The 72,089-nt window shown below is 41.2% G+C and overlaps 2 protein-coding genes and 1 long non-coding RNA gene across 3 annotated transcripts; all 3 read right to left on the minus strand.

Moving 5' to 3' along the window:
- Positions 1 to 22,951: 22,951 nt before the first annotated feature.
- Positions 22,952 to 25,194, minus strand: LOC118486430. Its single transcript, XM_035982870.1, has 3 exons — positions 24,514 to 25,194; positions 23,803 to 24,402; positions 22,952 to 23,272 (listed from the first exon to the last, which is right to left on the minus strand). Exons 1-3 carry the CDS (start codon positions 25,192 to 25,194, stop codon positions 22,952 to 22,954), a joined length of 1,602 nt encoding a protein of 533 aa, XP_035838763.1.
- Positions 25,195 to 29,397: 4,203 nt separating this feature from the next.
- On the minus strand, positions 29,398 to 30,988 carry LOC110907413. Its single transcript, XR_002573948.1, has 3 exons — positions 30,569 to 30,988; positions 30,070 to 30,152; positions 29,398 to 29,977 (listed from the first exon to the last, which is right to left on the minus strand). It is a non-coding gene; the product is annotated as an uncharacterized LOC110907413 (long non-coding RNA).
- Positions 30,989 to 32,823: 1,835 nt separating this feature from the next.
- On the minus strand, positions 32,824 to 33,765 carry LOC110907417 (dehydration-responsive element-binding protein 1F). Its single transcript, XM_022152406.2, has one exon. It carries the CDS (start codon positions 33,747 to 33,749, stop codon positions 33,099 to 33,101), a length of 651 nt encoding a protein of 216 aa, XP_022008098.1. The 5' UTR covers positions 33,750 to 33,765; the 3' UTR covers positions 32,824 to 33,098.
- Positions 33,766 to 72,089: the final 38,324 nt, after the last annotated feature.

Here is a 72,089-nt window from a genome sequence, read left to right on the forward strand (position 1 = left end):
CCATCAGGTACACCAAACCACCCGATTGAGATATCGGATGGGTCGCCATACACAGGATCACCATTTAATGGTGTGGACAGCTTCCAGGAGAGGTTCAAGCAGCATGATTGGTACTTCACCCCTAGCCACAACTCTCCTATGCTTCAATCACTCCATGGTACCCCGATGCTTCAATCGCTCCATGGATCGCCGGTGCACTCACAGCACCACCCGCAGCAGCTCCAGCAGCAGCCGCCTCTACCGCAGGACCTATCTGAGGCCCTGTGGCGTGACGTGATCACTCCGTCACCACCGCCGCCACCAGTCTTACCTCCTCCGCCTCAGAGGCCGAGGAGGAATGCGCGCATGTCGACGCGCGGAGGGATTCGCATAGGCACCCCTCCACGTGTTAGTAGCAGCCGCTACACGTCCCTACCCGGGGAGTCTGAGACAGGGGAGTCTCAGCATCCCGTATCGGAGGTTACTTCTGTTCCGATCCCGCCTCTGCCGCCGCAGAATTTTGGAGAGCCGATTCCGGCTTATGCTAGTGCCGCTCAGTTCAATCCGTTCGAGCAGGTATTCCCTCAGGGTTATGATTACACGGGAGACCCTTATTGGCAAGCTGTGAACTACAGCTCGCTCCCACATAGTGGTCCACTTGGAGACCCTTGGGCTGCCGGCCCATCTACTTTTGGTTACCCTCCGGGTTACCAGCAGCCACCACAGCCGCAGTCTTACCAGCCGCCGCAGCCGCAGCACTACCAGCCACCACCACCGGCGCCTATGATGTCGCCGCCGCAGGTTCAGGAGATCCTGCAGGGGATTGATAGCATGCGACGCGAGTTTCAGCACAACATGCGAGAGGATCGCCGACGCACCAGTGGTATGTTTAAGAAGGTATTCGATTTGCTCAAGGGTAAGAGCAAGAAGGATCGTTGAATCCTTCGATTATTATTTCATGTACTCATGTCCCTGCGTGGACATTTATTCCAGTACTCTACCCCTGCGTGGGTATATCTATCTTTCTCTACCCCTGTGTGGGTATGTTATCCTGTTAGCCCCTGCGTGGGTTTGTTTTAATTTTATTTTTGTTATTGTTATACTTGTTTAGCCCCTGCGCGGGCATGTCATTCATGCTAGTTATGTTGTTTCAAAGTCCCGTTTAGGGCAATTATGTACTGGTATTTTATTGGAAAATTTAAATGGTTAATTTGAATTTATCATTTTATTTATATGCATGAGTAATATTAAAATAATGGAAAATATCAATTTTTATTTGATTTGCCATTTTATAAGAATCTTAGTAAGGTATAACCTAGCTTGAATGCCTTATTGACAGGCCTGGCCCTGATGGTAAAACCTGGTTGAAAGGATTCAACTCCCTGTTAACATCTGAGAACATGTTAACATTCCTGGCCAAGCGTGATCTGTAAAATCACACAAGCCACCCTTTTTAATAAATTATCTACAGATTTTATCTGTATACAAGTCTATTAATGACTTGATACCTACGGGTTATGACTATGTCATATAGTGGCAGTTGTGGTTTATAACTCCCTGCCAAGAAAAGAAATATCTACAGATTATATCTGTACACAAGTCTATTAATGGCTTGATACCTACGGGTTATGACTAGGTCATAAAGTGGCAGTTGTGGTCTATGACTCCCTGCCTAGTAAAGAATTATCTACAGATTATATCTGTACACAAGTCTATTAATGGCTTGATACCTACGGGTTATAACTATGTTATATAAGGACAGTTGTGGTTTATGACTCTCTGTCTAGTAAAGGATTATTTGTTTAATTATACAATTTATAGTCCTATAAAAATCTAAATTTATAATTTAGTGATTGTCCTTGTGACTAGGCCTATGGTGCCAATATATATATTTTCATTCCTTGATTGCTAATCAGAGCCTGAATGAAATTTATTAAATTAACTGCTAAGGTTTTTGATACCATGGTTAATAAATCGTCTAGGACGATAATACTGTTAGGTTCTAAATAAGACCTTGTCCTTTATTGTAGCTTAACGCTACGATGGCCAAATCGGAAGAAACCAACAGTCATTCTGGGGAACGCTCAGATAATGCAAAGATTCACGTTACCGGTGCAGAATTGCAAGCACTGATTGATAATGCTGTCGCCAAGGCTATGGATAGGCAGTTCAGAGAATCTAGTGGTGCTCAGAGTAGAACCCGCTCAGTGACGCATGTCAAGGCTAAGACTCATTCTGGGGCTCATAGTAAGCCGCCGTCTAAAAAGAGTGAGCCAAAGAAGGTTGAGGATGATAATCATTCCTCCAACCACAGCAGCGTCCCGAAGCAGGAGATTGAGCTGAAGCGTGACACGTACAACAGGTCCTGTACGTACAAATACTTTGTATCTTGCAAGCCCAGAGATTTCACTGGGGAAAAAGGAGCCGTCGATTGTATGACGTGGATCGACGAGATGGACACTGTAGTTGATATCAGCGGGTGTGCTGATAGGGACGTCGTTAAGTACGTGTCCCAGTCATTCAAAGGAGATGCGTTAGCATGGTGGAGGTCACTCCTACAAGCTGCCGGTAAGGCCACACTGTACGGCTTGTCATGGGAACAGTTTGTGGCCCTGATTAAAGAGAACTTCTGTCCGCAGCACGAGGTCGAGCGAATTGAATCGGATTTTGTATCCTTAGTCATGAAGAACCTCGACTGTCAAACGTATCTGACTACGTTCAACACGCTGTCTCGTTTAGTGCCTTACTTGGTGACCCCGGAGCCACGTAGGATTGCTCGATTCATTGGGGGTCTGGCACCGGAGATTAAAGCCAGCGTCAAAGCATCAAGACCCACTACATTTAGGTCTGTAGCAGATCTATCCCTCTCCCTCACTCAGGATGCGGTTAGATTGAGAGCCATGAAGAGCTCTGAGGAGAACAAACGAAAACGTGAGGAGGACACCTCACGAAGATCCGAAAAGCGACATAGAGGGAACAACGACCACAGGAAAGGGTCGGGGTCTAGGAAGAATGATCATCAGTCGGGTGAGAAACCCAGATGCAAGTTTTGTAGGAGACACCACTTTGGGAGGTGTCGGTTTGAAACAAAATCCCAGTCTTCGGAGAAGCGATGTGGAATCTGCAAGTCCACAGATCATAAGGCTGTGGATTGCAAGAAGATGAAGGATGCAACGTGTTTTGGTTGCAACGAAAAAGGTCACATTCGGCCCAACTGTCCAAAGTTTGCGAAGAAGGCCGAGGAAGGGAAGAAGACTAACGCGAGAGTCTTCAAAATGGACGCAAAGGAAGCAGTCCTTGATGATAACGTCATTACCGGTACGTTTCTTGTAAACGATATTTTTGCTAGAGTTTTGTTTGATTCGGGGGCTGATAAGTCGTTTGTAGATAATAAGTTTTGTAAACTGTTGAACCTTCCTGTTAAATCCTTAAGTGTGAAATATGAGGTGGAATTAGCCGATGGAACCTTAGAAACCGCCTCGACTGTTCTAGATGGATGTGTTATATCCATTAGGAATCATTCCTTCCCGTTATCCTTGCTTCCCTTTAAGTTAGCTGGATTCGACATAGTAATAGGCATGGATTGGTTGTCGAGTAACCAAGCCCAGATTCTGTGCAACAGAAAGCAAGTAATAGTTAAGACTCCGTCCGGTGAGTCACTTACTATTCAAGGAGATACCCAACATGGATTGCCCAAGCAAGTGTCCATGCTCAAGGCATCCAGATGCATGCAGAAGGGTTGTGTCATTTATATGGCACAAGTTACCATAGATGAGCCAAAGCCGAAGATTGAGGATATCCCTGTTATCTCAGAATATCCTGAAGTGTTTCCTGAAGAACTACCCGGTTTGCCACCGGATAGGCAAGTAGAGTTTCGGATAGATATCATTCCAGGCACTGCGCCTGTAGCAAGAGCACCATACAGATTGGCACCAACGGAGATGAAGGAGTTGAGGACGCAGTTGGATGATCTATTAGCTAAGGGTTTTATCAGACCTAGCTCATCTCCTTGGGGAGCGCCAATCTTGTTCGTTAAGAAGAAGGACGGATCGATGCGTCTGTGCATCGATTATCGTGAGCTTAACAAGGTCACTATCAAGAACCGGTATCCGTTACCCAGGATCGACGATCTGTTCGATCAGTTGCAAGGAGCAAGTTATTTCTCCAAGATTGACCTGAGGTCAGGTTATCATCAGTTGAAGGTCAAGGAGGAAGACGTACACAAGACCGCGTTTAGGACTCGTTATGGACATTACGAGTTCCTCGTGATGCCGTTTGGGCTCACAAACGCACCAGCCGCGTTCATGGACCTCATGAACCGCGTCTGCAAACCCTACTTAGATAAGTTCGTTATCGTCTTTATTGATGACATTCTTATCTACTCGAAGAGCCAAGCTGATCATGAGAAACACCTTCGTTGTATTCTCAAACTTCTGAATCAAGAGAAGCTCTATGCCAAATTCTCGAAGTGTGAATTTTGGCTTCGTGAAGTCCAGTTCCTTGGACATGTTGTAAGCGAGCGTGGTATTCAAGTAGATCCCGCTAAAGTCGAAGCAGTCATGAATTGGCAGGAGCCGAAGACGCCTACTGAGATTCGCAGTTTCCTCGGATTGGCAGGATACTATAGGCGATTTATCGAGAACTTTTCAAGAATTGCTGCGCCCCTAACTTCGTTGACTCGTAAGAAGATTAAGTTTGATTGGGGCCCTAAGCAGCAGGAATCCTTTGATATCTTGAAGAAGAAGTTAAGCAATGCACCAGTATTGACATTGCCCGATGGAATAGAGGAATTTGTGGTGTACTGTGACGCATCACATACTGGCATGGGCTGTGTACTCATGCAGAAAGGCAAAGTCATTGCCTACGCTTCACGACAACTCAAGGTGCATGAGAAGAACTACACCACCCATGATTTGGAATTGGGTGCAGTTGTATTTGCTCTGAAGCTATGGAGACATTACTTGTATGGAACCAAGTGTATCATTTATTCAGATCACAAGAGTCTTCAGCACTTGTTCAATCAGAAGGAATTGAACATGCGTCAAAGGCGATGGATGGAAACCTTGAATGATTATGACTGCGAGATACGATACCATCCAGGCAAGGCAAATGTGGTTGCCGACGCCTTAAGTAGAAAAGAAAGGGTTAAACCGATCAGAATCAATGCCAAGCGCATTGAAATAAGAAATAATTTGGATGAAAGGGTGTTAGCTGCGCAGAAGGAAGCTGTGCTGGAAGCTAACTATCCTGCAGAAAAGTTGGGAGTAACTGAGGAGCAATTGTCCCACGACAAAGATGGAATGTTACGCCTAAACGGACGAATATGGGTTCCAGTATATGGAGGACTTCGGAATGTTATCCTCCAGGAAGCCCACAGCTCTAAATACTCAGTTCATCCTGGGGCAGATAAGATGTACCAGGATTTGAAGTCAAACTACTGGTGGATTGGTTTGAAAAAGTCCGTGGCCGAGTATGTGGCCAAGTGTTTGACTTGTGCGCAAGTCAAGGCTGAGCATCAGAAGCCGTCAGGTTTGCTTCAACAACCTGAAATTCCCAAATGGAAATGGGAAATGGTGACAATGGATTTCATCACCAAGTTGCCAAAGACGAAAAAGGGAAATGATACCATATGGGTTATAGTTGACAGACTGACGAAGTCAGCTCATTTTCTACCCATCAAAGAGACGTATAGCTCAGATATGTTAGCACAATTATACGTCGATAAGATAGTAGCGCTACATGGTATACCTATATCTATTATCTCGGATAGAGATACTAGATATACGTCGCATTTTTGGAAGAGTTTCCAACAGTCGTTGGGCACTCGTTTGAATTTTAGTACGGCTTACCATCCTCAGACCGATGGTCAGAGTGAGCGTACTATTCAAACCCTGGAAGACATGCTTCGTGCATGTGCGATCGACTTAGGTGGTAGTTGGGATAAGCACCTACCACTGATTGAATTCTCCTACAACAATAGCTACCATTCCAGCATAAAGGCTGCGCCTTTTGAGGCCCTATACGGTAGGAAGTGTAGATCGCCCATTTGTTGGGCAGAAGTTGGAGATGTCCAGTTGTCTGGACCAGACATCGTCTTTGAGACGACAGACAAGATCGTTCAGATCCGTGATCGTTTGAAAGCTGCCAGGGATAGGCAGAAAAGTTATGCGGATCCTAAGCGCAAAGATTTTCACTTTGATGTAGGTGAAAAAGTGTTGCTTAAGGTATCACCTTGGAAAGGTGTAATGCGATTTGGAAAGAAAGGCAAGCTAAGCCCGAGATATATAGGACCTTTCGAGATAATCGAACGTGTCGGGGCAGTCGCTTACAAGTTAAACTTGCCTGAAGAGCTTAGTGCCATTCATAATGTGTTCCATATCTGTAATTTGAAGAAGTGTTTCGCTGACGATTCACTGGTTATACCGCATACAGATATACACATAGACGAAAGTCTAAAATTTGTGGAAAAACCTTTGTCGATTGAGGATCGACAGGTAAAGAAGCTTCGAAGGAAGCACGTGCCTATTGTTAAGGTCAAGTGGGATGCCCGTAGAGGACCCGAATACACGTGGGAAGTGGAATCCACGATGAAAGAAAAATATCCCCATTTGTTTGAATAAATCTCGGGGTCGAGATTTCTTTTAAGGGGGTGAGGATGTAACACCTCGAAAAATTTCGTCCAATAATGTCTTGACACGTGTCATAAGGTTCCGTTATGTGAAAACATACTTTAGAGGGACTAAAAGTGACAAACAGTGAAAACTATGGAACGTAAGGGTCCAAAGTGTCAACAATGGATAAATAGACTCTATGATAACCCTACATAATGTTTATAACCTTTAACGGATGGTTCATGGATCATACGACGCGGAAATTGCACGAAAGTGAAGTATTGTAAACTATAGGGGCCAAAAGTGTCAACATGTTTAATTTATACCTCTGAGTGAACTTTTGGGCAGACCCGAAGCTTTGTATAGCTAAAATATACTCACTAGAATATGTGGTAAAAATTTCATGAAGTTTCGTCAACGTATGAGAAAGTTATGGCCAAAACCGTACTTAAGGGACTAGAAGCGTCAACGTCGAATTCAGGACTTTTCGGTTGAGCGCAAAATTATCCGAGGGCATTACCATGTTGGTAAAAGTCCTAAGGTTCATAAAAACCAAGATTGGGGGTTTACGGGTCGAGAAAAGTAGCCGAAACATCACGTTCAAGCTCAGGGACCAATTCTGTCAATACACGAAAGTTGTTTGGCTGAACCAGAGGCCAGGCGACCCGCCTGGGATTGCCCAAGCGGGCCGCGTGGGTTGCCCAGCGACAGAAATCGTGTTTGGGTCATATTTGAGTCCGATTTTGAGTTGCTAACAGCTGGACTTGCCTCCTCTTGCACCAATAACATTACATGCAAGCATACATCAACAGTAAACCTCAAATATTCAGCTTTAAATCCGAATTTGGCTCATTCTTGATCATTTACACTAGTAACCAAGAACACCAAGACTTGCAAGAGCTCTCAAAGCTTTTCTGGAGCATTTCTGAAGATCAAGGCCGACTCCTAGTGATCATATAACATCTATAGGACTATTGTAAGCCTTCAATTCGTTATTTAATCCATTCATGTTGTGTTAATTAGTAAAAGTCAAACTGGGTGTTCATAACCTTTGACTTTCTGATTAAACGAATTTCTTTCAGAAATTTCTCGAATTGAAACTTGTTATAGATTGGTATTTATGTGGGAAACAAACCCTCTAAAGGGTACTAACTGATTCCCACTACATGCATGCTTAATGTCGAGTCAAACCAAATTTTAAAAAGTCAACAGAAGTGATTTTTGCGAAAAATGACATGATTAATGATATAGATGACATGCAACCTGATTGATCATTGAAAATAACTTGTAACATATATATAAATGTGTTTTAATCATCATCAACTCGACACTCTATAGTATAGCCACGAATCGGAACCGAAAGTCTTGTAAAACGATTATTTCGTAGACTATCGATTCGGATTCATACATGCATGTACAAGATCTGTATTGGATAGCATTTTTGACTATTTTTATTTTAGTTAAACTTTCTGGAATTTTCCTTGATTGAGTCTATGTTTAGCCTATTCGAATGCTTGTTTCCGGTTTATGCATAAAGTTGACTATTTTGCCCTTTTTGATTTAAAACGGGATTTTTGGAAAAGTGAAAGGATGGAAATCTTTATTTTTATTATATAAACTTGCACCGAAAGTTTCGGATCAGTTGGTGGTCCAGATTGTGAGTTATGGCCATTAGCGTAAACTATGTTATAAATTTACATAAACGGTCCTTTTTGCGTAGAACCCGTTTTTGGCCACGTTTTGGTACAAAACTTTTTACCAACTGATTATATATAATATTCTGGGAATTTTGATGATTTTTAAGTAATTTTTGGCTGAACGGATCCTAGATCACCTAGCCATTTCGGTTTATGTCGGTTTTGACCGTTTTCGCCATAAAATGAGTTTTACACATCCTTTTGACCCGAAACCTTTTTCTACTGATTTTGTATGATGAATAAATTATTATAAGACTTCTGGAAATATAAAAATCTCAGATTTACTGTGAAAACCCGAAAACGCCCTTAAATCGTATTTTTAGCGTTTTAAGCGCATAGTAAGCGTTGTACTTGTTTTATACCTACAAGACTTATACCTACTGATGTAAATCACATATTTTCATATAATAACAGTAAGTATGATATTTTGAACTCAGATTTCCAGTTTTGGCATTTTTAGCCCTTGTGAAATTACTAAATTACCCCTACAGTGCATAGTTTGGTTTTAAATGATATATTTGACATATGGGTCATACCCTACTGATATAATATGTTATATTAAGCATATTTACTGTATGAACCAGACCCGAAACTCAGATTTCTAATTTTATCCTTTTATTATCTTTTAAATGACCAAAATGCCCTTCTAAGGCATAAATTGAGTTTAAAATTATCCCGGGCAATATAGAACATAACTTACTGATATAATATCATATTCTAAGCATATTAATTCAGGGAACTTGCATTTGAATCTTTTGGCTACCCGTATCGCCCTTTTCGCGTTCGGTACGGTTTACGTAACTAGTTTGCGTAAATTGACCGAAACAGGTCAAACGATATCGTTTTTGCTTCAAAATCCAGAATGTATTTAGTATACCCGTATTATACAAGTATTCAAACTTGTCGGGTCTAAATCACATTCTATCCGGTCTTTCGCTTAATCGTGCGTAAACCGTATCACTCCTAAAACTAACCGGTCAAAGCTTAAGCTTAAATAAAAGGCCGTTAGGAATCTAATAGGTTAATTATAAACCTTTGTTCCAGATTAGGAAGCCCGGTAAAAGCTACCACCACTTATCGTTTGTGACTTATACTTGCTCAGGTAAATACATTTTGACTTATTTTCCCTATACGGGCTTGGGGTACGGTATTTAAAATACCGCTTGATCGGGCGCACAAGTCCTGCTCCCTACGGGTGTTCAGTCTTGAATAGCTTGTGTGATTTCGTTTAAACAGTTTTGTCTTACTTAAAGGCTTTGGGGGGTTGTTGACCATGTCCCGGATATCCTTGGCATTATCTTACGAGATGGCCACGACCAGAGCACGGGGTGTAGGCGTACACCCGTCGTGTATAACTCTTTGATGTGGTGTGTCAATTAAATCTCTAGCCCGGACAGTAGATCCCGGGCCACCAGAGATATAAGTGCATGTAATTCGTTCACAAGTTCATATTAAATGATTATCCCAAGTTAATAAAAATATTTATGCCTTGTGCATTTAAATAAATTTTAAATCATTTTCAAAATGAGTCGGTCGATTTGTATTTACCAGTGTAAACTGACGTATTTTTCCCAAAAGATTAAGTGCAGGTACTATACGGAAATAGGCTGGCTGTTTCCTAGAGAGCGTCCACAATAGTCTCGCAAACTCGGACGACATTTATCTGTTGAACTATTTATTTCTATTTTTATTTGATCCGCCTGTGGATCCATTTCAACTACTGTGATATTTATTATTACACTTTATTTAAAAGTTGAAATGTTTCTATTCTGCTTCCGCTGTGCATTACTATATTGTGTTGATTGTCTATGACGATGCCAACTACGTCACTGTACCCCACACCGGGCCCACCGGTGACACGTGGAAATTGGGGGTGTGACAACACTCCCTGGGGTATCTAACATGAGCAACATCGTAACGCAACATTAAATCGCATTAACATACATATGGTAACATAACTTGTTAACAAAACCTTGAACTCACCAGCGTTGTCTGATACACTTGTTGCATGCTCGCAGGTCGTTAGGTATCTTGGACTTGGGGAACTTGTTGTCTGGAGTAGCTGGAGTGGTCATGGGTCGACAGGAAGGATTTATGTGACTAATTTCTTGATACTATACTTTGGTTTTGAAACAGTTTAACTTCGTTTACTATTTGCTTCCGCTGAACTTATTGATTTTCGTTTAAACTTGTTGAAGATGTTTTTATTAATAATGGGATTTTATTTATAACTTGTATGGGTTCAATGTAATTGGTGGCTCGTTATTGGTATGTCACACGCCTAACAGGGACACTCCCTATGTGGTAATTTGGGGGTGTGACATTTATATTTGAAATTTGAGTTGTCGGAACAGAATATTTGACTTGATGTTATCTGTAATAATTTGTTTACTATTCAAGGTACGGTATGGGACGTATTATATAAATTGAATAGTAATGATAGTTGTTATGGAAACTTATGGACAATATGTTTCGCTCAGTGCTATGCCCCGATGATTCCGCCATCGGTTGGGGTGTGACAGATTGGTATCAGAGCCATAACTATAGGGAATTAGGCTAGACTCGACCTAGTCCGGGTCGAGGTCTTAGAGACCTAGACTATAGTTAGGAACCAACAGACCAAGCTTATGTGCTATACGTCCTGCTATCACTCGCCCTACACTATCACCACGCTCGAATTTTCAATGACGAGAAGGCGATTTAGTCAAGATTAGGTGTGAAAACTGCAAACTCTTGACTAAATTGCCGGATCAATGCTGTTTTATCAACTTATCAATGATTTCTTCATTCCTTTTAATAACGAACGCTTGTTCAACGGGAGAATTATACCAAATCAGCAGTGAAATCCATATTTTGATGAATAATCTCCTCTATTTTACTAAAATCAGGGTGACGTTGTCAAGCCAGGGGGAAACCCTAACCTTGACGGCGTATCCATGGATTTTATCCAAACTCTCACTAAAGCCTCGACGGACTCCAACGACCTGAACTCACGAGTATGACCCAGGGTATGCGTGCCGAATGCCCAAGAATCGAGGTAGAAACACGATCCCGAAAGTCGGAATGTGACGACGAGTCTATTGAGAATAGTCGAATCGCTTTGGGTAGTCGATGTCTAGTAGCCGCAGACGATCTAATTCTCGATTTTATGTGTTTCTGAGTCGGCAGTTGTCACTCTGATGACTCGTTGATTTTATGTGTTATGAGTGTTTAATTGTTTATGTGTTTAATTTTGGTGTTCATTCGCTTTTGCTATCACTTCGATCGACACACACGACCCGCATTGCTCTCCTATCTCAAAATAGTAACAAATCGCTGCAAATCTAGACGAAATTACGCTATGATATACGCTTACACTATACTCGACATGCTATACGATCATACTATACTACTCGATATACTATATGCGATCGATATATACGAACGGCACGTAAGCTTTGAATGATAGAATCCTGTATTCTGAGGCAGTCAGAATGCTCTATGTGCTTCTAGGAGAACTATATGCTTAAATTGCCTCTGTGACTGAATGCGTATGTGTTTCTGTGTTTCTGTGTTTCTGTGTTTTCGTGTTTCCGTGCTTATGTGCTTCTGTGATTACGTGAAACTATGGTTATGTGCCTATGTGTTTAAGTGATACGTGTTTCGATGTGTTCCTAAGCTTTAGTAAGTAGTAGACGTGTGAGGTGAGATTCGATTTTGATGTGTCTGAGACCTACGACGATGTCTGTTGCAGAAAATGTCGTCATCCGGACACCGAACCCCACTTACTCGCCAAGAAAAGAGAGACAAACGCCTTGCTGCTATCATCGCCAAGCATGTAGCAATGGCTATGAGGGAAGTGTATTAGAATGTCAGCAAATCATCTGACGAGTCGAGAACTGAAGCTCCCAAAGATGCTACCTCGACTGTTTTTAGCTTCAAGCAGTTCAAGGCATGCGGACCAAAGGAATTCACCGGAGAAGATGGCCCAACAGCTATGTTTCAATGGTTTGATTCCATCGAAGTCACCCTGCACCAAAGCGGCTGTCCTGCAAATCTCCGTACCCTAAACGCAACCGGCGTCTTCCAGTCCCGAGCACTAGACTGGTGGACGTCCGAACGAAACAAACGCGGGAATGATGCAGCTTATGAGCTGACTTGGGAAGACCTGAAAACCATTATGATGGATGAATTATGCCCTCCCCATGAACGCCAAAAGCTGGAGGACGAGTTTTGGAACATTAAGCAGAAGGATGGAGACAACGCAGCCTTGACTGCTCGCTTTAAACAGCTCAGCATTATCTGTCTCGATCAAGTCAAGATACCAGAGATAGCCATCAAGAAGTACATTCGAGCTCTACCCGATTGTGTTGCCGATTTTGTTCATACCGCGAAAACCTCGTCAATTGAAGAGACTTACTTGCTTGCCGCCGAGATCAACGACAAGCGAGTAAAAGCTGGTTTTTGGGATAAGCCCTCCAACTCTCTGCATCAAGTTACCACTGCACCGACCGCCGAAACCACCACTGCTCAATCATCCAAGTCATCACGCCGCAAGAAGAAGCACAACAACAGTAGCACCAGCAACTAGAACTGTGCTGTCACTACCACTGCTGCTCCTCTGCAAGCCGTACCGGCTCAGCAGCAGTCTCATCATCGACCAGCACCAGTTACTCAAGCGCCGCCAGCAAAGCGTGCTTACACAGGTCCCTACCCGCTCTGCCCGACATGCTCATATCATCATCCGGTGGGTCGTGCCTGTCGTTTCTGCACTCATTGCAATCTGTACGGTCATTTCACTGGCAACTGTCGCTATGGTCCCCGTAACACCGCAGCTCCTACCACTGCTCATCAAGCTCTACTCCCAGCCCCGCAAGGCCAACACGCAGCTCAAGCACCCGTGATCAATGCTCGAGTCTGCTTTGCATGTGGTGATCCTAACCACTTTGCAAACATGTGCCCGAACAGGGTTGTGAAGCAAGAGCCCCAACAGCAGCAGCAGCCTCAACAGCAGCAACAAGCAGCACGCGCAAGAACCTTCAACATCAATGCTCGCCAACCCCAGGCTGACAACAACGTGGTTAATGGTACGTACCTTGTGAATGGTATTTATGCATCGTGTTTGTTTGATACTGGAGCCGATAACTGCTTTGTGTCGTTTGAATTCGAGAAGCTCCTTAGTCGTAAGCGCTCTTATCTTCCCTCGTCATTCGAAGTTGAAATCGCTACTGGACGAACTGTCGCTGTTAATTATGTTCTTCGTGATTGTACTCTCGAGCTCAACAATCACATTTTCCCAATCGATCTCATTCCGATGCAACTCGAAAGCTTTGACGTCATAGTAGGCATGGACTTTCTTCGTGAAAACTATGCTGAAGTTGTGTGCTTTGACAAGATGATCCGATTCTCGCTCGAGAATGGTGATTTATTGTGTGTCTACGGTGAAACTGCTTCGAAAGGTCTCAAGCTCATGTCATGTGTCCAAGCTAGCAAGTATCTCCGCAAGGAATACAGAGCTTTCTTGGCCAACATTGTAGTAGCGGAGAAGGAAAAGAAAGGGAAGACAGAAATTAAAGACGTCCCTGTAGTCCGTGAATTTCCTCAGGTGTTCCCTGATGATCTTCCTGGATTACCGCCAAGTCGTGATATCGACTTCCCTATCGACCTCATTCCTGGAGCTAACCCCGTAGCTAAAGCCCCTTATCGACTCACGCCATCCGAAATGCGGGAACTCTCGAACCAACTCCATGAAATTACTCGAAAAAGGTTTTATTCGCCCGAGCACCTCTCCTTGGGGCGCACCAGTCCTCTTCGTTAAAAAGAAGGATGGGTCATTCAGGATGTGTATCGATTACCGGGAATTGAATAAGCTAACTATTAAGAACCGCTATCCCCTTCCTCGCATCGATGATTTGTTTGACCAATTGCAAGGTGCTACGTGTTTCTCGAAGATCGATCTACGTTCAGGTTATCACCAATTACGCATTCAAGAAGAAGATATACCTAAAACCGCTTTTCGCACACGTTACGGTCACTATGAGTTCGTTGTTATGCCTTTTGGTTTAACCAACGCACCCGCGGTTTTCATGGATCTGATGAATCGCGTGTGTAAGCCAGATCTAGACCATTTCGTTATCGTGTTCATCGACGATGTCTTGATCTATTCCAAATCGAAGGCCGAACACGCGCAACATCTACGTTTGGTTCTCGAGTTACTCCAGGGGAATCAACTCTATGCCAAGTTCTCCAAGTGTGAATTCTGGCTGGAGGAGGTTCAGTTTCTGGGTCACATCGTGAATAGTCAAGGTATCCATGTCGATCCTGCGAAGATTGAAGCAGTTAAGAGCTGGATTACGCCAAAGAACCCGTCAGAAGTCTGTTCTTTTCTCGAATTAGCGGGCTATTACCGACGATTTATCGAAGGATTCTCCAAGATCGCTATGCCGCTTACCGCCCTTACTCATAAAGACAAATCTTTTGTTTGGGGAACCGAACAAGTATCTGCTTTCTAAACCCTCAAGCATATGCTTTGCAATGCTCCTGTTCTCACATTGCCCGATGGGAACGACGGTTTCATTGTCTATTGTGATGCTTTCAACCTTGGTCTTGGTTGTGTTCTCATGCAATGGGACAAGGTTATAGCTTACGCTTCTCGACAGCTCAAAATCCACAAGAAGAACTATACAACCCACGACCTCGAGTTAGGCGTAGTGGTTTTTGCATTAAAGATTTGGCGACACTACCTGTATGGTACCAAGTGTACGATCTTCACCGATCACAGGAGTTTACAACACATCTTTGATCAGAAAGAACTCAATATGCGTCAACGCCGATGGGTAGAACTCCTCAACGATTACGACTGTGAGATTCGTTATCACCTAGCCAAGGCAAATGTCGTTGCCGACGCGCTCAGCAGAGGGAGTTATTTGCTCAGTATTCGTAATACCCAAGCCCAACACGATCTCGAAACCCTCATCCGCGAAGCCCAACATGCTTGCTTTAATGAACGCACCCTGAAGAAAGAGGGAATCTATCACGATGGAGCTCAGCTTGTAAGCAAATCGAATGGGATCTTCTATTTTCTGGACCGAATTTGGATTCCTAAGCGGCCCGAATTGCGAAGGATACTAATGGACGAAGCCCACAAATCCCGGTATTCTATTCATCCCGGTGCCGATAAAATGTACCAGGATCTTCGTTATAAGTACTGGTGGTCGGGCATGAAAAGGGATATCGCCCTCTATGTCGGAAGATGCCTGACTTGTGCAAGGGTCAAGGCTGAACATCAAAGACCCTCTGGCTTACTCGAACAACCACCAATCCATATGTGGAAGTGGGAGAGTATAGCTATGGATTTCATAACCAAACTTCCGCCCACGTCATCAGGTCACGACAGCATTTGGGTTGTCGTTGATCGATTGACCAAATCAACACAGTTTTTGCCAATACGGGAAGACTACAAGGTAGAACGATTAGCCCGAATCTACACCGATGAGATCATTTGTAATCATGGTACGCCTCGTGACATTATTTCTGACCGTGACGCTCGGTTTACCTTGCGATTGTGGGAAACGTTTCAAGCAACTCTCGGTACTACGCTTAACCTAAGTACCGCATTCCATCCTCAAACTGACGGACAGACTGAAAGGACAATCCGAACTCTTGAAGATATGCTCCGTGCGTGTGTCATAGACTTCGGTGGCAATTGGAACAAATACCTGCCATTAGTCGAATTCTCGTATAACAACAGTTATCATACCAACATCCAAATGGCACCATTCGAGGCTTTATATGGAAGAAGATGTCGATCACCTATTGTGTGGCATGAGATCGGTCACTCGCAATTAACCGGTCCTGAGCTATTACAAGAAACGACTGACAAAGTCCTCCAAATCCGAGACAACTTGTTGAAAGCCCGGGATAGACAGAAAAGTTATGCCGATAAACGACGCAAGCCCCTTGAATTTGAAGTTGGCGACTACGTACTCCTAAAGGTATCACCTTGGAAGGGTGTGGTCAAATTCGGTAAGAAAGGGAAACTAGCGCCTCGATATGTTGGACCTTTTAAGATTCTGGAAAGGATCGGAAAAGTCGCCTACAGACTCGAACTACCGGAGGAACTTAGTAACGTCCACCCGACTTTCCATGTGTCAAACCTCCAAAAGTGCCTGGCTGAGCATGATCTAATTGTACCTCTCGACGACCTTCAAATAAACGAAACGCTACACTTCGTGGAGAAGCCTGTTGAAATCATGGATCGCCAAACCAAGCAGCTCAGACGCTCGCGCATTCCTATCGTGAAAGTCCGATGGGAAGGCAAACGAGGCGCGGAGTTCACTTAGGAACTCGAGAGCGACATGAAGGCGAAGTACCCGTAGTTGTTTAAGTGAAAGCCTAGAGAGAGAAAGTAGCAAAAGGTGATTCACGGTGCTGTGCAGCTTTCAGCTCAATTTCGGGACGAAATTCCCTAAACAAGGGGAGGCTGTAACACCCCGTGTTTCCGAATGTGAAAGTCAAAGTCAAAGTCAAAGTCAAGATTGACTCCTTTGACTATAGTCAGTCTATTTTGTGTTTTACGTTAGTTGTAATATGTGGAGTATATGCTAAAATCGATTAATCGAAGTTTATTTATCGATACGAACTGCGTTACGACTGTGAATGATAGGAAGTAACAATGCGATAAAGTCAACTAATCAGTAATCGAATTAATCTAATCATCATCGAACTCGAAACTCGAATTACGCGAACTTTGGTTGTTATTATACGTGTGTGTGTGTGCCTTATGTGTTACTTGTGCATGTTTACTTTATGTTATGTGAGGTGATCAATCGAAACCCGACTCAAAACTCGAAAACTCAATCGAAATCGAATCACGATATTGGTGGAGAAGAGACAGCGCAAGATATAGATGATTGTATGTTAGATATAGTGGTTGGGATTAAAAGTAATTTGAATAGGAAACTCTATCGTACACGCATCGTCCTTAATCAAAATCGAAATATCAAAAATCGTCGCACCGAACACTCGAACCAGGCAGCTGAACGATCAGGCTCTCAGCCGATCGAACAGCCTAGCCGATCGGACTGCTGTCCGATCGGACAGGCTGTCCGATCGGGATGCCTGGCCGATCGACCAGCCCTTTCCCCTTTTGGAAGCCTATAAATACCCCTGTCATTGTCATCTTTACCACTTTTGGAAAGCTCTGACCGACCAGCTCGTGCTCCCCCCTTTTTCTCCGATTCTCTCGATTCCGGTAAGTTTTCGTCCTAAATCTTGTACTTTCTTGATGTATGCACACTCCTACACCTTTCTATCTTTCGAATCCTGATTTCTAACCGTGAAATCATCAAGATTCAAGTGTTCTAGGATGATGTCATCATGGTGTTCTTGAAGAACTTCATGTTTTGGCTTCAATCCACCAAGAATCACTTGGATCTAGCCGATTTCCACATAAACAAGCAAGGATCTATTATAGATCGAAACATCTGCACGGTGAAAAGGATTGAAAGATGGTTTTCCAACCTTCTTCTAACTCTTTTACACTCGATGCCTTCGAAACTAATAGAAACGGAACTTGTGCCGATTTGCTAAAAATTCCAGTGGTTGCATGACTCAAGATCCGGATTCTATCCACGAGGTTCACCGACTTCGGGTTGAACGTTAAACTCTGTTCCGAACAGTTCATTGGCCGGATTTGGGTGATTCCTATCTGAGCAGGAGAAACCAGTAAGAACGAGGGTTCTATGGTTCAACTTGTTGTCAAAACACCTCGATATAACGTCAAACAAACATAACAACCAAGTGTTAAACGAACAGGCTGATTAGGTCAGGATGCTGACCGATCGACCGGGCCAGCCGAATGGCTGGCACATGGCCCCACACTTAAAACAATTCCATGAAGCCTGGTATTGAACAAACTGCTGATTCGATCGGTCAAGCCGTCCGATTTGAATTACTCTTCGGATCATGAGATACTATGCTTCAACACTTAGCCAATTTTCAAACACGTTCAACGCATTGGAGTGCCACCCGATCGAACAGCCGTCCGATCAGGAGACACCCTGCTGAGAACTTGTTGACTGAGGTACCTAACCGATCGGACAGCCGGCTGAGCGGACTACCCATTCGATCGATCGGCCTGAAAGTTAAAGATACTTCAATGTTTCCAAACGCTACAACGAAAACTTCGAAAGTCAAACCATCATACACAAACACATCCTTCTTAAAGGAAGAAACAATCCACTCGAACAACCATCCGATCGGGGCTGTGTCCCGCCAACACGGGGCCGTGTCCAGCGTGCTGTCGTTTTCTATAAATGCAGCAAGATTCCAGCTCATTTGGACCACTCCAAAAGACAGAGATTTCTGGGATCTTCACTCATACCATCCTAGGTATGTTCTAAAAGAAGGTTCTCAAGAACCATCTTGTCTTTTCCACTTTTGTTCATTGTTTCTTCTTCAATTTCCAATTACTACCTCCATTAAAGCTTGGGAGCTTCTTGATTTCAACCTTTATTGTGATGTTTGTAAGGTCATTATTCAAGGAATCTTGCTTAAAACAATTTATACAACTTTGTTTGAATTATTTATGATGCTTAAAATTAACCTACAAATTGAAAAAAATAATTTAAAACTCCAAGATTCCTTGCTTTAAAAACCTGCAGACAATTGGACACGGGGCCGTGTTCATTGAACACGGGGCCGTGTCCAAGGTACTGTTTCATATAAATTGAGCCCTTTTTGGTCTGTTTTCCCAGAATGGCGAGCAGAACAAGCGGAACGTCTTCATCACACTCAAGGAACAACTGACAGGGGAGGAGGTCATCAACGGCGGAAGATTCTCTTGTAAACTATGTTTACGCCTTAAGAGAGGCTATTGATGAAATGACGGGGGTGGAAGAAGCATTGGTTGAACGTATCAATCACCTAACGGTGGGACTGGAAGCATGTCTCCGGGAGGTCAACCTCTTGCACCAGAGTTTGAACATTCTCGCCTCTCCTCCTTTGGTGCCAATAGTAACCCAAAGGGCATGGAACGTGGTGCCTGAAGTCATCATACCAGCCGAGTGGTACACCATACACCCAGGACCTCCTCACGACATATTACAAGGGGTCCCGGTTGGTGTTTCTCCTCCTCCACAAGATGTTGAGGAAAACGAAGCCGCCTTCTTCCTCCCAAGAGAGATAGAGGAATGGCTTTAACAACGTCTAGGAAAATAACCCTCGGTCGAGAGTCCTACTACACTTCTCAATACCGGAAAACTATTTCAGGGATTTTGGTTCCTAATGAAAAAGTGAACTCCTTATGATAATTTTATGTATCACTTGACCTATCTAGTTTAGGATTTTTTTTTCTTCTTTTAATTTTCCAGGAACGTTATGTAATTCTCTCTATGACTTTAATAAAAATGATGGTTTTAGTGTTTGGATGATGTTGTAATGGTTAAAACACACTCAGGATAGTGAAGGATGACAAGGGAAACGAGAAACATCACCCCATGCACGAAAACATAACTTACCGACAAAATTTCATCGTTATAGCAAGTTCCGCACGGGCCGTCTGCAGAAAATGCCCAATTCAGGTAACTGGACATGGGCTGTGTTCACTGAACACGCCCCGTGTCCAGGCTTCTGTTTCTTTTTACAAATTTCTGTTGCTGGCACTTGAACATGGGGCCGTGCCCGGTCACCACGGGGCATGTCCAGGCGCCCAGTAACATAAAATTTTGCTTTTAACGCCCTTTTACACATTCAATCGACCTAAAAACTTATTTTTGGGACACATTGAGGACAATGTGTAATTTAAGTGTGGGGGGGGATGCTAAAACTTTGAATCTTGCAAGTCCTAATTAACAAGCATTACATAAAACTCTATTGGAACCGCTAATCACCCCAATTTTTTTTCAAAAATTTTCATTTTTTTTACTTGTCTAAGTTTAAGTTGGGAATTTCAAGTTCTAACAAGGTTATATTTTTACAAATTTACAACCGATAGCGTCGTGATAAAATGAACCAACATAAGAAAATTATGAAACGGCATGACAAGCTTCGTTAAAATTTGATTATATATACTTGATCACATAAAAACCCATTCCCACAAAAGTGAGTTTTGAGCCTTTATTGAGCATACAAATACATATCTTTACACTAAATGCTCATTTTTCGTTTCTTGTGTGAATAGCCGCTTGGTTCTTGCAACTCTAGAACTTGCCACGACAATGCATTCCCGGTCCTTACCAACTTAAACCCGAGTAAGTAAATGATGGAGGCATTAGGACTAACCCTTTTTCTTTCTACACCATTATTTTTCAATTTTTTACTACCTACCAAAAATCCCCCTAGTTAACCCCTTTGAGCCTAAACCTTTTCATTTCTTAACCCAAAACAAACACCCTTTTTACCCACCAAAACCCTTTTTATTTTAACCCTTTCTTTTAGTAACAAAGCTCGGTTTTTCTTATGACTTATGAAAAAAAAATGAATGATATGATGAAACCAAATAAACAAACAAGTTCATCAAAAATAACTTTGTTTGAAAAGAAATGGTTCATCAAAATAAATTGTCAAAAATAAAAAGTCTTTCAAAAACCGACGCTTTTTACGCTTTTCGCCCTTTTACTAACCACTAACCCAACCACCCACCTTTAGCCCAAGTCTAACCCTTCACCCAAAAAAGTCCTCTTGATATTTACAAAGGTGTATAGTTAAAAAGAAGGAGGATTGATTGCTTGGCAAACTTATGGTAGGAGTAAGTTCCATGTCGCTCTCGAGTGATCCACTAAAAATACACCTTCGGCCGAGTGTTGAGTGATCCCCCATGAGGTATGTGAACTTGTATATAAAGGAAATTTTAAAAAGGCATGTTATGCCCTAATAAGTAATTTATCTTATGAAACGTTTTAATAAATCATGACGAACATGATTGTAAATAAATAAAAATACAACTTAATAAAGAATCTTGGAAATCCCGACACTCTATGACAAGCCCAAAAAACCTTCTCTTCTACCCATTCCATTTGGGAGTGTAAAGCCACATTATAAAGAGTTTTGCTTGAGGACAAGCAAAGATTCAAGTGTGGGGGTATTTGTGTCTAGGGTTTACTCCTAGACACTATATTGTTCCTGTTCCACCCATATAACAATCATGCAACAATGAATTTTGAATTCTCTAAGTTCATCAGAAATTCAAATAGAGATTTCTTATCAAATTTCACATACCTTATGACCCCCTTACAATGGAGATCACCAATCTAAGCTCGGATTTCGTTTTGCAACTGATTTGAGCCTTCAATATGTGAGATTTATGAAAGTTAGGGTTCTTGGAGAAACCTGGTCGCCCCCTCTGTGTTTTGATCGACCCAGCACACACACAAGTGTGTGTTTTGTGTTTAAATTATGTTTTATTATAATTATTTTCAATTTAAACACTTTTGGTCCCTCAACTATCATTTAGTTCATATTTTTAGTGCTTTAACCCACTTATAAGTTACTACAAAACTTTTATCTAACTAGGTTATTTTTAATCCTAGTTAGTTCACTTGTTTATATACCGACATCACATTTAAAATTATGATTTAGATTTTCGGGGTGTTACACTTATGTGCAAGCTCACGTGGACCTACCTCATCCCAACACACCGGGGTTCGGAATTTTCTACCGTAAAGCATCTCGTACGGAGCCATACCGATGCTTGCGTGGTAACTGTTATTATATGAACATCCCAACTTCCCCCAAAGTCGATAATACATGCCCGTAACATATCTTCCAACGTTTGTATTGTTCTTTCACTTTGTCCATCCGTTTGTGGATGGTATGCTGTGCTAATGAACAGTTTGGTCCCCATTCGCTCTTGGAATTCGTGCCAAAAGGTTGAAGTAAACCGAGTATCTCTATCGGACACGATGGATATCGGTACTCCGTGGTGTGCCACTATTTCATTGGTGTACACTTCTGACATTTTTTCGGACGTATAAGTCTCACGAATCGGAATGAAGTGAGCACTTTTTGTCAATCTATCCACAACTACCCATATAGCATCATATCCGCGGTTGGTTTTGGGCAGTTTGGTCAATAAATCCATTGTGATTTGCTCCCATTTCCACACTGGGATCTCCAACGGTTGCAGTTTACCATATGGCTTTTGCTGCTCTGCCTTGACTTGCAAACAGGTCAAGCACTTCTCCACATACTTTACAACATCTCTTTTCACTCCGGGCCACCAATAGTTTTGCTTTAAATCATTATACATCTTGGTCGCCCCTGGATGGATAGAATAACGGGATTTATGGGCTTCGTCAAGTATAAGCGTCTTGACTCCACACGAATTTGGGACCCATATTCTCCCGAAACGAGTCTTTAACCCGTTGTTACCATCCACCAATTCTTTCAATTGGCCAATTATCCTTTCTTTCTTCAAATTTTCCTCTTTCATTGCTTCAACTTGAGATTTTCGGATTCGTTCAAGTAGACCCAATGTTACAATTAGTTGCATCGATCGTACTCGAATTGGTGTATAGTCCACCTTTCGACTCAACGCGTCCGCCACCACATTAGCTTTCCCGGGATGGTAATGTATATCACGATCAAAATCTTTGACTGTTTCTAACCACCGCCTCTATCTCATGTTTAATTCCTTCTGATCGAAGAAATATTTCAAACTTTTATGGTCGATAAAGATAGTGCATTTTACCCATACAAATAATGCCTCCAAATCTTTAAGGCAAATACCACCGCCGCCAACTCGAGATCGTGTGTAGGGTATTTCTTTTCATGAGTCTTCAGTTGTCTTGAGGCATAGGCTATAACCTTGCCTCGTTGCATCAAAATGCACCCGAGCCCCGAATGTGACGCATCCGAGTAAACTACCATATCATCAACTCCGTCCGGCAATGTTAATACCGGAGCATGAGTCAATTTTTCTTTGAGCGTTTGGAATGCTTTTTCTTGATCATCGCCCCATATAAACTTTTCATCTTTACGAGTTAATTTGGTCAACGGCGCGACAATCTTGGAGAAATCTTGTATGAATCTCCTATAATATCCCGCAAGCCCCAAAAAGCTCCTGATTTCCGAAGGATACTTTGGTGGATTCCATCACGCCACTACTTCTATTTCTATCTTCTTAGCATTTCCAACACTTCACGTAAATGGCTTGCATGTTCTGCTTCATTCTTTGAATATACTAAGATGTCGTCGATGAATACTATCACCGACTTGTCCAACATCGTCTTGCAAACCCGGTTCATGAGGTACATGAAAGTCGTGGGCGCATTGGTCAATCCGAAGGACATGACGAGAAATTCATAAGGTCTGTACCGTGTACGAAAGGCCGTCTTCGGTACATCCTCCTCCTTGACCTTCAACTGATGATACCCTAATCTAAGGTCAATCTTGGAGAACCAAGTCGCACCTTGTAGTTGGTCAAATAGGTCATCAATTCTTGGGAGCGGGTATCAATTCTTCACCATGAGTTTATTTAACTCCCGGTAATCGATACACATTCGCATGCTCCCATCCTTCTTTTTCACAAATAGCACCAGTGTGCCCCATGGAGACACACTCGGCCTAATAAACTCCTTATCGAGCAGGTCTTGAATCTGAGACATCAATTCTTGTAGCTCCGATGGCGCGAGCCGATACGACGCCTTGGCCACAGGTTTCGCACCCGGAATCAATTCGATTCCGAACTCTACTTCCCGTTCAAGTGGTATTCCCGGCAAATCCTCTGGAAACACATCAGCATACTCACGTACCACCAGTACGTCTTCAATCTTTGGCGATCTCTTGTCTGGTTCGTTCGCGTATATCATGAACGCTCTACATCCGCGTTTCATAAGTTTGTGGGCTTTTAACATTGAGCATATTACGGGATTACCCCCTTTCTCGCCATTGATGGTAACGTGTTTTCCACTTAGAGACGTTAGTTTTATCTCCTTGCGGAAACACACGACCTTTGCGTGATGTCGAGATAACCAATCCATCCCGACCACTACTTGGAATTCTCCCATCCACATCAGGATCAGGTCTATTGAGTATTCTTCACCATCAATACTCATCTTACAATCTTGACACACGTCACACACGATAAAACTTTTGTTGTCACCTATTTCTACTTCTAGAGGCGTAGGTAATTTTGTCTATATAAATGAAGGATGTCGAATAAATCCATGTGAAATAAAGGATTTATTTGCGCCCGTATCAAATAACACATGTGCAGGAATTGAATTTATGGCGAATATACTTGAGACCACATCGGGTTCCCTCTTTGCCTCGGCCGTGGTTAACTGGAAGGATATGGCCTTTGATTTTGGAGTTTCTGTTTGCGAATCCTTGCCATCCTTCTTTCCAACTAACTCCAGGCATTCTGATTTCTTATGGCCCGGCTGGTAGCACTTATAACAAACCGACACTTTTCCCGGGCATAATGCAGCCGTATGCCCTGACTTTCCGCATATAGGGCACGGCTTATCTTTGAACCGACACTCGCCCTTGTGCCCTTTACCACAGACCTTACAACTCGGCGACCCGCCTTTCCCTTCTTGTTTCTTAGACGACTTTGTTGTACGCGCCTTCTTCGTAGGGCTTGGATTAACAACTTGTGCCCTTCGTTCACCTCTCTCAATTTGCTTTTTCAGCTCTATCTCCCTTTCTCGAGCAGTGTTAATGATTTCAGTGAGAGTCTCGTATTTCGAGGGAGTCATAAACTCCCGATATTCTGCACTCAGCATATTATAATAATAATACACTTTCTGCTCTTCGGACGTCACCAACTCGTCACAAAATCTTGGTTTGTCAAGAAAGATCCCCGTGATCTTATCGATAGATTCACCTTTTTGCCTTAGCTGAATAAATTCATCCTTGATTCGGTTGATAACTGCCTTGGGACTGTGGTGTTTAAGGAATGGTACCTTAAACTCGTCCCATGTCATTGCCCTTGCCGCTTCGCTTCCAATCTCCTTTTTCTTGTTATCCCACCAATCTTTTGCTTGACCTCTCAGCTGACCCGTACCATAAGCTACGAAGTCATTTGTGTCGCAGTGAGTTCTCTGAAACACCCCCTCAATATCGCTTAACCATCATTGGCATATTATCGGATCCACCTCTCCATTATAAAGTGGTGGTTTACATGCCATGAATTCCTTGTATGAGCAGCCCTTGCGCTCTCCAGATTTTTCCTTTGCTGTGTTGGTACTATCTTCCAACTTCTTGATCCTCTCTTCGACTACCGCAAGTACCGTGTTTTGGATCTTATCTATAAAACCGGATAGGCTATTTTCGATTGCCTTTCCTACCTCCTCGGCAATCACTTCTTTCATTTGCTCGGTGACTATCGGCACCGCATCATCATTACCTTTTTCCGTCATCTTTGAAACTGAAATGTTTACTCCAATTGTTAAACATTTGATCTATAACATATATTTTATTTGCTTCGGTTTAGCCAAGTTCATAACTTGCTTTAACCGTTCTCATTTAGTGCACTTTCCGGGTTTGAGTGTGTTAACACGCTCTTCCCGTGCACGTCAATTCATATTTCCCTTCTACTTTTAATAAGTCTACTAAAATAATTAACTCTTACCGGATGTTTGATCAAGCTTGAACCGAACACACTTTCTTAACAACCTTGAGCTCTGATTACCAACTTGTAACACCCGTCTAATTTATTTATTATTTTATCATAAAATACGCACTTTTAAAAAAAATGCATAATTAACAAAAACTTAGTTAATAAACTAAGATATACATCGTTATAGTGTGTTAACATAATCAACTAGCTAGTTTAAAACATCCAACATTTAGTAGTGTTTAAAAACAACATTGTCTAAACATGATTAGATTAGTGCGGAAGCTTCAATACTTGTGTTCGGTTCTTGATTCCTTGCTTGATTGACATCCGAAATAAAACGAGCATTACCTAAGGTCAAAACCACATCAATTGTTAGTTTTGACAACATAATATCACGTATATATAAGTTCTATTGCCAAACAACGAAAACAAAACAAAAATGCAGCAATTAGGGTTTGTCGCGCCCCGCGACAGATCATGCCTCATCTTTCGCGGCCCGCGACGGTGATCATGGCTTGGCGTCGTGTGTCGCGAGCACCTCATTTCGACAGTAAGTTTGTTGTTTGGAGCTGCATATTTGCCCAGCAATGTTATTTTCAATTTCAAACTTTAAAATGTCATAACTTTCGATTTACAAACCCGATTTACGCGATTCTTTTTCCCACGCGTCCGTAATTTAAATACGGATCCATTTACCATCTTAGTTTACATAAAATCTGATTTATAAGCTAATGGCTTATAAATCCTTTTTATAATTTTTCGACCCGTTTGGTTTTTACATCACTTTACATATTTGTTAACACTAACAATTACCAACATTTTGACCTAATCCCGGGCTTATCTAACATCTATGTTTCACTTCAATCATACGATTTGCGCACACCTTAGTGTCATGCTTGTTACCTTATGTTTTCAAGCTTACTAATTTATGCAATGTCTACAAGATTATAATCTTGAACATTTGACCCAATATCATAGGTTCATTAAACCAATTTAGCGTATCCATTTCTTGGCTTACGCACTCATAACACCAACTCATTTTGTGACGTCTAAGTCACTTCAATAGTTAATGTCTTAGAGACATAGATTTGACCCGTTTGGTTGTCAAGGAAAAACCATCACTTTAATGACAAACCTAATTATTTCTCACCATCATTTTGACCCGTTTGATTGTCGAGTGAGCTTCGTCACTTCAATGACACACCAAACACATATACTACACTATGACACCATTAACAAATTATATCCAAATGTTTATGCAAAATCTAACGGGACTAAAGCCACGTACCTTTAGAGCACCCCTTTCAAGCACGTATCCCCTCTGGCTTGTCCACTTGACGATCCGGACTCCTTGCCTAAAGGAGTTCAATTCACAATGTTTTTAGAACTCTTTTTATGCACTTTAACGCATTGTCATAATAATCAAACATGCGTTTTATTCGATTTTTAACACTTAATTCTTCACTTAGGCATTTTGTCGAACACCTAACGGGTTTAATTTTTATATAATTAGAATCAAGTTCATAACTTGTTATTTTCGCCAATTATAATCACACATTTCGATTCCATCATGTCAAGCATGCATACTATCATCAAAATCATCATATAGACATCAAGTAATACTACTTGTGATAGTTATAACTCTTGTGTTCATCCTATTTTGCAAAACCCACTTAACCTATGAATGGGTTATCATGAGTTTCATAATTTTCTATCTAATTTCAGCAAATTATCATCTAAAATTCACTCCTAGACTTGTTTCTATTACAAGTTCCATCTATTCATCACAAAATCAAGTTCCATTTTCGATTTCACAATTTACCAAGAATCTGAGATGAAGTTAAATGATGAAATTAAGCATACCTTATGATCCCTTCAACGAGGTGATCACTAATTTGCGCTTAGAAATCGATTTGGAACAGATTAGAGCCCTCATTTTGAGCAATTTTGTGAAACTAGGGTTTGGAAGGTGAGTTGGTCGCCCTCCTGTGTTCTAGATCGATCCCAACACACAATTATGTGTTTGGATTTTAATTTTTTTGTTTTTATCAAATCTAGTTTGATTTTTAGCAACTTTGGCCCGTAAACTATTTGTGCTTTTCTAATTTAGATGTTTTTATTCAAACTCCATGTTATTACAAGATAGTTAACTAACTAGGTTATTTATATCTCTAATTAGTTTATTCTTGTTTATTTTACACTTTATAATTCTAATATAAAGTTTTATATTTTCGGGGTGTTACATGCAACCACCATTCAGCACTGTAATAAGTATATAAGACTACAAAACACCATTCAACAGTTCATAACACTGTAATAAGTATATAACACTACAAAACAAGATATAACACTACAAATCACTATAAAACACTATGAATAGTATATAACACCATATAACCCTTTTTATAACTCTGTATAGCATTACAACATTATACATAATACTGCAACCACCATTCAGCACTGTAATAAGTATATAACACTACGAATCTCTATAAAACACTACGAATAGTATATAACATCATATAACCCTTTCATAAATCTGTATAACACTACAACATATATAAAATAATAATGATCATAGTTATTTTTGTGAGTTATTTATTTATTTTTAAATATTTAATGTGGTTGTATTGTATGGATGAGAAAAATACAATGTGTTAAATAATAAAAAGATAGTTGGTATATAAGAAATCTAATTTTTTTCATATGTATTTATATATTTATAGTTATGATTTAAGTTAATTTAATTGTGCTAAAATAATATTTAAAAGACTAAGTACATTTAATTGAATTAATATTTATTAATTCAATAAAAAACTAATATTTAGTTGAAAAAATGTATTAAAAATTAAATTAAACAAAAGTTATAATTACCAAGTCAAAGATTATCTTTTTAAATACATATTTTGACAATTGTACGTGTTAACAAATTAAATTTTATGTTATTCAAACATGTGTGACACGCTAGTTTATACAACTCGTGCAACACATAAGTTTTTAAAAGACAACATTTTATATTGCTATGTATATAACATTACATTTACTCAATACGTGTAATACATGAAATTCTAACCTAGTATATTTTCTCTCTGTATATTTATGTAGATATGTAATTTAGTTCTTATATCATTATCTTATAGATCATAAGTATTATTATATAGTTTTATACTTAATACATTAAATTAAAATTATATAAATAATAGATCTGTTTCCACTATTCTCTCATTATTCTCTATGGTCCCCTCTCCTCCCTACCATCTAAAGAAACTTTAAAGCAATAATTTCCGGTCAAATTATTTTTTGGAAAACATACACATATTACTACAAATACATAATTCATAACGGATACACATGTGAATGGAATGTTGAAAACAAAAATAAGTAAATTAACTCCGAATGCATGGTAAAATATATAATAACACATATGTGCATGGAGCAAAATTGATTAAAAAAGAGTCATGTTTATAGTCGGTACAAAGGGCAAAATGCACGCAGAGCCGTTCCTATGTTTTAGGAGACCCTAAGCGAACTACAAAGTGGAGGCCCTTGAGACCGACAATTTTTTTTAACGGCCAAAAAACGTATATTTAGTTAAATCAACAGACTAACAGTGTGTTAGCCCTCGTCACAATTACAAGAAGTTTGTCCAAAAGGAACCACATTAACTACATTTACTCGAAACATTAAATTTACACCATTCATCCCATGTGATTTCCTTTAGCACCGAATGACTTTTAATCCATAAATACGCTAGATGCTTTATTTCTTCGATCATCGGAGCGAAGCATGCTTGTTTAGTGTTAAAGACGAGTTCATTCCTGCTCCTCCACACCACCCATATGGCCACTTGCATCACTGTCTACACTAATTTTCTACGCTTTGTGATACCTTGAATTAGCTGGTGCCATCCCAAAATATCCTTGACAAAGAATGCAAATATACTAGATATGATTCTACACAATTTTGAAATATAATCCCACACCAAGTGGACCACTTGACAGTTGACAAACAAGTAGTCCACATTCTTATCCTTTTGGCTCTCAAATTTTGCACCTAATTGAACCCGTTTGGACATTTCTGCGGGCTAAAGCAATAACCGTCGACATTCTTCCCAAGGAAATTCTCTAAGATAGAAAATTCACTTTGGCCTGGTCCCAGTTTTTCTACACAAAATCATTCCCCAAATCTGGAAATTTAGCACTTTGTAATCTGTTTTTAAAAGTTTTAACAGTAAACGTACCCGAGTCGTTTAAATCCCACACCCATCAGTCCACTCCCGTACCACTGCAGCAGTGAGTAGAGCCTCGGTGAGATCTTGCAGTTCTGCGATTTCGTTTAGTGACGAGAGGAACGACAATTATAAACTAAAAAGTTATCCTTTTCGATATATTTAGAAGTTCTCGCTTTTGTGATTCGATTAAAGCACTTTGTTTACATTGTTTTTTTTTTTTTTTTTTGCCTTTTTGAATAACCAGATTCAATCAAAAGTATGGATTCGATTTGACATTGCTGAAATATAAATCTATTTAAGAGATTAACAATGAGTCCTAAAGAACAAATTACAATAAGCAAACAAGCCCTAAAGGCCTAAACAACAAACTGAAATCAACAAATGGGCCCTAATTCCCTAAACAACAACTTGAAATCACCAAATAATGAAATAAGCATAAGCTCTAAACCACAAATTCAAATATGCAAATACATCCTAAACAGCAAATGTGAATAATCGGATATTTAACCTGAGTGCCACTGTCTTCCAAGTTCAAAGCCAACCACAAGGCGAAATCGCAAAACTAAGTGAAAGAAGTGTCTGTCTTCCAAGTTCCAAATAATCAAATCGACAAATCACAAACTTATTTTAGTTTCTGTTTGAGGGTTTGAGCAATATGTATATTGATTTCGCCCATATAGCCGTTGATACAATGTTACCTCTGTTATTCAATTGATATTGCCATGCGATGATTAGCCCCAAATCTGAAAGCCCTAAAGTCGCCCACCGCCCTAATTGTGATGATTACACGTCGGTTTACTCAATCGATGCCCTGATTTCACGTTTCTTTATTGCCTCGATTCATTCGCAAGTCTGATTCTTCGAAGAACGTTGCCGCGCTTTGAGTTTCTTTATGGATTGGGTTTAACGGATTGCAATATATGGACACTTGGGCCTAAGTTCTTGAGTGTAATAGAGTTAAGATGGGCCTAGTATAAAAAACCTTATAGAAATTTGGTGGCCCTTTAAACATGGTGGCCCTAGGCTTTTGCCTAGAGTCATAAGCCCATTGGGCCGGCCCTGAATGCACGTGCCCCTCTCACATCAAGTCTCTACGTGGGCTAGTGCCACTTTAAGCTTCCAAAGCTATTTTTACAAACCTCCGTCTTTTGTAAAAACCTTTTACAAAACCTAACCTTTTATTTTTTCTGGCAATACAAAACCTCTACAAACCTCAACCTTGCAACCAACTTTTATATAAAGTAATATACATACAGTATAGTTTGTGAATGTGAAGCCTACCTGTGGTCCGCAAGTGCGGACTTGGAGGTATGGGTGGCACATCGTGTCAACCTGATCTGTTAAGATACAAACATGATATGACACAACCCGAAACAGGTAAACATGAACAAGACACGAAATCTTATCATGTTAGATTTTTTCAAACACAAACATGAACCGGATAATAAACATGTTACATGATATGACCTATTAAGACATGAAAAAAGTATCAAATTATCATACGATCTGTTAAGACATGAAGATGACTTGTTAAGACACGAACAAGACCTGTTATTAAATATAAACTTTACTTTGAAGTATATATATATATATAATTAGGAGCCTTACATTTTTGTTTTATTTAAAATTATAAACGTGGCTGTTAAGACACAAAATTAAGCAGGTCTTAACGTGTCGACCTGTTATAGACATGAAACATGATAAGGTTAAACAAGAAACCTATTAACTTCGTATAGGTTCGTGTAGAAATTGCCAGCCCTACTTGAAAGCAGGACTTTGTTGTCGGACGGAAGATGCATCACATGTGCAGTCCGTGGGGTTGGGTTTTCAAATTAAGAGTTTACCACCTCATCCTCATTTTGGAAGCTCTCAGGGTGGCCGGGAGGTAACCCGTCAGTACCCTGTCAACACCCAATACGAGGTGTACAGCTCATCTAGTCCGAATTAAACCTGTGAAACCTACGTCCACTGGCAACCAAATTCCTGAGCTACCCGAAGCCTACACCATCTTCCCTCATAAACACACACAAGCTTTTTTTTGGCTAGTCAAGGAATTCCCTACTCGATTTACTGGCGGTGATGTACCTAATCGGATATAGGTACCTAGATTGGATTTGGAGTTACTAACTACACCCCGCCCACCCTTAGGTTACCTCTTTAGAGTCACCGGCCACTAGTTTCTTATTTCTACGAAAACAATATTCTTAAGAGACTCTTGTTTAAATACCACTTCATGTTTTCAACCTTCTCTCAACTCTTGAGTGTATGACAAGTTTCCATATTATTCACAGGATTTTCCACTTTAGCCAATATTTAGATTTACATGGTATGGTAGGTTGCGAATCTCTCACATAGTGGAACAAAAAGTGATAGATACTTTTTTTGAACGGCAAGTTTTGATCACTGATGGACCACTGGAGTATCATCGTATAATCAGCGGAACCACCCGATCATATCCATCTCCAGTAGGTTATAATGCCTATATACTAATTCAAGAGGAAACACAATAAATCTGGGAAAACCTCATTGTGAGAATCAAACCCAGAACCTAAGATTTAAGGCCTTATAACACCCTCAAGATGCCACTAGACTATAATGCCATATATGATAGATACTTTAAGTATTTAACACATAAAAATATAGTTACTTGTGTCCAAAGTTAATAAAAAGCATTCTTCACAAATTTTTCTGTTAATTTTTCACTAACGTATCCAACAAAGCATGTAAACTCAATTAACAATAGATGAAGGTCCCAAAATTTTCACACAGGTAAACCATATAAAAAGTATATAAGCAACGAAAACTATTTGTTCCAAGAATTTTGGAACCCATAATTCATGAATCTGAAAGGTGTGTCGTATGTTCTTTATCTTCTGCAAACATATCCAGACAAACAAAAAAAATAACTTGTTCCAACATTTGAAAATAAGCTTGATGTACTTCGGTCCATGGCGGAACAAAGGCCAAAGGATCAAGTGACCATCAGAGGATAACTGAGGGTCACTTGACCCTCTGACTATTTTGTTCCGCTGTTACATCTAATGCCTCCAGAGAGTCAAGTCGATATTAGAATCAGTGTCATCACTCCAGTCAAAACCCTTCTTCATGCCTGGTGGTGTAATCACTAACCCCTCCGCCATGCTATTATAAAAACCATGCATATTAAACACCATCTCTTCATCAACAAAACCCGTCTCCGCCACCTCCACTGCCATGTTTCCGCCGCCTTGTCCCACCTCACAACACCCTAACGAAGACGACGACTCAACGTCATACCCTCTTGGCCCAAATGCAAGAGCTGCCTCTAAAGCAGCTTGTTTAATATCACTATCAGAAGTTGACGCAGCCCGTTTAATAAAACGGGCCGAGTCACTAAAATTAAGTGGCGAGCCATCGCCACGTAAAGCTAGGGTTGCTGCATCATAAGCCCTAGCCGCCATTTCGGGAGTGGGAAAAGTTCCCAACCAGATTCTATGTTTCGTACTAGGCTCGCGTACTTCGCTAACCCATTTGGACCCATTTCTTAATCTGACACCCCTATACACGGGGTGTCTTGTTTCCTTAAACTTCTTCCTCCCCGCCTTTCTTTTAGTCGTCGTTGACGAGGATACATGCAGTTCGGTAGCCTCGGTTTGAGACGAGGATGACGAAGAAGTCGAATAAGAACAATCGTCTTCAACAGTTTGCATTCTTGTAATACGAGAGGAGTAGAAGAAGTTGATGTGAATTTATAGTGAATACTTTTGGTTTATGAATATTTATAATAAACAATATGAATAAAGGACTTGTGAAGTACCAGAAAATTGACATGATAGGCTGGTTATCTATACCTTGTCAACTGTCATTAAAAACACGTGCAAGATTCAAGACCAAGTAAACACATAGATACAAAAGAAATAAAAACATTTGCATATAACGCGAAAGAGAACGGACGGAAACTGGTCCACCACAGATTGAGATAGGAGTTCGAATTTTCTGAAAACTAAGACAAGTTCAACATACACGAAATATGTTTGTAATCGAACCGGTGTTGGTATGTCGTCTTCTTGCCGAACGTTTTTAAAATTGTGTAAATGTTAGATATATTTAAAAACACACACATACATACTAGCTTAAAGACCCGAGTATTACACGAGTTTGTATAATATAAACGATGTAATTGAAGTATTTTTATTAACATACGGCAGTTCACACAATTAACTTAACTTTGTCACAAAGACTGGGAGGGCATAGCGTTACGTGGAAGACACATCAGCAGCTGTCAGAAAAGTGACGTGGTACTTAAAAGCGTGAGGGGTGAGATGAGACATGGAAGGGTGGCGTGGTGTGACACGTGGCATACACTTTTTTTAATTATTTTATAATTAAATATGAAACAAATCTATTAAATTAAAAAAAAACATTAATATTATTTAGATATATAACATTAATTAAAAAACATAAACATAAAATAAAGATTACATAAGGTTAAAAAAATACATAAGCTTAAAAAAATACATAAACTTAAAAATTTCTTATTTACTTTTTAAATAGTTTGGTATTCTTAGAAATAAACCATGGCTCATACAAAAACGTCGTGTAAAAGTATTATCATCATATGTTGGGTTGGGTGAAAAATAGTCACTTACCAATAACCCATGTGCGGTAATTCGATCACATACTATATATTTTATAGCCGTTCTACGATTCTTTCCACCAACCAATCCAACTTCACCACGTCACCCACCACAACTCCTCCACGTCAGGCGAGATCTTGCCGCCCCCTCCCCCACACCAACCACAATACCGCCTCCGAGATGGTATTCCGGTGTGGTTGTGGCTTCCACGCCTCGACACTGTATAGTCTTAGAATTGAAGCGTTTAGTTGTAATGTAATAACTAGAGAAATTGGCCTGCGCGTTGCGGCGGGAACTCGACCGCTATTGGATGGGTTTATGATGGTATCGATATGATATCGACACTTGGTTTAAAGTCATGATATGTGCAAAAGAAAGCGTTTTACACTAAAACCCATAAAAACCAATACGGATATTGGTTCCTTAGTAACAATACCAAAACTGATAAAAGACCATAACGAACATCGAGGGCCAAAAGGGGTGTTTGGCGATAACATTAAGAACCCTAGTATGGAAAGGTGGTGCAATACCTCATTCTTCACCACCACCATCTTTGGAATGCTTAAAGAGAGAAAGAGAAATCGGTTCGACTACATACTCCACTCTAGTTACGATTTTGCTATGGATAACACCAATGTGTAATGCTTTTCGCCTGTGCGCCTTGTTCGAGTTAATTTGGGGTTGCTTTGGTTTGGTTTCGTGAGGAATATCGATAAAAGAATGGTTTACACATAAAGCTCACATTTTCAAGAAAAGGTTATGCATGGGAACCTTTTTTTACATTATGAGTGCATAAAATTAGCACCTTGATTTGTTTTTAGATTTGGAATCCATAGCCACCATCACATGCTCAGATTATGGTTTTTGTGAGGAAGACAGGTACGTTGCACGTTAGTTTGAGCGTGTAATGGACTTTGTGCGCAGCAGTTTGCGCTTAGATAGTTTACTTTGTTATGTATTGCGCATAATAATAGTTTGTGCTTGCTCTTAAACGATACCATGCTTCAAGCGCCACTTAAGTTTGCACGTTGGCATAGTTTGCGCATATTAGTTTGCATATGGACCATGGGGCACAATGCTGACATTGCGCTTGAATGTTTTAACCAAGTTTGGCTTTGGACTCCGGGTGTTGCGAATGAAGAAACACGTAACTAATTTTAGTGTTAATTAGTTTGGTTTATGTTTCAACCATAAAGGTTAATCTTCTTTGGTTTCCTGAGCTCCTTAATGACCGGATGATCCTGCAAGACAGAAACACCGTTAGCTCGTTAAGAGGGGAATATGGGGGTTTCCCTCTTAACCAGACTCCGGCGTGAGAATAAGTATCTGCTTTGAGGAGATTATAGTGAGTTAAGAGTGAGAGTAGAGGGAATAGAATGAATCAACCTGTGAACTAAGGTCTCTATTTATAGCCGGAGAGGTGTAGATGATGTGGGCTGATGGGCCTTGGGCCGGAAGGCGACAACGTAGCGGATATACTCCTTGTCTCACTGGTGTCGACCGTTAATGGCTTCTAGAAGTTTTCCGGTGCTGGCGCACCGTGATTGGAGCCACGTGTCACTGCTGTCGGCCTCGTTGCCCCTCTGCCATCAGCAGGTAAGTGGAGGTCGTGGGACAGATGTCTCTGCCCTGTGATTGGTGCCACGTAGGTGTCCTTGAGTACTTTTTGTATCCTACACGTCAGACGATCGTGGAGCACGATTGAGCAGGGTCTGAAGGACGCGGATTGGCTCTTTTTATCTGCCACCTGTACCTTTTGTACTTTCTGAAGTGGTCATGCGCTACAGGTCCTGCGCGGCCTTTACTGAGCACGTAACTAGCCCGCGCAGGATTATAGTTGCTGAAGACTCTTATTTAGGAAGCTAAGTGTTGAGATGAATGTTCTTTCTTGTTTAGACCCCGCGCGAGGTCAGTCAATGCTGGAGTAGCCCGCGCGAGGTTGTGATTGAACCTCTTGTTGATTAAGGAGTATGGCCATGTGCGCGACCTGTAGGAAGGTCTGCGCGGCTTTTTTGGGTCCATACCCCTTCAAGTCCCCCCAGTCCAGTGCTGCACCATGCGCAAAGTAAGTGGTTGGAGCTCTGGACTTATATAAAGAAGAAGTTAAAGCTTTGAAAGTGCTTGCTTGATCCTGGCTGATGGCGCACGTGTAAATGTTGGTAACTACGGCGCGACTACCAGGTTGGCTCTTGGTGATTTACTAACTTTTGCTTGACGCGCGCAGGGTTATTGGTCAATTGTTAATGCTGCGCGGCCTTAGTATCTTCTGCATGAAGTTTGTAGTAACTTTAGGCGGTAAAACCCTCGAAATTTGAATTCTGACGGGTTGGTGCAAATGTCGTTGATGGCGACGCTTGAGTTGACTGCTGACACTGCTGTCATCAAGTTGTCTCTGACTGTTCAGCTTTCCGTCAGGCAAGTGAGGCCCACGCGCGCGTGCTAACCGTCACTCCGATAATCCCGCCTTACGTGGCGTTCTGTGATTGGCCACGCGCGTGGTGATCTCGACACGTTTACCCATCGCATTAAATGCGATGGGTATATATATCCGACTAGACGATGTAAAGGATTACTTTCTCTTCAATTGCTCCCATTTTCTCTCCTTATTTCTTACAGATCTTCAAATCTTCAAGTAGTCAGTAGCAGATCCTTGAAGAATCTTCATTGTATCTTCAAAACTTCTTTCGGAATTTTTCGACGTTTAAACTCAAAACTCATGGCTGAAGAACATCCTGAAGACAATCCTGGTGAAGAAGGTCCTGTTCCCGTCCTTAAGTGGGATCTAGGGCTGTTCGAGCAGATTGTTCGGAGTTTCCGGTTCCCACCAGAATGGGATGCCAGGTATCCCAGTCAGAATCAGACAGCCGCTGATGCACCGCCGGGGTACATCACGTTGTTCGAAGATTTCTTTCATCAGGGCAACTTCCGGTTGCCGGTGACGAACTTTATGGCCCACATTCTTCAATTTTATGGGTTTCATATCTCGCAAATGAGTTCTCCTGGGATGGTCAGGGTTCAACACTTCGAGTTCCTTTGTCGATCTCATGATATTGAACCTACTGTGGAAATGTTCCGAGTATTTTATCAACTGATCAGAAATTTGGGTTTTTATTCATTCGCCAGTCGGGGAGCTGCGAAGAAGATCCTTCTGAATCCTCCTAAGAGCTTTCATGACTGGAAGCCAAAGTTCTTTTTTATTCGCGAGGAAGTGATACCGATCGCCATGACCTTCCGCGCCTGGTCTGAGCCTATTGTGAAGGAGGATCTGCTGATTCCTAAACAAGAGAACTGGTATCTGAAGCTTACTGCCACTCCCAACCGAGTGTTTGGTGAGAACGTCCTGGTAGCGGCGCGAATGAGTGATCAGTTGCCGGCGGATAGTAAGGATGTTCCAATCTTGAAGTTTGATGACAAAGGTTAGTCACTTACTCAATCTCTCTGACCTCATTGTTTTGTAACTTGTGCTTATTTGTGTAATTGCGCGTGTAGAGGGGAAACTGTACCAAGCTGCCTTCCCTACTTTCGGAGGGTCCATGGGCGCGCACCCACTTAGAGCGGGGGAGGAATACTGGTATGACCAGATTAAAGGTCACTTCATGTACCCAGTTGCTGATTCTTTTGCCGATCCACCTACCTCAACTGAAGGTGCGCATATTCCTAACCCTCGTCCTCTGCGCGCTTTGACTTCTGCTGGGAAAGAGATTGTTTATCTTTCCTGCGAGGAGTCTGTCGGATCTTCCAATGGGGAGTTAAGTTCCTGGTCTACCATCTTTGCAGGTGTGTTGCGCGATTTGGGTATTGACTCAGAGGAGAAGAAAAAGAAACCTAAGAAGAAGAAAGTCATCACCATAGATGCTGATGTTACCAGCAAGAAAGGTGGTAGCAGCCGCGCAACTGCTGGTGTTGCTGATAAAGGTACCCTCCGTCTTCGTCAAAGTAACTTAGAAGATTACGTTATTATCAGTGACTCACTTGAAGGTTTATCGCGCGTAGGCGAGAAGAAGGCGGGAGCTGCTGGTTCAAAGAGCTCAGGGAGCGCGGGTTCTCGCAACCCTGATGCTGGGGCCACTCCGTCTTCTTTCGCGCATGAAGAAGAGGATGACGAAGAGGAAGTAGAGGAGGAAGAGCCTGCCGTGCAGTTGATCAGGAAAAGGAGCAGGGAGGCTGCGGTTGGTGCCTCTATGATGTCAAGGACTGGTGGCGTCCCTCTGATCGGGAAAAAGAGCAACCTGCACTCTCTGTCCAAGTTTTCCCCTGGTTAGTTTCTTTGTTACCCTGTTTTTCTCGCTGTCCCAACTATTTAACACTTCATTTTTGCAGAGGCCAAAAAGAACCCTCGGAGCCGGCGCAGAAAAAACCAAGGTTACCATCAAACCCTTCAAGGGTACTGATTCTCAGAAGGAGAAAACAAAGGCTGGCGAGAATCCTATTGAGAAAGAGATGGAGAAAAAGGGGCCTGTTGACCAGCCTCCTACTGAACCCAAGGAGACCGAGGTTACTGCTGCTATTCCTCTTGAAAAGGCGCAGGGTCCGGAGGAAGTTCATATCACCGGGCTTGACCAGCCCATTCATGAGAGGGGGAAAGATCCGGAGGTGAAGAAACCGGTGAAACCTATGTCAGCTGATGCCCCCGTTAAAACTACTCAAGTAGCCCCTGCCGGTGGTTCTGGTTTTGCTGTTGATAAAGAAAAACTTGTTGCTGCTGGTGGCGCGAGCTCTGGTGGCCCTGGAGGTTTTATGCCGCAATCTCCTATCGGTCCAAAAGATACTATCGGAGATTTGTATTACAAGACATATACCGAGGAGTTGCGCGGCAACGCTCCACACCAAGCTCCCTGGGGTCTGAAGCAAAGAGATACGTTCAAGGATTTCTCAGCATGTCGAGAATGGTTCTTAAATTCCTTCACTCCTGGCGAAGTGAATCGCCAAAGGGCGCGAACCCATGATGGATTGTACCAAGCCTACATTGTTGGAGAGGCCAACACTCGCGCTGCCAATCACCAGATTGTGCGTGAATGGCGCACAATGGTCAAGGAGCGGACTGATTGGGAAAAGTATCATGACCGCCTGTTGAAAGAAGTGAAGGATTATGAGACTGCCAAAGCTGCCTTTGTTGAGGAAAAGGCAAAATTTGAATCTGATAGGAAATCAGAAGAGTGGGGTCGTGAAGGCCTTCGTGGCAAACTTCGTGCGGCTGAGGAGCTATTGTCCAAGGAGCGCGATGAGTTCAAGAGAATATGTGAAAAGGACAACCAGCGCGCGTATGCGGCTCGCAACAAGATTATAGAGCTTGAGGGTAAGGTTGTGGAACTGACCGGGAAGGTTGAAGATGCGCAAGCGGCGAAGGAGAGTGTTGAGGTTTGTGACACGTTTGCCTTCTCCCTTTGTGTTGTTTGTATAGTGTGTCTGAGTCTTTTACCCCTCGTAGGTTGAGCTGGCGGAGGTGAAGTCGCAGCTGTCAGGAAAAGACAAGGATCTGGTCGCCAAGGACGTCGAGATTGCCGAGCTAAAACGTCGCCTACAAGAGCAGGTTGACAAAAGTGAGTCCTTGGAGATCGATCTTGAGGCTGAAAGATCGAAAGTTGCTTCTGCTGAGGACGCCAGGCAAAAGGCTGAGGAGGCGCGTGCCATAAGCTCGTCTGCCCTGAATGTGGCACAAAATAACTATGCTGAGGTTCACGGTATTGTTGACACGCTGTCCTCGGAGGCTGAATGGATGCGTGGCAGGGGATTAGTGCTGGTATTGTTCTCTTTTTAACTTGTGTTTTATTTAGTAAAGCCAATTTCACATTCGTTTCTTTTGCTGTAGATGGCCAACTCGATTTTGAATGCTGGGGAGCTAGACGCGACTGTTGCTGCTCTCATAGATGCCTCGCACGCGGTTGGTCACCGTGGAGGTTATCTTGAATGTGCGCAGCATGCTGAGGAGATTTTCGGGCAGGAGTTTGACACAAGTCACTGTTCGGTGGCTGATGAAGCTAATGCGGAGTTGACTCGTGTTGAAAGTGCGTACGATCATCTAGCTCTGCCTGTGATGGATTTGATCACGAAAGCTTTAGAGCATGATGACTGGTGCTCTCGCTTTAAGGCTATTCTGGACCCACCAGAGATGGTTGAGTTATCTGATGAAGAGGAGCTGGCGGGCGATGGTGGTGATGGTGACGGTGCTGGTGACCAGCATGACGATGACAAACATGACGACGACGATGATGATGGTCACGAATGAATAGATAGGCTTTTGTTCCTTGTAGTTTGTTTCTAGGTTTTCAATGTAACTTCTTGCGCGGTTGCGCTTATTTTGGATTTAAACTGATGGTAACTTGTTACGTTTGCATGTAATTATTGCGCTTCTTGTTAAATGTAATGTTTTGTTTGCTTTTCTTGTCCAGTTACAATTATTGCACTGTTGTTAGAAACTTTGGTTAAGTTAGCACGGATAAATGTAAGTGTGGCTCTTGTGTGAGTGTAACTGCCCGGTCTCGCGCTATGCTCGCGGAGGACCTTGGAGGCGTAACTCAAGAGCTCGTAATTTACTGAAGTGTTTTCATGCTAATTAAAAGTTTAACATGCATTTGTAACGTAGAAGTCATTATGGTAAAAGAAAACATAAGGAATATGCTTTCATTTATTTGAGAAACAGGCGCTTAGGCCAACGTACATCGTAAACTAAAAGGGGCGTTTAGCCAACATAGAGATTAGTGAGGCGCATGGCCAACATAAGAAGGTAAAGGCGCAAGGCCGAAGGTAGTTACATAAAACACTTGTGCAGTTGTTGCGCATTCCACGTGTGCGGGATGATGTATCCATCCAGAGTGCGCAATTTGTATGCCCCTTTCCCTAGCACTTCATGCACCAAGTATGGGCCCTCCCATTTGGGTGCTAGTTTTCCTGGGCGTTCAGCATTTGAAGCTTCGTTGTCTCTGAAGACGTATTCTCCTGGAGTGAAGGTACAAACGCGAACTCTCGCATTGTAGTACCTCTCCAGCTGTGTTTTGTACTTTGCTTCTTAAATACGCACAATGTCACGCCTTTCTTCCAGTAAATCTAGGTCGAGACGGCGTTCTGCTTCATTATCAATCGTGTTGATTGTTGTCAAGCGCGGTGAGGGGAGTCCAACTTCAGCTGGGATAACTGCCTCGGAGCCGTATACGAGGCAAAAAGGAGTTTCGCCAGTGCTTCTCTTCGGCATGGTTCGATGGGCCCACAGGATGCTTGGGTGCTCATCTACCCAACCTCTTCTCTTTGTGCCCAGTCGGGCCTTTATCCCCTCGACGATACTTTTGTTGACACTTTCCACCTGACCATTGCCTTGAGGATGCGCAACGGAGGAGAAAGTGTGCTCAATCTTCATCTCCTTCAACCAATCCTAAAGATCTTCAGAAGCAAAGTTGGTACTATTATCTGTGATGATTTTGAGTGGGAGACCAAATCCGCAAATGATGTGTTCCCAGATAAACTTGCGCACCATCATTGCAGTAGTCGAGGCAAGAGCTTTGGCCTCCACCCACTTAGGAAAATAATCAACGGCCACGATTATGAACTTCACGGCTCCCGGGGTGTCAAGGAAAGGTCCCACCATATCAATTCCCCACTGCTGGAAAGGCCAAGCAGTGGATACAGGGATGAGATCATTCTTCGGGCGCAGGGTCTTCGGGGAGTGTCTTTGACATGAGTTACATTTGTGCAACTCCCTTAGATCATCGACATGCATCCCTGGCCAGTAATAAACAGCATTCATAATCTTCGCGACAACCATGCGTGGTCCTGCATGGATGCCGCAGATCCCTTCGTGAATCTCTCTGATCAAGTAATTCGCGTCTTGGGGGTCTACACAGCGCAATAAGGGCCCCAAGAAGGACTTTCGGTATAAAATACCACCATTCATTTCATTGATTTGACTAGCGATCAGGGGTGAATCGACATGCGCTTGTAGATTTTGAGCTCCCATTTTTATGGTGAGGCGCAAGCCTGCCAAGAATGCCTTATATTCTGCCTCATTGTTGATGTTCATGAAATCCAACTTGATGGCGTATGTAAATTCATTCTTCTCGGGGCTTACTAGGCGCAACCCTGCTCCTGCGCCGTCCTCATTTGATGCCCCATCAGTGTACAGTAACCACAGCTCATTAGATGTGTCTCTTGTTGGAGTCTCAACAATGTCACAATCTTTGATTTTTTCCACTGGGACTTCTATGACGAAGTCTGCTAAAACTTGACCCTTGATGACTGGGCGCGGCCTGTACAAGATGTTGTGGCCCCCCAGCTCGATCGCCCACTTTGCTAACCGCCCAGACGTCTCTGGTTTTTGCAATATTGTGCCGATGTGAAAGTTGGTAAGTACCGTGATTACGTGCCCTGTAAAGTATCTGCGCAGCCTTCTAGAAGCATGAAGCAGCGCCAGTACCAACTTTTCCATTGTTGAATATCTCGTTTCTGGATCAGTAAGCACCCTACTGACATAATAAATTGGAGTTTGAACTCCGTTTCGTTCTACCATCAATACCGACCCTACTGCCTTATCCGAAAAAGATAAGTACAGTATGAGTGGCTCTTTCTCATACGGCGGGGTCAGGGTAGGGAGCTTTATCAAACATTCCTTCATCTGCTGGAATACGGCTTCTACCTCGGGTGTCCACTCAAATTCTTGCTTCTTTACGCAATTGCGCAAGGTGCTGATAAAAGGATATGACTTTGCAGCGTGATTTGATTGGAAACGGTTTAGCGCGGCTAACCGGCCGGCTAATCGCTGCATCTCCTTGATTGTTTTTGGTGACGGCATTCGTCTATTGCTTGAACCTTCTCTGGGTTTACTTTAAAGCCGCCATTTGTAACTATGAAGCCCAAAAACTTCCCTTCTTCCATACCAAAGGAACACTTGGCAGGATTCAACTTCATGTTCACACTTCTCAACGAGTTGAATGTTTTCTCGATATCCTTTAGCATTTGGTCCTCTTCGGGACTCTTGATTACCAGATCATCGATGTAGACTTCGATGTGTTCCCCAATATCTTCCGCGAAGATTTTGTCCATCAGGCGCTGGTATGTCGCGCCGGCATTCTTGAGACTGAACGACATTTTTGTATGACAGAAGATGCCGAGATCGGTTCTGAAAGCTGTCTTGTCTTCATCTTCGAGTTTCATTTGAACCTGGTGGTACCCCTTGTAACAATCTAGAAAGCATTTCCATCTGTACGGTGCGAGAGATTCTTTCTTCTTGTCGATCTCAGGCAAAGAGTAGCAGTCTTTGGGACATGCCTTGTTGAGATCGGTATAATCGACGCACATTCTCCATCCTCCATTTGACTTCACCATTACAGCTTTTGCCACCCAACTCTGATAGCGCACCTCTCGAAGGATTCCCGCTTTTAGGAGCTCACATACTTGCTTGTTCATTGCTTTGGTCTTATCCGCTCCCAGACTGCGCCTTCTTTGTACTTTTGGTTCAACGGAAGGATAAGTGTTTAGACAATGCTCTGTGACGTCGCGCGGGACACCGGTCATGTCTGTCGGAGTCCAGGCGAAAATATCCATGTTTCGGAACAAAAGCTGTTTGAGGTGCATTCTGATGTTTGACGAGATAGCGTGGCCTATCGTCACCGTTTGCTCGGGGTATTTGCGATTTAATACCTATTTTTATGGTTCTGTTGTTGAGACTTTTAGCACTTTTGTCGGGCGCAACTCATCTGCCGACATTACTTCCTTTTTTGCATAATTAATTGCCACCCCCGTCTTGGTTGGAAACCCGATTGCTGAATGGGGGGTGGAGGTTACCATGTTGAGCTCTCCTTGGGTTTCTCTCCCAATCAAAACGTCATGCCTTGATTTGACAGGCATTACCATGAAGTTGACCATTGTTGTTCTTGATTGCTTCCCGTCAGAAAGCGTGTGGGGGAAGCTGATTTGGCCTAGCGGGAATGTTGGTGCAGTCATCTGTCGTCTTCGTCTAATGTCGAGTCCGGGTTTCGTTGCGGATCTGATTAAGCATGATGTCATCATGTTTAATGATGACATCATACTTGTAATATCATCACAATATGATTATCTTCAAGACATCAGTAAACGACAAAGTTCATTTGGATTTGAAAGTTAATTGTGACTATTTGATGATTGGACCATTAAAAGGTCCAATGAAGTGCTTTCATATGAAGGTCCAATGAAATGATTCTATTTGAAGGCCTAATCAATGAAACAGTTCACGTGAAGACAAATTCAAATAGAAGGGTTCGCTTTTACGGTATTTGAAGGTTTGCTTTTATTGAAAGTCATGTGGTTCGCTTTTATGGATATTTGTATGGTCCGCTTATGTGGTTGTTGTCATTATAAGCGAACCAGTTTTAGTATAAATAGGTTGAATGTCATTTTATTTGTAAAGGATTCCAGATTTGATACCGAGGTATTGCCGGTGTTCCTTGTAACTGTAAACGCTGTAAAATCAATATACAAGAGGTTTAAAGTGTGATTCAAGCTGTGTACACGTCCGTTTCTTTGTTTCCGCCTCTGAAACGGATTTGAGCTCTTCCGAACGACTCGTTTAGGTCGCGACACGATCCTACAATTGGTATCAGAGCCAAGGAGGAAGAGATCTCGCAAAAACAGCTCGTTTTCATCATTTTTTCTGCTTCTACACCTTTCTTTTTCGAAAAAAACAGAACTTTTTACGGTCAGAATTGCTTTAAACTCACACAGTGTATGCGTAATCATGTATTAACAAAACCTGGAAGATTTCAGAACTAAAATCGGCTTAAAATCGATTCAAATTGAACTTTCGCTTGAAAGTTGTTCGTTCTTTGCTGACGTCATATAGATTCGTTTATAAATACCAAGGTTCGCTCAAATGGTTTCATAGTTCTTGGTCCGCTCATAGTGACAATTGAGGTCCGCTCATAGTGACAATTGAGGTCCGCTCATAGTGACAATTGTAGTTCGCTCTTAGTGACAGTTAAAAGTCCCACTTATTCGGTCCAATAGTTCCGATTCAAATTGACATACCGCTTGAAAATATGTTGGCTTTTATTTGAATCTGACATTTATTTGAAAAGGTTCATCGAGTTATGCGATACATTTAATGAGGTTGATCAGTAGAGTAGTTGCATGTGATTGAGATAAGTGTCAAATTTGAGGTCAAATAGCATTGTTTGGATAATACAGATTGTCGGCCACATCACATGATATCATAAATCCATTTAATACATCACAAAAGCGGCCCAATCAGCAACACTTAAAAAATCGGCCCAATCACAATATTGGAATGTGTCATCAATAAGCAAATATTGATAAGTGTTGTCGTCCATTTTTTTAATTGAGAAGTCAAATAAATCATCGGTGCAATCAAATTGTATATTGAAATATATGGTCAGATAGTATATGTGTTGCACGTGTATAACGATTTGATTTATAGTGGGCAGCTCTCATCATATTGTCTCGGTCTAATCAGAATAAAATAAGGTGCGGCCCTATCAAAGTCTTTTAAATCAAGATTGTCATAACCAACCCACTAACCTAAAAAACTGTCCAATCATCTTTAAAAATCAACATGTTTTGTCGGTCACATTTATGTTTTGTCGTTATTTGATATAATAGTTGATTTGTTGTTGTTAAACGGCCCAAATCTCTCGAAAGGCTCAGTTAAAAGTTGGAGTTTAGAGCTGTGTTCATTCAAAGCCCATATTACCTGGTTCATCAGATCAAGTTCATTCATTCAGTGATCTCACTTCAACAACATTGACGAGTTCGCAAGTTTTCAACACGAGTCTTAGATCGATTCAACTGTGACACACGTTCATATTTGTTTCAGTCAGTTTGATTTCAAACTCGGTCAAGGTCGTGAAGGGTAGTGAGGTTATTGGAAAAAGGTCGTTTTAATTTTGATCCGGGTCATACCAGTCCACACAGTTTGTCAAACTTCTGTCCGCACAGAATTTTCACCAGTTCGAGTACCAGTTCGTTTCCATTAATAGATAAATCTCTAAACTGATTGTGTTTTGTTTGTGTGTATTCAGGTATTTCCCGAAGCATCATCTGCATTTTGAAACATGGCTGAAGAGTTCTACAATGCGTTCGCGACACCCGTTGCCCCTGTGACTACTGCTGAAGCGTTGTATAATGAGAATGAGACGGGAACTCATCAAAAACCGCCGAAACTCATGTACATTGAAGATTTTCAAGGTTGGAAGAACCGATTCGAGAACTGGGTTCAAGCTTACAGATTCGACGCATGGTGTTCATTGCTGAAAGATTATGAGAAACCAAAGAATGAACGCGGTTTGGAAAAGGGTTTCAATGATTTTACTGAAGCTGATAAGTTGAAGTACACTAGTGAGAAAATGATGATCAGCATCCTTCAGCAAGCGGTTAAAGAAGACATCTTTGTCTTACTTCAACATAATGGTACAGTTAGATCAATCTGGGAAGCGTTGATTCAGAAATTCAGATGGAGTGCTGATATGATCAAAAACAAGAAGGCATTATTGAAGAAATCTTTGACATGTTTACTGCATTTGATCATGAAACAACCAAGCAGACTATAGATAGATACTGTCATCTAGTATTGGAAATGGGTAGATTGGATATCAAGAAAGAGGACGATGAGTGGGTCGACAAACTAGCTGAGGCGTTACCACAGCATAAGTGGGGAACATATTTGATGGTTGTGAAACTTATGAGAAAGTCCGAGAGTATGAATTTGGCTCAGTTTATTCAGAAAATCGAAGAGCAGGAGCTGGATATTCAAAAGACAGCTATCATGACAAATCCAAATGCAAAGCAAGATGTCAGTCTGTACTATCGAGGGAACAAGTTTGAGACCACTCCCAGTCAAAGTCCAAAGATTAGTACCGCATTCAGTGCTGATGGTTCTGCAAGTCCAAATGCAAGTACTACAACTCAAAGTGGTGGATCTACTTCATCATTCTCAAGCTTTGATCCAAACAACAACACACCTAGCCCTCAAAAGCAAAACTCTACAAATCTACAGTGTAATGTGACACTGAACATCCAGAATGGTCAAAATCTTTCTCCTGAAGTGACAAAGCAATACATGGCATCTCTTGTCGCCATGTTAGAGTCGTATGAAAGTTTGATTGCCGGAAGGATTGGTAATCCGATGCTCACAAAAGAAGATTACGACCAAATTGATGCAGAAGAGATTGAGCTGATGGATGTGAAGTGGTGCTTAGCTAGTGCCTGCAGGAGAGCTGAAAAATTTCAACAGATTACTGGCAGAGACGAGTTCCAAGGAATGGCTGCTTCTCCACTTGGTTTTGACAAGTCAAAGGTTACCTGTTTCCGATGTAAAGGAAAGGGTCACTTTAAACGGGAATGCAAAAACCAAGAGTCAACTGGTAGTCAAGAAAAGAGCAATTACTATCAGAAATCAATCTTTCATCAAATCGATCAAAAACCTCAACAAAAGGAACCGCAAACTGCTCATGGGAAAATGATTGAAGAAGCAAATAAGAAAGCTTATTATGGGATAATAGATCAAATTGATGAGTTTGTTGCACAGGGATTTAGCTGGGACAAGTATACACCTAGTGGAACTAAATTTGATGTTGCACTTGTTACCAGGATTCTGGATCAAAACGAGGATTGTCAGAAAAGGATTCCGATATTTCCAGATCTTGGAAGTGATGTTGATACGGATGATGAGGAAGAGTATCTTAACAAATGTAGAAAAAGTATTGATCCTGACAGTTTTAATTTTTTCTATGCAGATAAAGTTGAGATGCTGAATCAGAAGAAGATTGCTCGATTGCAAAAAGAGCTAGAAGCAGCAAAGTTACTCGCTGATGAAAAGGCGAAGACTGAAGCTGTAAAAACAAAAGATGAAGCAACTGTTGAGATTGCAATAGAGAAGATTGTTGAAGTAGAGAAAGTAGTGGAGAAAATTGTCGAAGTCGAGAAATTAGTGCAAATTGAGAAAATTGTTGAAAAGATTGTCGAAATAGAAAAGATTGTCGAAGTCGAGAAACTTGTTGAAGTTGAAAAGACTGTCGAAGTCGAAAAGATAGTTGAAAAAGTGGTTGAAGTTACTAAGCCTTGTGAGAAATGTTCAGAATCTTGCAAAGAGTGTGATGAGAAAGACAAAAAGATTGTCGATTTAGAAAAGATTAAGGAAGATCTACTGTTTGATGTGAAGTATGTGAAAGAGTCATACGACGTATTGAACAGGACAATTGACAGTTTGAAAAGAGCAAATGCAGAATTTGAAAAAGCAAATGATAAAATGTGTGCAACTTTGATGACAAAGCAAAGTGTTATTAATGATTATATCGAAGATTGTGCTAACTTGAAGAAGGAGTTGGAACTTGAGAAAATCGAGAGTGAAAGGATCAACCGATTACTTTTGAGTTACACTACTTGTGATTATCTGATTGATCGGGTTTATCCTACTGTTGCAGGTCTTGAAGCTTTCAAGAAGAAAGAAAAAGAAGAGGATACTGGTAAGAAACCAAGTGTCAAGTATAACAGATGTCCGCCTCCTATCTTTGAGAGTTATTCCCCCAGGAAACCAAATGAGGAACAAGTAGACAAGGCTCTAAACATCAAATTAAAGTCTGAAATCACTGATGAATTACCAGACAATATTGATGTTACATTCACAGCGTCTGACACTGATCATGAGTCTGAGTTAGTTAAGAAAGTTGTCGATCAGGTGTTGGATATGGATGAAGAGTCAAAGTCGGAGTCTAAGTCTGATAGTTCGAGTTCGTCTGAGAAAAGACCGAGTTCGCCGGTTAAGAGGGTTTACAATAAAGAATTCCTGTTATCAAAATCTAATTTGAATGACGAATCAATCAAAGTAGCATATACATTGAATGATTCAGACAAATTATATTCTGATGAGGAATTCCCAATAAGAAGTGTCAAAACTGAAATGATCAAACAGGTTTTCAAATTAACAGAAATTAATATTTCTGAAATAAAAGATGTAAATCTTACTGAAAAACCTAAAAAATACACTTCAAGAGTTCAACAGAGATTGAACAAGAAAAAGGGTTACGGTTATGGTTCAGGTTATCAAAAGAAACCAAACCATAATGGTAATCTCAAAAAGAAAGGTCTTGGTTTCAATTCTTCAGAAAATTATAAAAATCAGAAAACTTATAAACCAAAAACAAAATTTATTTCAGGAGGAAGTTCAGAGGATGAACAGAAGAAACCGTTCTGGAAGCAGTCGAATCAAGAGTTTCTTGCTGAAGTAAAGAAGAATGTGAGGAAGTTTGCTTCGAGAGTTGATAGAAGAACCTGTTTCAAGTGTCAAAAAGTTGGACACATTGCTTGGAACTGCCAAGAGTCCATTTATTCAAAACAGGGAGTGTCTTCTAACTCTGATATGAAAAAGAAATGTGTTGATAAATCGACTTTGGAAGTTGGTGAAACTTCAAAACGTTTTTACAAAAGACAAGTCGATTTGAGTAAACAAAAATGGGTGGTTAAATCTGAAGGTAATTCTGACAATGAATCTGATTCCATAAAATCAGAGGAGTCATTGGTTGATAAAAAGATTGTGAATTCCGTTCCGGTGATGAACGATGAAAATTTTCCGTCATTGTCAAAGGAAAATTTGATGAAGAAAATTGGAAAGGTTGAGATCTCAAATCAATTCTTCGCTGATAAAGGAGAATTTGATGTTGAGAAGGCTTTCAACGGGAAAGTCAAACATATTTTTGGGAAGATGTTTGATAAGAAGGTAAAAGGTGCTAAAGAGTTTTATAAATCAAAATGTTGGTGGGACAGATGTGTTCCAAAGTCACCCAAGGCTGGTGAGGCTTGGGTGGACATTATGTTTGAGTAAAACACCGGACTTGCCGGAGATCCCAAGTTAGTAATCGTGGATCAGGAATCGACATCTTTCATGTTAATTAGGATGATTTGAAAGTGTTTGTAATTGTTAAAATTTTACAGGATTGAAGGACTATGCCGGAGCTTCCAGGTTGGTAAGCAAGGAGCAGGTATCGGCATCTTTCTTGAGGAATTTACTACGGTAATGTCAATCATGCAAACGGTAAAAAGGTTTGTTTGTGTTTGTTTACAAGTGGTTAGTAGATTTGATTGTGCATAACTTGTGCATATGGTAAATCAAGGACATTAATTTGTACTTGTATTTTCCTACAAGTGATTGAGAGACAAGATGATGAACCACATCCCCGAACTTAGTATTGATATACTTACAAGTGGTAAAATCAACCAAACTTATTTTCCGGAAAAATCATTTTGATTAAAACAAACTTAAGTGTTTTGAAATCTAAATGAGAAAATAGTTTGTTGATAGGGGGAGTTCTGATTGTTTATGCCAAGTGAATGGTGAATTGAGGCGATTTAATTTCGGTTGTCATGTTTCTGTACAGTTTGTTTTCAATTTTCGTTAATGTGTTTGCATTTTAGGGGGAGTAGAAAATTTCAGAAAATCCAAAAACATTAGAAAATTTGAAAAAGACAAAAACATGATAAAATCCAAAAATGAGTTTGTTGTGAAAAAAAGGAAATGATAGTACATCAGTGGACATCACAACATGCTAAAGAATTGGAAAGTTTAAAAATGATAAACAATCTTACTGCGGATGTGTCAGTAGATTTTTACACATTTAGTAGATTGTGTCGAGATATAAACTAAATTTCAAACTTGCTTGTTTTGTGGGTTAACACAAACTTGGATATATAGGTAACCCCTGAAATCTTGTTTGAAAGGTCCCTTATTCTGAGATACTAGGTCTTTATGCTCAGTGATATCTGGGGTATTATCCCGGGACTTCTGCTGTATGGAAGTACTGACCTAGTCCCCGGATAATACTTTCTGCAAATGCTTGAAAAAGCGCGCCGCCCTCAGCAAATCGATGAAACAATAAAATTGATAGTCATTGCTGTTGTAAAAAAGATCTTCTAAAGGGGACCCACCAAAAGTCGAGCCGTCATCTCTCTGCTGAACGGAAGTTCTGACCTGAGCTCTCACGGTTTCGCACCTAACCCCTTACAGATATCAGCTGTGGTATACTCACCTGTAAGACTGAATATTGGGATCTGGATACGGGAGTATATTCAAGTAGTGGAACACACGGATAAGTTTAAGTGCTTAAAACATTAATATCGTATCTCGGATCAGTTGAACTTTGTGTGAAAATTTAAGTGGACCAGTATACTGACAATCTAGGTAAATTGTTTAGAACTTAGAATGAAATCAAGCTTAACGGTGTTGGTGATTTATCTCATAAGCTGATATGATCCTCTTACACAAACTCACAAAAATAATGTTTGTAAATATTTCTTTACTGCATTTTATTTCTCTTATGTCAAAAATCCAAAAAGATTTTCACTATGTTTTAGCATTTTTTTGAAAAATTTAAAAAGATTTTCGACAACTGATATTGAAAAGTTGTTTTTCAAAATTCCGAGTGCTAAACATGATGAACAGACGGTTTGGGAGAGTGTGTTGTTTTGAAAATAAAAATGATATATCTTCAAGTGGTTCTTCAAAGATTAACATTGTAAAATCATTCTTTGATTATATAATTTCTGCGAGTGACTCATTAGATTTTTACAAGTTATCATCAGGAAATTTATTGTGAGGTAGAGGATGTGCAGGTTTCTAAGTGATAGAGAATCAGGTTCCGATACCTGGAGTCTTTGTGATTTCAACATGCCAGACTGCGATCCCAGCATATCGAAAGGGGGAGTCTGAAGACATCCGAATAGAGATTGTTCGTGGGGAGTCTGTAGATGATGATGAAAAGAGAAGAGAAAGCTTGAGGTTTCTTACACTGAAAGATATTTCAGAGAGCGTTTAGACTGATAAAGACTGAAGTCGTTGAAGACTCGACACTTAAGACTCGTTAACATCTGAGGGGGAGTCTGTTGGTGCAGTCATCTGTCGTCTTCGTCTAATGTCGAGTCCGGGTTTCGTTGCGGATCTGATTAAGCATGATGTCATCATGTTTAATGATGACATCATACTTGTAATATCATCACAATATGATTATCTTCAAGACATCAGTAAACGACAAAGTTCATTTGGATTTGAAAGTTAATTGTGACTGTTTGATGATTGGACCATTAAAAGGTCCAATGAAGTGCTTTCATATGAAGGTCCAATGAAATGATTCTATTTGAAGGCCCAATTAATGAAACAGTTCACGTGAAGACAAATTCAAATAGAAGGGTTAGCTTTTACGGTATTTGAAGGTTTGCTTTTATTGAAAGTCATGTGGTTCGCTTTTATGGATATTTGTATGGTCCGCTTATGTGGTTGTTGTCATTATAAGCGAACCAGTTTTAGTATAAATAGGTTGAATGTCATTTTATTTGTAACGGATTCCAGATTTGATACCGAGGTATTGCCGGTGTTCCTTGTAACTGTAAACGCTGTAAAATCAATATACAAGAGGTTTAAAGTGTGATTCAAGCTGTGTACACGTCCGTTTCTTTGTTTCCGCCTCTGAAACGGATTTGAGCTCTTCCGAACGACTCGTTTAGGTCGCGACACGATCCTACAGGGAAGACCATTTCATTGCAGAATCCCGACAAAGGATAATCGACTGGCTCAAGTCTTGCTTCTTCATCGTCGAACTGATTAAAGCATTGCTCATAGATGATATCTGCTGTACTTCCTGGGTTAATGAATACGTACGTCTCATAATGGCCGATAATGCCAGTAACGACGACGGGGCGCGTTGCGCGTGGACCCCCGCGCACTACCGGGAAGATAACCTGTTGCTCTTCCCAAGCTGGTTCGAAAGGTCGCTTGCCTTTATCTCTCGCGCTATATCGTGATCCATTAACCATATGTGTTTCCAAGCGTCTGACCTTTTTGTCTCTTCCATCATCGTGGCGCGGAATCTGACCTGTCTCTTTGCGCACGTTCTTTACTAGATGACCTAGCTTTCCACTTTTCAGTGCTTTTTCGATTTCTTTCCTTAAGCTTAGGGCTGTTCACGAGCCGAGCCGAACCGAGCGGACCTTTGCTCGTGCTTGGCTCGTTTACAAATCGAACCGAGCGGAGCGGCTCATTTAAAACCGAGCCAAAAATCAAGCGAGCATTTTTCGAGTAGTAAATATTTCGAGCGAGCGACGAGCGAAGTTCGAGCGATTTGGACAACCGTGTCACCCGATTTAAATTTGATGAGAGAGATAGTGACAATGTAGGGTCTCAAGTTTTTATGTCTTAATAAACAAGCACATTTCATGGCATAATACTTTTCTTATGAATAACAATGTTGTGGCCAACGAGGCGATAATCATATTGCACGAACAATGACATTGAGAGCAAGAGACGATTGACTTAGGGTAACGACATGAAACATTGAGGCGATGAGCAGACTGTCGTTTATCTGTTTAGGGGTTTACCTTTTAGATTTGATATTAATTTTTAGGATTTAACTTTTAGATTTGATGAGCAGACTGTCGTTTATCTGTTTAGGGTTTAACTTTTAGATTTGATATTGGCGTGATCGTGTTAGTACGTATAGATATAGTTCTAAATTTGTATATAGTTGACCAAAATCTAATAGAGTAGTATATATATAAAACTATAAATTTAATTTATATTTAAGTATACATGTATGTGTGTAAAAATATAGGTGTCTGTATATGTATAATTTATATTTGTGTATATACATGTTTATAAATGTATGTGGATATGTATATATATGCTAACTAAAAATAAATTCGAGCCGAACCGAGCCGAGCGGACCTTTGCTCATGCTTGGCTCGTTTACAAACCGAACCGAGCAGAGCGGCTCGTTTACAACCGAGCGTCAAATCGAACGAGCATTTTCCGAGCAATTTCCGAACGAGCGTCGAGCGAGCGACGAGCGCCAAGCGGTTTGAACGGCCCTACTTAAGCTGATACAGTCATCAGTCAGATGACCTGTATCCTTGTGGAAGTCGCAATACAGGTTGGGGTCTTGCCCCTTTTTGTTGGTCATAGGCCTTGGCGCCTTAAAATCATGATTCTCCGTCATGAGCACCTCTTTAGGTGTCTTTATGAGCGGAGTCCAATGCTTTTCTCGATTCTCGTTCCTGACCGCCTTCCTGTACCCAATGCGATCGATAGTGTCTCGTGCGTCTTCTTTGTAGCGAGATCGTTCGTCATAACCGCTGGAGTGGCTGGCTTTCCACCCAGGGTTTTTGCCTTTGTTTCGTCTGTTGTTGTCGCGCGAGCTTCCCTTAGAAAATCGATCCTCAGTATACGAGTTTTTGTTGCCAGCCAGTGACTCTTCAGTTTGCGCGACTATCTTCGCGGCTTCCATGAGCTTATCCCACTCTTTGGGCATTCCGTCTTTTCCTGTGATAGTCCTGATAAGGCTATCACAGCGAATGGCTTTCTTGAAGTGAGCGTGCATGAGTTGCTCGCTTACACCACCAATTTCCAAACATTCTTTGTTGAAGCGGGAGATGAAATCTTCTAAACCTTCATTCTCTCTGCGCCAAATGTCCGTTACCTCGGCTGTGTCGCGCTGGTAACGTCTTTGTTGGCTGAAATGATTCACAAACTATGTTCTGAAGTCGACCCGCGACTTGATCTTTCCCGGAGGGAGGCTGTCGAACCAGGCACGAGCAGCCCCTGTAAAGGTTTGAATAAACAAATGACACCACATGGGCATATTCCATCCTCCCATGCAACCAACGCTTGTGAAAACTCTGACGTGATCATCAGGATCAATCAACCCATTAAACTTTCCAACTGTCGGTGGTAATTTTTCTCTTGATAGCGGCGCCAGCGCGATCTTTGGGATGAATTTTGAATGCTCTGCAGCTTCGGCTGGTCGATAGGCGAGGCGAAAGTCTCGCTCTGCCTCTTTACTGTATCCAACATGTTGTCTTGGCCTGTAGTATTCATGGTTCTTTTCTAAACGGTTGAAGACCGAAGAACCTTCATCGTCTTGCCATGTTGGATCCTTTGGGTCAGTATCGTCCCATTCGTTATTCATGTTGCGCGGCGTGAGCCGGCTATGAACTGGACCTCTTTGGACATGTGACGGATGGTCATAGTAGCTTTCTGCCTCTCCCCATGTGTCGCGCGTGTCGTGCACGCTCAGCCTTCTCGTGGGGGGAGGTCTGTTAGCTCTTCCTTGGATATTTTGTTGTGGGGGTATCTGGCGCGCCCCCTGACTCTGGACCTGAGGTGTAACCAAGGATGGTTCTGCCGTTAACACTGCTTGCTGTGCGCTCAAAGATTGATACGCCACATTGATTGTGGCAATTTGCTTCGCGTACCACGAGGCTGGAGTTTTGCCCTCAGGTAGCCCTAGTAGCGCCGAAATGTTCTGAGGTGGAGCTAGATTCGAGGGTCCAGCACCGTTGTTTCCTGGGGTTACCGTCTGGGTGATGCGAGTGATACTCGCGCGGGGTCCCCCGATATTGACTACTTCGATTTCGCCGATTTCTTCTATCTGTTGGGCTTGGACGTTTTGATTGTCCTCCCCCAACACTGCATTAGAGTTTGTTCCAAAGCCAAAATCAGGAACGATTCCTTGACCAGCCATGATCGAAGGAAAAAACAACGAAAGCTCAGAAAAAAGAAGATGAAAGTGATTTGCAAAAAACCGGTGCGCGCCAATGAAGAAACACGTAACTAATTTTAGTGTTAATTAGTTTGGTGTCACACCGCGATTTCCACGTATATCACCGGTGGGCCCGGTGGGGGATTACCGTGACGTAGTTGGCAACAATATAGTCAAACCACACAATATATAAATGCACAGCGGAAGCATAAAGATAAATATATTTCAACTATTGAATGTAATATCCAAGTATCACAATCGTCGAAATAAAATCCACAGGGGATCAAAATAAGATATAAAATATTGTTCAACAGATATTGGCATCCCAAGCTTGCGAGACTCTAACGATGCTAAGGAGTGGCCAGCCTATTACGAGTAGAACCTGCATTAATCTTTTTGGGGAAAATACGTGAGTTTACACTGGTAAATACATTCAACCGACACTTTTGTAAAATGTTTAATAAAATTGATTTGAATGCACAAGGCACAAACTCTTTATAACTTGGGATAATTTATAATTAAATCTTGTAAAAGAATTACATGTTTACTATGCGTTCGGTCGCCCGGTTCGTGCCGGGTTTAAGGTTAATAGACACGCCACAAAGCATAAAGCCGTGGCGGGAAAACCAACGGTTATACCTTTAATAATATAGACACATTACGGGTGTACGCCTACACCCTTGTGTCGGGGTCGTGGCCATTTCGTAAAATGATGCCAAGGATATCCGGGACATGGTCATTAAGCTCCCAAAGGCGTAAAGCCAACAAAACCAATTTTTAAACAGGTCACACTGAAATCACCCGACTACTAATGAGTTGGGGTCAATTGCCCGACCAAGCGGTATTTTAAATACCGTAACCCAAGCCCGTGAAACGGAAAATAAGTTAAAAGTATTTACCTGAGCAAGTATTATCCTTAATAAACAAATGCAAGTTTCTTTTACTGGTCTCCTACTCTGGAACGAAGGTTTAAAACAACCTATTAGAATCCTAACGGGTCTTTAATTTAGCCTTAGCTTAGACCGGTCAGTTTCAAAGGATAGTTACGGTTTAATCGCGTGAAAGGCGAAAACCGGGAATGGAATGTGGTTTGGACCCAACAAGTTTGAAGACTTGTTTCATATGGGTAATATAACCACACTTTGGATTTTGAGGTCAAAACAATAAGGTTTGACCCGTTTCGGCTAGTTTATGTAAACTAGTTACATAAACCGGACCGTGTGCGCAAAAGGCGTAACGGGTAACTGTAAGAGTCCTACACAAGTTTCCTAAGTCAATATGCTTTGAAGAGGTTGTGGTATCAGTAGGATACCTTCCGTAATGCCCGTAACGAGTTTAAATCCATTATATTCCCCGTAGGGGTATTTCGGTCATTTTAAAGATTATAAAAGAGGTTTCTGAGTTCTACAGGAAATCTGAGTTTTCCGTACAGTTATAAAGTCCAAAATACTCTATTTATTATTTAAAATCAGTAGCAACTGGAACAGGAAATCTGAGTTTTCCGTACAGTTATAAAGTCCAAAATACTCTATTTATTATTTAAAATCAGTAGCAACTGGAATCGGGTCAAAAAACCTTGTAGAACTCAAGTTATGCTTGAAAAGGGTATATTCGGTATTTACCGAACCGATGCCATAACCACAGGTTATGAGCAGGTTAAAAATAATTAAAAATCTTTAAAAATTCCAAATATTATTTTACATCAGTGTGTAAAAGGTTTGGTGTTGAAATCTGGGTTTAGATAGGCGTTATACTAATTGCGCCGTTTAATTACTAAAGTTTCCGTAATTACGCTATTTAGCATAACTCCTATTCTGGACCTCGGATTGATGTGAAATTTTAGGTACATGCTTAGAAATCAGTAACTAAGGTTATTGTCCTTTCACGTGTCCAAAATTCTCGTTTTAAAGTAAAAAGGGCGTTATGGTCAACTTTTAAGCATTTAACGGAAATGTGTTAAAGACTTGGACAAACAACGAACCGGTCACAGAGGGTTATACCATCATGTAACCTGGTCCTAAGAGAGTCCTAAGGCATATCTAAATCATACCAAAACGGGTCAGAACTGAAGTCAAAGCAAAAGTCAAAGTTTTGCGACTTTCGGTTCCGAACCGGGTCAAAACAGAAAACGGTCGGATCAAACAAGCTTAGACTAGTTAATATACTTATTATCATGTTATATGAGTGTTAAAATAGGTTACACGCTATCTACATTACCGATTATGCATAAATTCGCAAAATAGCATTCTGTTGACTTTTTCTAAGCAAGTTTGACTCGACAATCGGACTAGTTAGAGTGGGAATCAGAGGGTGCCCTTTTAGGGGTTTAAAGCCTACATGATTACCAACATATAACTACCTTTGATTCGACAAACCACTGGACCATTTGTGATTTATCGTAAAGTCAATCGTTAATTACGACGGATTGACTTTTAAGCTAAAACTATGGAAAACTAAACCACAAAGGGTTAGGCATACTTATAGAAGCTTGGTACATGACCAGAGATGTTAGAAGAATGCTCTTGAGCTCCAGAAGTGATCAAGAAAGCAGGTTTGAGGTGTGTTTCAAATGTGTGCACTACATGGCCTTTTATAGTGCACTTTGGGGCATTAGGTCATTCCAACAAGGCCTATAATTGATCATGGATGTTCAACAACTGTCCCTGAGTGTTAGGGGACGTGTAGGGGGCGCCCATGCTGCCATAATTGCATCCAAGGTCGGTTAGAATAGCAAACAGTGAACTGTGCATGTTTTCTGCATCTGGCGCCTTGACGCGGCCCGCGTGAAGGATCAGGCTACCCTTACGCGGGTCCCCTGGATCCTCTTGTCAGGCAACGAATCTGCATATGGCTCGCGGCCCGCGTGAGCTTCCTTGTTTCTCTAACGCGGGTCGCCTGAGAGCTGTATTTCAAGATTTTCAAATCTTTTGCCATTATTGCCCTGGCCTTTCGGTTTTGAAGGGGTAACTTTGCGATTTGGGCCTCGATTATTTACGAATAAGGGCCTCGTGACTTTTACCCGCATCTTTAAGTCCCCGGTTAGTTTAATTACTATCCGAAAGTCTTAACTTTCATTGTTGACGCTTCTAACCCCTCGCATACGAAATTGATCATAACTTTCTCGTTTTAAAACGGAACTTCGCGAAATTTATATCGTATATTCTAGTGAGCGTAATTTACTGTTACAAAGCCTCGGGTATGTTAAAGGGTCACTCAGAGGTATAACTTAAACATGTTGACACAATTAACCCTTGTAGTTTGTAATCTCTCACTTTCTTCCGCATTTCGTTCCGTACGATCCATGATTTATCCGTTTGAAGGTACGAGCATCATTTAGGGTTACTGTACAGTATATTTATCCCTCGTTGGCATTTTTAACCCTCAAATTTACATACTTCCAATGTTTGTCAATTTTAGTCCTTTATTTAGTATTTAACACCACATGTAAACTCAAGACACGTGTCAATACTTTATTGGACGCAAAATTTCGAGGTGTTACATCCTCACCCCCTTAAAAGAAATCTCGACCTCGAGATTTATAGGAATAGATGAGGGTACTTCTCTTTCATCGTGGATTCTACCTCCCACGTGTATTCGGGACCTCTACGGGCATCCCATTTCACCTTCACAATAGGTATATACTTCCTGCGAAGTTTCTTAACCTGTCGATCCTCGATCGACACAGGTTTCTCAACGGATTTTAAGCTCTCGTCGATGTGTACATCTGTATGCGGTATAACCAGTGATTTGTCCGCAAAACACTTCTTCAGGTTACAGATGTGGAACACATTGTGGATACCACTGAGCTCTTCTGGTAAGTTTAATTTGTAGGCAACCGATCTGACACGTTCGATTACCTCGAAAGGTCCAATATATCTCGGGCTTAACTTGCCTTTCTTACCGAATCGCATCACCCCCTTCCAGGGTGATACCTTAAGTAATACCTTGTCGCCTACTTCGAAATTGAAAGGCTTACGCTTCAAATCTGCGTAGCTCTTCTGCCTATCTCGGGCAGCTTTCAATCGATCGCAAATTTGGACAATCTTGTCCGTTGTTTCGAATATTATATCAGGTCATGTCATTTGGACATCTCCAACTTCTGCCCAACAAACGGGCGTTCTACATTTTCTACCATATAAAGCTTCAAAAGGTGCAGCCTTAATGCTGGTATGGTAGCTGTTGTTATAGGAGAATTCGACTAGTGGTAGGTGGTTATCCCAACTGCCACCTAAGTCGATTGCACATGCACGAAGCATGTCTTCTAACGTTTGGATTGTACGCTCACTCTGTCCATCTGTCTGAGGGTGGTAAGCCGTACTGAAATTCAAACGTGAACCCAAAGATTGTTGGAAGCTTCTCCAGAAGTATGATGTGTATCTGGTATCTCTATCCGAGATGATAGACACAGGCACTCCATGAAGGGCTACAATCTTGTCTACAAACAACTGGGCTAATATATCGGAGCTATGAGTCTCCTTTATGGGTAGGAAATGTGCTGACTTGGTCAGTCTATCAACTATTACCCATATTGTATCGTTTCCTTTCTTTGTCTTTGGCAACTTGGTGATGAAATCCATCGTCACCATTTCCCATTTCCACTCGGGAAGTTCAGGCTGTTGTAGCAAGCCTGACGGTTTTTGGTGTTCAGCTTTCACTTGCGCACAAGTCAAACACTTTGCTACGTAGGTGGCTATAGACTTCTTCAAGCCTATCCACCAGAAATTTGCCTTTAAGTCCTGGTACATCTTATCAGCACCAAGATGAACGGAATATCGGGAACTATGGGCTTCCTGAAGAATAACGTCACGAAGACCTCCATAAACAGGAACCCATATCCTCCCAATTCAATCTCAGAATTCCGTCTTTGCCATAAGATAACTGCTCTTCAGTGACCCCTAGCTTTTCGTTTGGACAGTTAGCTTCCAACACAGCTTCTTTCTGTGCAGCTAACAATCATTCATTCAGACTGTTCTTTATTTCAATGCTCTTGGCATTGATCCTTATTGGCTTCACTCTTTCTTTCCTGCTCAAGGCATCTGCGACTACATTGGCTTTGCCTGGATGGTATCTTATTTCACAGTCATAGTCGTTCAGAGTTTCCATCCAACGTCGCTGCCTCATATTCAGATCTTTCTGCTTGAACAGATGCTGAAGGCTTTTGTGATCAGAATAGATCACAAATTTAATGCCATAAAGGTAATGCCTCCAAAGTTTTAGTGCAAATACAACGGCACCCAACTCCAAGTCATGGGTGGTGTAGTTCTTTTCATGCACTTTCAATTGTCGCGAAGCATAGGCAATCACCTTGCCCCTTTGCATAAGCACACAACCCATTCCGGTGTGCGATGCATCGCAATATACGACAAATTCTTCCATTCCGTCTGGCAATGTCAAAACTGGAGCATTGCTCAGCTTTTGTTTGAGGATATCAAAAGCTTCTTGCTGCTTAGGGCCCCAATTGAACTTTATCTTCTTTCTAGTTAAAGAAGTTTGGGGTGCAGCAATTCTTGAAAAGTTTTCGATGAAGCGTCTGTAGTATCCTGCTAGACCTAGGAAACTGCGAATCTCCGTAGGTGTCTTCGGCTCCTGCCAATTCATGATGGCTTCAACCTTAGCGGGATCCACCTGGATGCCACGCTCGCTGACTACATGCCCAAGGAACTGGACTTCTCGTAGCCAAAAGTCACATTTAGAGAACTTGGCATAAAGCTTTTCTTGATGAAGCAGTTTGAGAATGCATCGAAGATGCTTTTCGTGGTCAGCTTGACTTTTCGAGTAGATAAGGATGTCATCGATGAAGACAATGACAAATTTATCCAAATAAGGCTTGCAATCGCGATTCATGAGATCCATGAATGCGGCAGGTGCATTGGTGAGCCCAAAAGGCATCACAAGGAACTCGAAATGACCATATCGAGTCCTAAATGCAGTTTTATGCACGTCTTCATCCTTGACCTTCAATTGATGGTACCCTGATCTTAGGTCAATCTTGGAAAAGTAGCTCGCTCCTTGCAACTGATCGAACAGATCGTCGATCCTGGGCAAAGGATACCTATTCTTGATCGTAACTTTATTCAGCTCACGGTAATCGATGCATAGACGCATCGAACCATCTTTCTTCTTGACGAACAGGATTGGCGCTCCCCAAGGAGATGAACTTGGTCTAACAAAACCTTTGGCCAGCAGATCATCTAGTTGCGTCCTCAATTCTTTCATTTCCGTGGGTGCCAATCTATAAGGCGCTCTCGCGATAGGTGCAGCTCCTAGAATGATGTCGATACTGAATTCCACTTGTCTGTCTGGTGGCAAACCAGGCAGTTTTTCTTGGAAAACTTCAGGATAGTCGGAGATGACTGGGATGTCTTCAATTCTAGGTTTCTCCTCACCGATGGTTACCTGTGCCATATAAATGACACATCCTTTCTTCAAACATCTGGATGCCTTTAGCATAGATACATGTATAGGCAATCCATGTCGAGTATCTCCTTGGATGGTAAGTGGTTCTCCAGACGGAGTCTTGATTACCACTTGTTTCTGGTTGCACACGATTTGGGCTTGGTTATGTGATAACCAATCCATACCCAACACTACGTCGAAACCAGCGAGTTTAAAGGGTAACAGTGATAAAGGAAATGAGTGATTCCTAATGGATATAACACATCCATCTAAAACAGTTGAAACTGTCCCCATAGTGCCATCAGCTAGTTCTACTTCATATTTTACATTCAAGGTTTTAACAGGCAATTTTAATAACTCGCAGAACTTATCATCCACAAAGGATTTATCTGCTCCAGAATCAAATAAGACTCTTGCGAAAACATCATTGATAAGGAACGTACCGGTTATGACATTGTCGTTCTGGATAGCCTCCTTAACATCCATCTGAAAGACCTTCGCATTGGTCTTTTTACCTTCTTCAGCCTTCTTCGCTATCTTTGGGCAGTTCGTCTTGATATGCCCCTTCTCATTGCAACTGTAACAAGTTGCATCCTTGAGTTTCTTGCACTCAAGAGTCCTATGCTCAGAGGACTTGCATATCCCACACGCCTTCGGTGGGGATTTCTTTTCAAACCTGCACCTTCCAAAGTGGTGCTTCTGACAAACCTTGCACAAGGGCTTATCGCCCGACTGTCGGTCATTTTTCTTGTCCTCTGACCCCCTCTTGTGGTCACAATTGCCCCGATGCTTCTTGCTGGATCTACGTGAATCATCATCCTCATGTTTCCTCTTTTCACTATTGGCATTTCTTAACGATCTCTTGTCACGACCCTAGACCCCATCCTGGACGGAATCGGGAGCCGCGAGCAGTCCGGTGGTACCGGTGATTATTTTGAAAACATTGCAGCGGAAAATATCATCAGGACCGTGAGTTAGGAAAAATATCAGAGTTTAAAAACACCGGATTTTACTTATTAAATAGATGGGATAAAACCCATGTTTTACAATGGTAGCTTTAATATAAATAAATTTGATTTTATAAAACAAGATTTCTTAATTTGATTCAGTTAATAAAATAAGCCACTTCTTGAAGTCTTTCAGTGCCGGATCCAATTCTTATTCCAATCTACTGTAATTACCTGAAACGTGTTTTAAAAAGGTTTTGTCAGCGGGAAATACTGAGTGAATCATTCATTTTAACTAAAAAGACACATTGTTATAAATTACAGTATTAAGAGAGATTACAATGTTTTTATCAAACAAATTTACAAGAATAGGTATTTGTCACTCGACCGTATCTGTGACTGTGGTCAAACCACTATTGAGTCCCGTCGCCCCAATAGTGATGACTATCACAAATTTTAGGCTCGCCCACCTAAAGTGATAAAAATAGTAATGTGCACAATACCCCACATACCGGCTGTAATTTGGTGATTACATAAACTTAATCCCTGTAATTATAACTTTGAAAAATAATTTGGAGTATTGTAAAACAGTTGATAAAAAGAGAATAACTCACAGTATAAGCATGCAGTATTGATTTAACAGGCTCCTTTGATTCTACTCCTTCTGATAATTTAGCATATGCTTTATTATTTTGGATCTTCTGATGATTTAGCATCCATTTTGATTGTAAGCGTATAGTTGGGAGTATTTGGATGGTTAAACATATAGTTTAACAGAATGGAATACGTATTTGTGTAAAACCCAAATCAAACCTAACGGTAGTCACGAGATTCGAACCTTAACGAATTTCACAAAGTATAGTCTTATTCAGACAGTACTTTGGTATCCATTTAATGAATTCACAAAGTATAACACTTTGGATTCCGTTTACCGAAATTCACAAAGTACAACACTTTGGTATTCGTTAGTTGGTTCATGAATCGATCGCACAAAACATCGCTTTGGTGATTATTGGTTAGAACACCAACGTATAGAAAGAAGAATAGAAGAAATGAACAAAGGAAAATGAATCCTAAGCTTCCTATTTATAGGTAGATTTATTCCTTAGCTAGGAAGTTTCCTTAACCATTAAGTTTCCTTAACTATTAAGTTTCCTTAACCATTAAGTTTCCTTAACTATTAAGTAACTTATCCATTTAACCATTTAACTAATTAACTTACTTAGCTTAATTAATCTTGCTTAGCTTAATTAATCTTGTTTAACTTAATTAATCTTGATTAACTTAATTAATCTTGATTAACTTAATTAATCTTGATTAACTGATTAATTAATCATACTTAACTTAATTAACAGATTAATTAATCTACTCAGTTAACTTAACTGCTAAGTTTATTTAACTATTAAGTTTACTTAGCTATTAAGTATTCTTGCAGCTTCCTGCTTACGAGTTCTAATTTCTAGATACAATGGAACTCGTATTAGTGTATTAACTCAATTCAACTTTAACGACATACACGAGATAGAAACCCTCACAATGAATGACAAAGTGCGATACTTAAACATTTATCGAATTCACGACAAATGACAAAGTATAACCCGAGTTTCAGCAGCACTTAAACATCCATCGGATAGTTTCAATCGATCGGACAAAGTATCGTACCAGTGATTAGAGTTATTACCCTAATAACGGATAGAGTTTCGGGATTTTAGAAGGTATAATCCCGGGCTACTATTTTACTATAATAGAAGCTAATAGAAAGAAAAGAATTAAACGAATTTCAACTGAACTATCGATCTCTATTTATAGGCTGGAAACAGGGCGGCTCGCGGCCCGCGTGAACCTTTGGCCAAACCTTACGCGGCCCGCGTGGATGTGTGGATCAGATCGGAGGTTGATGAGTCACCAGTGGTTGCGACACGTGTGACGACACGTGGCCTTCATGCATATCCGGATACCCACAAGCTGTCGCGGCCCGCGTGACCTTCCGTCTATTCTTTACGCGGCCCGCATGAAGCCTTTATGCTCATCCGGAATAATTTAAGTTGACGCGGCCCGCGTAAGGTTATGCTTAACCTTTACGCGGCCCGCCTGAGACTTGATTTTCTTGTTTTCTTGGTTTCTCATGTACGTTAGGGTTTCAGGGTCCGGGTTTCCACTTACGGAGCGGGTTAGGACATTTTTGTGTGAGTCGTTACATCCTCCCCACCTTATTTTAAATCTCGTCCTCGAGATTTGGACTATGATATCTTCTTGGGGTTATGTTACTCCTTTTAATAATATATCATGGGATGAAATCAAAAGATAGGCACGAATTTTGAAAGTAAATGACTTGTAAAAACAATAGGATTTAATGTCAGAAAAGAACTTACTTTGATAAATTGAGGGAGATTCTGAATTGATAAATCTTTATTTTGTGAATGGAAGTATGAAAAATGATTTGTCAATGATTAACCCAAAAATCAATATAGCTTACTTAAATGGTAAGGATACACTAGGCAATACAATAGAATTTAGTGTATCATGGTCTGAATACATAACTGTATGAAGACTATTAAAATGACGAATCAAACGAAATGATGTATGAATAGGGTTTATTATTAGTACAGGCTACAAATTTATACAGACACTGCAAATTGCTGTAAGAATTTAATAATTACGGTGACCGAATAAATTCACCATTTTCAAATTTAACTGAGAGTTTCAAGGAAGCGAATCTGGATATTTCAAAAGATGAGATGTTCAAATGAATGGGATGAAATGATATAGTTTCCAAGGTGATTAGGTTCAAGCCAAAAGGATATATGATCAATAGATGTGAATGTTTACAAGTTGTGAATGATTTGCCAAAGGAAACTTATTTTGATTGTCAACTGACTCGGAATCAACAAGCTCAAATGAAATAGAAGTACGAGAATGATTTGTCAATTGTTGAATTAGGATATGAGAAAAATCAATGGGTTGACATTTATTGAATTACAAGGGTTTCAGGGTCCGGGTTTCCACTTACGGAGCGGGTTAGGACATTTTTGTGTGAGTCGTTACATCTCTGCCTCACTACATCAAGCGTGAGAGACAAAGATATATCTGCCACAGATCTGAAGGTAGCAGGCCTAGAAGCCTTTACGCTAGCTTTTATTTTTGGGGCCAAACCCCCAATGAAGCGCACAATCCGTTTGGGTTCCGGTGTAACAAGATACGGAACCAATCTCGACAGAGTGTTGAAAGTCGTGAGATATGCCTGGAAATCCAGGTTCTTCATGACCAACGATAAGAAGTCAGACTCTATCTTCTCAACCTCGTGCTGAGGGCAATAATTTTCCTTGATGAGAGCCATAAGTTCCTCCCATGTCATGCTATACAAAACTGCCTTTCCAGAGGCTTGAACCAGAGATCTCTACCACGCTAGGGTTTCACCCTTGAACGACTGTGAAACAAACTTCACCAAGTCTCTCTCAGCACAACCACTGATGTCCACAACAGTGTCCATCTCGTCTAACCAGGTCACACAATCCACCGCGCCCTTTTCCCCAGTAAAATCTCAGGGTTTGCAGGAAACGAAATACTTATACGTGCAACCCCTGGCGCGAGGTGCATCATCGACCACTTTCTTCTTAGGGTGGACGCTATTCTTATTGGATGAGTGTCTATCGTCGTCCTTCTTAGGCTTAGACGGAGTCGAGGATGGTTTGCTGTGAGATTTAGAGTGGGTTTTTGGCTTTGAGTGTGGTGTAGATAGGGTTCTGCTTCGGGACTCGGTGTAATCTTCATACTGTCGATCCAAGGCTGCCTTAACAGCGTTGTCTACCAAAGCTTTTAGTTCAGCGCCCGTTAAATGAATCTGAGCGTTATCATTGTCATCCTCCTTCGAATGACTATTTACTCCACTTGGTTCAGCCATTGTAACTCGAATCTTCTACAGAAGATAATGACAAAGTTTTATTTAGGAGCTTATTATGGAATTGTCTTTTATGGCAATTCATTAACCATGGTAAACATAGACCATATTTGGTTAATTTGTTACTCACTTTTATTTAGGATTTGAATATAACTTATCCTATTTACAAATAATATAGTTAGTCGCACAAAAGCCTAGTCACAAGGACGTTTTTATAATATAAGCCGGGATTACAGAGAATCAAGGCATGGAGGTTTGAACCGTAGTCCTTTTACCTTTCTGACAGGGAGTCATAGACTACAACTGTCTTTTGTCTTATATGACAATAAGTATGGCCCGTGGGCACTACATCACCAATGGATGTTTGATAAATGATCATCTTTATTGACGATTTAGCCCATGATTTATAGATCATTAATTTGGGTCTTGGAATCCTTTGAAGGATTCTTGTATGAGAATGACGGTGTGATTTTTAACGAATCACATCTGTCAAGGATGTTAACGTGTTTACAGAGGTTAACTGGAATCTGAATCTTTTAATTAAGTCTTACCATCTTGGCCAGGTCTTATAATGACACCAGGCTAGGTTTCACTATTAAGATTCTTTATTTAGGCAGATTAATTTAAAAAGGAATAATCTTTGATTCATTGTATATAATAACAAAATGAAATTTATAACATGTATTCCATTAATCATAATAATGGTTACACACTGCCCTAAACAGGACTTTTAAGTAAATAAATACCTACGCAGAGGTTTACAGAAAACAAGTCCACGCAGGGACCAAATACATAGATAGATGTCCGCACAGGGACTAAAAGATAAGTCCACCCAGGGACTGAAATGCAATTGTCCATGCAGGGACTAAACACGATAAATGTCCTCGCAGGGACTAAAATACTTAAGGCAAATGTCCTCGCAGGGACTTGATTGTAATAGTAAATACTATAGTACATGAAGAGACTAATGATCTCGTTTCTTCCTCCCTTTTAGTAGGTTTGCTTAGCCCTTGAGGAATCCACGATTACTTTTACGTTCTTGCTCAAAGTCTCGTTCCACGCGGTTTAGACGGTGGAGAATTTCTTCTTGCTCCAGTGGAGAAAAACATGGCTGCTGCGATGGTTGTTGAACCGGAGGTCTAGGAGGTGCTGGATACCCATGAGCTGAGTAATCTACTCCCCAAAGGTTTCCATAAGCTCTGTCGGGATGGAGGGCATTGTAATTAGCCGCTACCACGTATGGGTCGGCATCGTAATTGTAGTTGTAGTGCGTGTGAGTCGGCTGCTCAAACGGGTTGTACGCGGTGGAACCGGCGTACGCTCGTATCGGATTGTCATATCCGAATGGTGGCGGAGGTGGTGCAACTGGTGCAGAATTCACCTCTGCAGGGTGACCAGAAGGTTCCCCTAACTGTGGTTCTTCAGGCACTGGCGGAAAGTGACTTGCACTCGAGCGGCGAGGGGTGCTGAAGTGGAATTTCCCTCCTCGGGTAGACATCCGCGCGCCTGATTTCCTACGCCTTGGCAGATCAGGAGGTGCTTGCTGAACTGGTGGCGGTGGAGGCGGTGGCGTAACTGCCACGAAACGCGAAACCTTGGAAGGATCCTGTTGCTGCTGCTGCTCATGAGGCGAGAAGTGATGAGAAGGTGTGAAGTACCAATCACACTGGTTAAACCTCGCCTGGTAACTGTCGGGACCTTGATAGGGTGTTCCATGGAAGGATGACCCATCAGAGATCTCGATTGGATGGTTGGGAGTACCTCTTGCAGGTTCTATGGGATCCGTGTCTTCGTCCATATCTACCGCATTATCTTCGGAGAAATGGTCTTCAGGTCCTAAAGGGTTATAACCTATTGGTTCTTGGACATAATCAGCCGGGTTAAATCAGCCTTGAAAGAAAGAAGTAGGATCGCCATAGGAACGGTGTGAAGCAGATCGCTGGAGAGGTATAAACGAAGGTTGAGGGTTGCTGGGATTGTTCTCCGAATCTGGTCCAAAAGAGTGACGGTATGAAGGTATTGAACTGTGTGAGGTAGACCGTCTTGCTGGCTCAAAGAGGTTTCTTCTACGTCTCTGAGGTTCTTCGCTCTTTGTGCTGGAAGGAGCTCGCATGTTTGAAGGTCCGGCCTCGTGATCATTGTGAGTAGTGATCGGCCCTTTGCCTCTTCCTCCTCTTCTAATTGCTGGTGGCATAATTCCTGCTTAACAAATCTTTAAATCACAATAAACAATAAAAGACAAACTGGAATAACAAATTCGAATTTGTCCTATGTTCTTGTCTAGACTCAAGTATGTGCAATTGTGTCATTGAGATTAAACACATATGGATAGTGTTTAATTCACTCAATGTTGGCTCTGATACCAACCTGTCACACCCCGATTTCCACGTACATCACCGGTGGGCTCGGTGGGGATTACTGTGACGTAGTTGGCAACAATATAGTCAAACCACACAATATATAAATGCACAGCGGAAGCATAAAGATAAATATATTTCAACTATTGAATGTAATATCCAAGTATCACAATCGTCGAAATAAAATCCACCGGGGATCAAAATAAGATATAAAATATTGTTCAACAGATATTGGCATCCCAAGCTTGCGAGACTCTAACGATGCTAAGGAGTGGCCAGCCTATTACGAGTAGAACCTGCATTAATATTTTTGGGGAAAATACGTCAGTTTACACTGGTAAATACATTCAACCGACACTTTTGTAAAATGTTTAATAAAATTGATTTGAATGCACAAGGCACAAACTCTTTATAACTTGGGATAATTTATAATTAAATCTTGTAAAAGAATTACATGTTTACTATGCGTTCGGTCGCCCGGGTCGTGCCGGGTTTAAGGTTAATAGACACGCCACAAAGCATAAAGCCGTGGCGGGAAAACCAACGGTTATACCTTTAATAATATAGACACATTACGGGTGTACGCCTACACCCGTGTGTCGGGGTCATGGCCATTTCGTAAAATGATGCCAAGGATATCCGGGACATGGTCATTAAGCTCCCAAAAGCGTAAAGCCAACAAAATCAATTTTTGAATGGGTCACACTGAAATCACCCGACTACTAAAGAGTTGGGGTCAATTTCCCGACCAAGCGGTATTTTAAATACCGTAACCCAAGCCCGTAAAACGGAAAATAAGTTAAAAGTATTTACCTGAGCAAGTATTATCCTTAATAAACAAATGCAAGTTTCTTTTACTGGTCTCCTACTCTGGAACAAAGGTTTAAAACAACCTATTAGAATCCTAACGGGTCTTTAATTTAGCCTTAGCTTAGACCGGTCAGTTTCAAAGGATAGTTACGGTTTAATCGCGTGAAAGGCGAAAACCGAGAATGGAATGTGGTTTGGACCCAACAAGTTTGAAGACTTGTTTCATATGGGTAATATAACCACACTCTGGATTTTGAGGTCAAAACAATAAGGTTTGACCCGTTTCGGCTAGTTTATGTAAACTAGTTACATAAACCGGACCGTGTGTGCAAAGGCGTAACGGGTAACCGTAAGAGTCCTACACAAGTTTCCTAAGTCAATATGCTTTGAAGAGGTTGTGGTATCAGTAGGATACCTTCCGTAATGCCCGTAACGAGTTTAAATCCATTATATGCCCCGTAGGGGTATTTCGGTCATTTTAAAGATTATAAAAGAGGTTTCTGAGTTCTACAGGAAATCTGAGTTTTCCGTACAGTTTATAAAGTCCAAAATACTCTATTTATTATTTAAAATCAGTAGCAACTGGAATCGGGTCAAAAGACCTTGTAGAACTCAAGTTATGCTTGAAAAGGGTATATTCGGTATTTACCGAACCGATGCCATAACCACAGGTTATGAGCAGGTTAAAAATAATTAAAAATCTTTAAAAATTCCAAAATATTATTTTACATCAGTGTGTAAAAGGTTTGGTGTTGAAATCTGGGTTTAGATAGGCGTTATGCTAATTGCGCCGTTTAATTACTAAAGTTTCCGTAGTTGCGCTATTTAGCATAACTCCTATTCTGGACCTCGGATTGACGTGAAATTTTAGGGACATGCTTAGAAATCAGTAACTAAGGTTATTGTCCTTTCACGTGTCCAAAATTCTCGTTTTAAAGTAAAAAGTGCGTTATGGTCAACTTTTAAGCATTTAACGGAAATGTGTTAAAGACTTGGACAAACAACGAACCGGTCACAGAGGGTTATACCATCATGTAACCTGGTCCTAAGAGAGTCCTAAGGCATATCTAAATCATACCAAAACGGGTCAGAACTGAAGTCAAAGCAAAAGTCAAAGTTTTGTGACTTTCGGTTCCGAACCGGGTCAAAACAGAAAACGGTCGGATCAAACAAGCTTAGACTAGTTAATGTACTTATTATCATGTTATATGAGTGTTAAAATAGGTTACACGCTATCTACATTGCCGATTATGCATAAATTCGCAAAATAGCATTCTGTTGACTTTTTCTAAGCAAGTTTGACTCGACAATCGGACTAGTTAGAGTGGGAATCAGAGGGTGCCCTTTTAGGGGTTTAAAGCCTACATGATTACCAACATATAACTACCTTTGATTCGACAAACCACTGGACCATTTGTGATTTATCGAAAAGTCAATCGTTAATTACGACGGATTGACTTTTAAGCTAAAACTATGGAAAACTAAACCACAAAGGGTTAGGCATACTT

The sequence above is a fragment of the Helianthus annuus genome, chromosome 2 (assembly GCF_002127325.2).
Source record: "Helianthus annuus cultivar XRQ/B chromosome 2, HanXRQr2.0-SUNRISE, whole genome shotgun sequence".
In the NCBI taxonomy this organism is placed as follows: domain Eukaryota; kingdom Viridiplantae; phylum Streptophyta; class Magnoliopsida; order Asterales; family Asteraceae; genus Helianthus; species Helianthus annuus.

Coding starts and splice junctions, on each gene's coding strand:
- LOC118486430 (XM_035982870.1), bottom strand. CDS start 25,194: ATGACATGGGACGAGTTTAAGGTACCATTCCTTAAACACCACAGTCCC. Junction 24,403..24,513: donor CAAAGAGGGAACCCGATGTG/GTCTCAAGTATA, acceptor TCATTTATATAG/ACAAAATTACCTACGCCTCT. Junction 23,273..23,802: donor TGTCTCCATGGGGCACACTG/GTGCTATTTGTG, acceptor GATTTCTCCAAG/ATTGTCGCGCCGTTGACCAA.
- LOC110907417 (XM_022152406.2), bottom strand. CDS start 33,749: ATGCAAACTGTTGAAGACGATTGTTCTTATTCGACTTCTTCGTCATCC.